We start from the raw sequence: 72,089 nt of genomic DNA on the forward strand, positions 1-72,089 counted from the left end.
AATTTTGGTAAGTGGGCTCAGCTGAGGAAGTATAAGCTGGGTAAGGTTATACTATGGAAATCAGAGTTTTCTGTGTATGGGATTAGGATCAGCGATTTCATGTTTAGTTGCTAAAAGCTCTCCTTTACCTGTTTGTAAACTGAATATGAGATTGGGTTAATCACATTTCTTGTATGAAAGATAGAGTGTTTTGAGTCAGTTATTTCTGATTAATGAAATGCTACAGCAACAATTTCTACACTAACTGGTGCAGAGACAGTAAAACATAAGACTGGTTACAGGCCTGCAGAGAGCCTCTGATGGCAGTGATAATAATACAGCCCTGTAACCCACTGCATTGTTCTGAGCCTGTTTTAATTAGACTTAATTCATGGCTTTCTCTAGTATTCAACCTCACAACATCTTGATATATCGACTTCCCTCTGTTTTGGCAGGTATAATAGTTACTTGCCTTTGCTTATAGGCAAACCTTGTCGCTTTGTACTACCTCCATGTCTTGTTTCACATCCTTGTACAAAACGCTGTTCTAGTGCAGAAGATACCTGTAGAAAAGAATGCTATAGCATTGTAAGTCAGTGTGCCATATCAAATCACAGACTTTGAGTTCAAAAAGCCTAGGAAAACTTCATGGCATCTGACAACATACCTGGAATGTGTATTTAAAGATTATGTGTCAAACCTGAGATGTCACCAGAATGAGAGATGTTACCAAAGCTTACTTAGTGTTGTTCAGTACTATTTTCAGGTGTCACTAAGAAGCTTATGGATATGTAGAACACAAGGCACATGTAGATACTTGGAAAGTAAGGATATCTGGTTTATGGGCATATATGATTAATAGATAATCAAGATTAAAAAAAAAAGACCAGAGACAGGAGTAATAAACCCAACCTAGATACACAAACACTAAGGCACAGGAGATAAGGGAGACTAAGGAGCATATTTCAGATGAGGGATTGAATAAACACAACTGAGGGAGCAACTCAAAGTCTTGGAGATGAGTATTTTGTAAATGATAAGTGGGGGAAGTTTATATTTGAGAAGCCTTGTGGGATTACGTGAAATTTATAGTGGGAGGTTATAGGGGCAATGTGAGAATGTACAAAATTATTCTTCTTTGGGTGGAGCCAAAGCCAGGAACTGGCGAGATCAAGGTGGGTTGGGGGAGGAACAAACATGAGAAAATGGAAATAAGGAGGACAAATGTGGAATTCACATTCTCTGAGCAGAGAGAGACAATTGCCTCTCTCAGGTTTTGTCCTGGAGAAGCAGAGAAAAGAATGATCAAAACAATTCTTATCTCATTTGCTGCTCCTGTGTTTGTGCACAAGTGAAATGCATTATGTAAGATTGTTTACCTGAAGGAATTTGGTAATTGGATTCTGGTCTGAGTGTTTTGTTTTCCTGACCAATCTCTGCAAGCTGTGTCCTGATGGTCGGTCAGGAGACAGTCGTGAGATTTTGGACTGTTGACTTGTTCAGTTTCACTTTAGAAGTAGTGTAATATTGTGTAATATAGTATAGAATAATATAGTATAATAAAGTAATTAATTAGCCTTCTGATATCATGGACCCCTGCTCATCATTCTTCCCTCCTGCCAGGCAAAATTTCACCAATAGACAAAAGTACACAGTCCCATTTTAACTTGCTTGCTGGTTGCCATGTAGGTTAGTCTGAACTCTGTTCATGATCACTGCAGTCTGTCCTGTGTTCTTAAACTCTGTTCCTAACTCTCTTCTGTGTGATCTTGCTGTGTGGTGGTGCCTCACTAGCATGCCTTGAAGTGGACTAGCTGATAAGGGGGAGAAGACCAGAACCTTGAAAGACCCAAAGTTAGACCTTGTCAAGGACCAGGTCTGTGACCAAATTTAAACGAGGCTGTGGGCTTGGGCTCAGACTCTGACTGTACTCTTTTCCCAAAGCTTCCATTTGTCTTCAATATACCAGAAGCTTCAAAGGGGAGAGGAAATCTCTAAGGCCCAGAAAGTCCCTTTAAAAGATACAGATATATGGTCTGAGGTACAAACGGCTCCAAACATTCAGGGTTGATGGTAACACACAAGTGAGCTATCAAATGCCTTCAAAGGTAAGGAGAACTCACTAATAGTGCAGCTGTAACAGGCTGTTACAATATCATTAACAGGTAGCACTTGTTGTGCTAAAGAAAAAGAAACATCCACATCCCCCCACCCAATAATCATCAAAAGAGAAAATATAGATTTGAATTTATCTCTCCAGTCTGTTAGCTTTCTCTTCGTTAATGTAGGCACATTCAAGGAATTAAAAAGCTTTGTAAACTAGTCAAGGCTTCCTGGGGATCAACTAGCATTTAATGAGCTCCACAAAATTTTGCAGTTATTATCTTCTTTCTAAAGAAAGGTAATTAGTCCATTTTTCTTGTACTGTAAGTGATACAAGACAGTGGAGGTTCCATATTTTCTCATTTATACTGTCAAAACATAACTTGTGCCAATAGCTTCTGTCATTTTGTGTTTACTAGTAGATTCTCATGCCATGAACCATCAGCAGACTCATGTTAATTACTAAGCCTCTTCTTCTGATCTGTCTTATATATTCAAGCTTTGTGGACATAGTTTTTGTTCTGAGAGCAATGTGCTTTCTTTCCACTATTGAAGACGTGGAAGAAAAGCATCTTCTAGATGAATTGGATAGCAGAAGCAGGGATAAAAAAAAAAAAAAGAAATCACTTGAACTGTCAAGGACCTCTGTGCCTCCTGACCCCTAAGTAAGTAAAGCTTTTTTGGTGCCTTGCTGTGTTGAGAATCAAAGTCCTTTTCCTTTCTGTAAATTGAAGTGCTGTAGCTCTCTGTTGCTAAATGATCCATGTCAATTACATTTTGCTCAGTTCAATTGCAGGATAGTGTAGCTCATATGGTTTTCAAAATTCAGCTTTTGACTGGGCAAATAAGTCTGACTTACTTGCAGTCAATATTGTCAATAAGTTACAGCTATCTACCTTGCCGTACTTGACAGAGTTTTCTTCATTATTTCCCTTTCATGAAGCATTCTTCATGAATAAAACTAATGTTAGATGAAGAAGACATAAATATGTCAACCTCTCCTGAAGGCTGAACAGTATTGTATTTCCATATGACAATAGTTAAAGAGAGGAGGAATGCCCAAGACATCAGAAGTTAGCCTCTCTCAACAAAGTACTTGTTCTTGGTGCTATGATATGCATTATATGTGGAGTCAAAAGAGCTGCATGCAGCTTCTTGCAGCATCTGACATTACTGTGGACATTAAGGACTAGAAGAATCTATGTGTAGTTTATAACTTCATAGAAAGTTTGTATAAAACAATCATAAGTCTTGAGAAGGATTGTTAACACACAGAATTTCAGACTTGAGAAAAGTTGGAAAATATGTATTTAATTGCTTGTGGCAATGAAAACCATTGTGGAAAAAGAAGGAGAATTAAGCACCAAAATTTGAGCAATAGACTATTTTAGGTGAGGTGTCTTCACCTGTTTTTGGACTACAGCTCTGTGTATCTGATTGTCAAGATGTTTAAGACCAGTGGCCTACCACAGTAAAGTATGGACATTTCAAATGGCTGTGTCCTGAGAGTGACCTGGAGAGAATAAGCTCCAGGGTGTTTCAGAGAAAGTGGGTGGACTGTAAAGAGTCATGTTACCTTACTTTTTCTCCCTGTTAATCTGGTCTTAATAACAACTCTTTTAAGGAGCTGTTTGCAAAAAACTGCCTTGTTACGCTCATTTGTAGTCCTGGAAGAAGGAAAAGAATGAAGAACTGAAGAAGTGATTTTCATAATAGGAGGCATCATTCACAAATCATGGTCTGCTCAGCCTCTTCTCTCCTTGCCACTGTGTGTTATTTCACAGTAATTTGAGAATACCATAATAATAGCTCCAAGATAGGCAGTCTTCACTAACTGCAGATCTTGTTATTGTAATATTACAAGGCATGGACATTACATGGACAATCTTATGAGTACATAATCAGTGGATGCTGGGTTTGGGGAGTGAACAAGCAAATCTGTGGGACTTAGTGGCTCTCTAACATTAAACAACAACAGAGGGTTAGTTAAAATAAACATATTTTCTTGCTTGGAATAAAATAATTTAGTATTAGTTTCATTAAAGTATTATTTCATGGCAGTCACTGCTTGAATAATGTGTGGATCTTTTTGAGTTAAGATGATGAGTTTGGACAGTCAAAGGAATACATGGATAACAAAGTAAATGTTCTCCTCAGAATTCCCTCAGTTCCTGGAATATATTTATGCAAGTACTTCCCCTGTATAAGCCTGGGAAGAGTTGGAGTTGTGGTGCAGCTAGTTTCAGAAGATGACTGGGTATCCAAGATGCATCTAACAGGTAAAGTTTGTGTCCAATATAATTCAAAAGGCTGGCCACAATATTACCATACTAGAAGTTGAGTACAACTATTTCTGTTAAAGACTATTTCAAATGAATAATGATTAATAATAGCAGTTCCTCTGTTTTGTAAGAGGCTACTTCATATTTTTTCACTTAATGCACAGCATCAGGTGGTGAAAAATGACAGCTGAAAGCAGTAACTACAATTCTTTATACGTTTGCTTCATTTTGCTTTCAGCTCACCTCCTGAAAGAGGGAAAAAATGCAGATTTTTTCCTCCATGATCATGTTTCAAACAGAAAATTCATGACTTGCTAAAAAGGCTTTGGTTAGATCACCATTTCTGTGGATTCATGTCAACATTTGATCTATCAAATTTATTTGAACAAAGGATGATGAAAGTAAACTCTGAACTTGCAAAACCATGTTATTAGGAAGTGATTATATTAATTAGACCATCAGATGTCATGTTTTTCTGCTTCACTTATAATGGATAAATTAGATCAGATTTGAAGCTAATAGAAGACTCTATAATGTGAAAGAAGACTTCTGCTTTCTTTCTTAGCTAAACTAGAAATGTACATATCATGGAAAGCACAAGGTTTTAGAGAGAGAAAGGACCTTCATGTTATTCAGAGGGCCATGTGCTGTCCAGAATAGCAGGATTTATTCCTAATTTTTCCGTAGGTAATGGTCCTGTTTGGGTTAGATTTATGACATGAAATGCAGCTATACTGGCTGAACTGAATGCCTAAAATTGTAATCAAATATACAGCCAGTGAAAATAAGACATACAAAAAACAGAGAAAACAAAATATCAAGGCCTAGCTCTTCATCCTGGCAGCCACCTAAGGGAGATAGTTGTTCTGCAAACACTAGCCTAAAATATCTATGCTTTGTTCCCCATTTGAGAATTGTTTTTTAGTTTTGCCTGTCTGTACTTTGGAGGCAGAAAATAAAAAATCCCAAAGAATAATTCCTTAACACATGTATGCATTACAGGTATGGTAAGAGAAAAAAAATGAAACATCCAAACCCCATAAACTCCAAAATAAAACCACTCTCCTTACATTTAATGCAATATTCAGTATGTATAATGAAGAGGACAATACTGCAAAAGAGTAGAAAATCACCTAATTATTTTCTCAGTGTGGGGGTTATTCTGAATAAAAGCAATACATGATAATCTTACTACTGGATTGTGAGGGTTTTTTAAAAGTTCTAATAAAAAGCCATTCTTATTTTACCTCTGTAATTATAAATCTCAGGAAAGAGTTTAATATTCCTATTCCAAATTATGAAATCATAACCATAGCAAACTTGCTAATTGGTAACAATCAACTCATGGCTTAAGAGATGTTTAGTCATGAATGTCTTAGGAATGTTCAAGATTATTACAATAACCTGCATCTGGTAATAAAGCCTTAATAAGGTTATATACATTAAAGAAGTGGATGCACTTGATCAGATTTCTTTTTCACATACAGCATACATTTTTGCTGAATCTATAGGCCAAGTCTAAGTATACATAAAAATTTATTAGATCAAGTCACCTGGAACATAGCTATTGCCTTGAGCGTAGCACACGTCAGATGAATTAAATAACACGTGCCACACAACCAAGCTGGCCTAAATATCTTTTCAGCCTCGTTCTGCAGCTAGGTATGGATAGCCTGGGAAAGCAAAGTGTAGATGGAAGGTGCTGATGCATACTAAAGGGGATAGGGCTGGGTTACACGAGTACTGCAAGCAAAAATATATGCTACATTTATCAAGAGACAGAGAGATGTCCTAATATGTAGTGAGAATAAGTGCTAGCTAGCTCCCTTCAAGAGCAGGTATTCATGCATACTCTTGTTGGCTGATATTGATATCTATCTCTTTTTTCATTTCTGTTTATTTTCTGTCCTCTTCTGGTCAGGCACTGTGTCAGCTGATGCTCAGCATTGTGGTGAGTTGATGAAGAGAAGCTTGGTACTGGTCTTTCAGCAAATGCGCTGACCCTTCTGGAAAAATTGTGAAAAAGAAATCTTTGAGTAACAGAGAAAACAGAAAGTCCAAGCTGTTTTGTTTTTTTTTTCTTATATAATTCATCATTTGCCTCCCACAATTTATTTAAATTTCATATTTTTCCCAGTTTGATGTAGTCCATGGTATTCTTTGTATTTTTTACTTCAATGAAATGTAATTTTTTAAAGTGAAGTGTTACCTTTGGCCTTAATTCTGTTCATGTTTTTGTCACATATATTAATTAAATTTTCATGTTTTCATTCACAAGCTTAGTTCTATAAAGCAGTTTACAGCATATGTGCATATTCCTCCATTCACCTATTGCAGAAATATGTGTTCAGTTAAATTTACTTTTTTTCTTCATATATTGAATAGGAATGGATTTCTGAATTCTTGCTGTTTCATGATCACCATTTCAACTTTTGCAGTAGTACATACACTTTTCTGTTTGTAGCTATTCAAACTTCTGTTTCAGACATAGCTGTTAACAGTGAGGTTATTTTTTGGCATTAAAACACACTATTTCCATTGGAAATTAGGAATGAAAATTTTTGCTTTGCACACATACCTACGTCTTCATATACAGTCTATTTCTTCAATATATTGTTCTCTTTTATTTTAAAACTTGTTCAGTATTTTTCACTAGAAAAATAGATCATAGGACTCATAGTAAGAAAAAAGTTGAATGAGATCTCAGCAGGTCATCTTTACCAATCCTCTGCTCAATCCAGGGCTAGCTTCACACTTAGATCAATCATGCAAGGTGTCATCCTGTTGAGCACTGAAAATCCTCTTGGGCAGAAGTTTCACAGTCTCTCTCAGCAAACTATGTCAATGTGAAGAATTATATTCTACTGGAATTCTACTGATGCCCTTTTAAAAAATATTTTTGTTAAAACTAGTTGCTATTCTTTGAGGAGATTAGTGAATCACCATTATTTATGATCATTATCTTCTGCATGTCCAGGAACTTCCTTGTGTCTCAGAATCAGTAGAGATATAGGAAGTCTTTTGAGCAAATGCATGGTTCAAGGGCTTGCTAGATCAGTAACCGGAATTCATATTAATTTGACTTTTCTTTAGAAAGTCCTTAGCAGTTTTATGTAAGTGAATTTAACATTTGCCAAATTTCTAATGTAGTATACACAAAGCCTGTGCATTTATAGGTTGGTTCTTTTTAATGTTATTGTGCAGATATTAATGTCAGTGAGAAGATGAAGATGTGATACGAATGAATGAATTCTGAATGATAGAGGGCTGTCATTTGCACATGAATCAAGACTGATCAAAGAGACTCCAAGTTTTCCCCAGTCTTAAGGGAATCAAAAAGGGAAAAGTGCTGCATATCACCACCCACTCTCATGCTAAATAGTCTCCCAACAGAGTTGTAATAGGAGAAAACATCAGTGTAGAAATGAGCATGAATGAGTTACTGAGGCAGAGTCCTCACTAGGGAAGGTTTAAGAATGTCTTCCTTTTTTTTTTATTTTAATTTATTCCTCTTTTTATTTCTTATTACCAGCAAACCTACTATTCAAAGACAAATTTGTCAATTTTGCCTTTAACTTTCTATTGGAACAGATAGATAATAAATTCAATTGTAGTTATTAGTAAGAAAATTATTTTTTGAATGTTTGATATTAAATTTTTTACATGCACATCTATTTTTATTTGCTTTTTAAATGTAAATAGCTTATTAAGTAATCTAACATATAGTTTAGCAAATAACTCAAGTAAACACAATTTATATGAGCTTGTGATTACTGCTGCAGTTGCTGTGACTAAAATGACAATTTTCTGTAACAGGGCAACGTAATTGGTGCAATTTTTGCCATCTTCATGATGCTATATTCTACTGTTGAAGAGGTCATTACTCTTGTTGGGAGGTTATTGTGCTTTTTGTTCTTTGCAGAAAAGGATTGTGTCTGAGCAAATGCTACCTCAGACTGCTTCACAAAGCCAACACCAATGGGGCTCTGAGTCACAGAATTTTCTTTAATGTTTTTATAAAATCTCTAATGATGATGGCACAACAGGTTTCCAGCTAATGGAGCTTTAATTGCTAGCTCTATTTTGGGCTCATTTCTCCATTTGGAAACTCTGCCCCACTTACTGCTGGATTCTTCTCTGTGAAAAATCATCTCCAGAAATCCACACTAATTTGGGGATCACAATTGAGCTTTGTGGCTTCAGCACTGAAGCACACTAACTCCAGAAATGAAATTGAATACACCATTTCTTTCAAATATCTGCAGTTCTGAAAATACAATTAAAGGTGAAATCAGAACACTAAAAGTAATTTTACAGGTAACATATCCATTCTATTAGTCCATGAGATTTATTTCTTAAAAGACGAAAAATGAAGTTTAATATAAATGTATATATATGTGTGCTTATGAAACATAGTTATTGAGTGGTGGTTAATTAACATGCATGAAAAAAATAAAGTATTTGTATATAAAATTAAACAGTATGAAGAGCTTTAACTCAAATTATTTGTGTATTATTTTTAAGTAGATAGGCTAAACAACTAATTCATGGGTGGATGCTTTTAAGAAAAATTAAAGATGTTAAAATTTTATCTGCACCAAGTGACATTGTATGTAATTAAAGCTAAACACCATTTTAACTCTTAGTGGTAGTTCAAAAAAGATTTTAATGCAGTTTAAAGGTTCAGTGGTATTTTTTTCTATGTATCTGCAGTCTTTGAGTGTTTGGTTTCCTGTACTTGGCTAAATTTACTGGAGCTATGGGATTAAATCTTTGAAAAACTATGAAAATCCAGCCTCAGAATGGAAGAATTTTACATCACAATTTGCTTGTACTATAAGCATAAATGTTCAGGTGCGGTATAAGGTTTTACAGATGTGTTTGTGTGATGCCATACTAGTACATCTTGAAGAAAAGGAGCTGGGTTTTTTGATGGGTGATCATGAATTGCCTGTAAATGTGATGATATTTGGGTTAGCCTGAGCCAAGGGTCATAGTTCTTCAACTTGAATTCAGTCATAAAATATTTATGCACATTGCATCTTTCTATGCCTTTAGAAATGGACACCAAAAATTGCTGTGAAAGCACCAGAATGAAACTGAGTTCATTATTTCCTAGAAATGCTGTAAAGAAGGCAGTAAGAGCTCCCTGTGGCATGGACCTGATAAGCCAGTAGAATTTTCTGGAGCATTTTGAATGCCAACTGACTTAATAACTGTACTCTCATCATCAGTTGTCAAAGGGGTGACAGCTCCCAGTAGACATCTTGGCTGTAATGAGCTCTTGGCTAAAATTTGATTTTTGAATTGGGAGTGTAACTGTGCAGCTTGCTGCTCTGTTGCTTGGACAACTTTTCATTTCTTCTTTCATGCATTTTTCCCTCCACAACCATTTGCTCACAAGCCAGCAAAGTCTTCTGTCTCAGTTCTTCTTTTCTATGTTTTATTTTAGATCCACACCTCTTTCAGCATTTGTGCTGTCAGTCACAGCAAGTTGTGCTGCTTTTGGTCATTCCTCTATGGTAACAAGGAGAAGGACAGAGTGATGACATCCAGGTTAGTGCAAAGCAAGGGACTCTGCCACAGTACATCAATGGCAGGAGGCTACAGGTACTAAATATTAGTAGGTACATTTTTATGCTGCTGTGACTATTTTGCTTTTGGTTTGAGGTTTCATAATTTGGACTTCTCCACACTGCAAGGAACTAAAGATTTAAGATTCATCTTATCTCCTGCTAAGCTTACAATTTTTCTAAATAACTATTTTATTAAATGAATTATAATAATTTATTTTGCCCAGCAAAAAAGAGGGATTGTGTAGTAGGTTACACTGGCCAAAGTACAGTTCTGCAAGGAACTCACATCTTGTTACCTACCTAAGCTCTGCCTTCAGTAAGGTCAAACATTCTGGGAAGAACACAAAATTAATATTACAAAATTATTAGCTTTTCAGTTTTACTCCAAAGCTTTTAAATAATGGATAAACCAGGTTTTTTTTTCCATGAATTTAGATTACTGATTTATGAAAATGACAATAGCTGGAGTTAAGTAATAAAATTCTGTTAAACTCTTCATAATATATGGGAAGGATATTATATACCTTCATGCATCTCATCCTTTGAAAGGAAACAATTTTTACTTTGTGAAGTCTCTGTTTTCATTCAGACAGAAGATAAAGGTGTTCCTTCCTTTTCCATGACTTAATCATTCATTATATTTTTGGACTTACATGGCAATATTAAACACAGCCACTAATAGCTTATGAGGGTTATTGCTGTTTCCTAGATAAAACAGGTTAATTAATTCCCTGAGAGGACTAATGAGGCTGTGTTTTTGGTATAATCATGTTAATTTTCTGATTTTAAAGGTACAAACAAGTGAAAAAATAAAATAATAGATCCTCTTAAAAAGCTGATTGATTCTGTAAAGTGCTATGTTTCTTAATTACATGGTCAATTTCATGCTGGCAGCCTCTGTTCAGAAGATACAAACTAAAATTAGGGTGAATTCATATCAGTAGTGACTCCTATTGAAAAGAATCTGTTGACACTCCTTAATGACAAATGAATGCTCTATTTTCATGGAAAGTTTGAATCAATCCATTTTGTTTCCTTGTACTATTAAACTATATTTTTTGATGGACTAATAGGAGCCATAGCAGAAATTCATTAAGTCACACTGACAGACCTAAGAAAATATATCCTGATTGGTTTTACCTTCTACTGTTGTCTTACAAACTTAACTGAAATTTAGTGGTATTGTATCAAAGTTCTCTAACATTTAAATTTTTATGCATCTATGACAATCAACCAAGTTAAATTTTTCTTCAGAAGAACTAAATCCTGTCTAACACCAGTTTTAGGCTTGGAATACATCTTCTAAGTTTCTTCTCAGACTGTCTAGATCTTTAGGTACTTTGAGTGCTTTGATGAGGAATTTAATTTAAAGCAGCCTCCAATATTTTAAATGCTACCTGACTTGAGAAGCACACTACTACACTTTCAGTTCTTCTAATTTTGAGCAAGACCATAGTTTGCATTTATTCACATAGCAAAGAATAAAGAAATAAAACATCTATGTTAAAATCAATGCTGCAGCACAATTCATTTCCTAAAGTCAGCTTGTACTATATAACACATAAACATTTAAATTAAATATATTCTGACTAAAATTCATGTTCTGTCCTGTAGAGAACAGAGGTTTACAAATTAGTTTTGCTCCTAAGATATTCCTCAAAAGCAGGAGGATATTTTAGCATTTAAATTAAGATATAATTGCTGTCTATATAATTGCTTATGTTTTGTTACCCCTGTAGCCTCAGTTTCTTGCTTCTCGTGGAACTTTTTGAACTGCAAAGATCAGTTTAACACTATTGTATTTGCTACTCTGATTTAAACGAAAAAAAGTGAACATATCATAGTTTAAGAAGTACTCTAGTCTTTTAAAAGAAAGGGGTATTTCTATCTGGACAACCGTAATCCTGCTTAAAGCTAATATAAGTTTAAATTAGAAAAAATCTTGAAACCCCAACTAAAATAACATATCATTTTAAAGCACAAGTTTTATAATAGTTTTTTTCCTATTGTTTAAAGAACAAAACATTTTTTGGTTTTCAAGTCGCCGTACTCTGACATAGCTCCTTGCAAGGTGCATCATTTAATATTATAAGGTTTTCCAATAGCTGGTATTTGTATGCATTCTGCTGGTATCATTAACACTCTCACATTCTCATTCTAAATGCTCTCTGTTTGCAAAATTGAACACAGTTCAGAGGCTGTGTTCTTTGTATTTTCTTGGAATGCAATTACCCAAGACAAGATTTTGCTTCTTCTTTTCATTTGTTTAGTGAGACACCAGTTTCACTAAAATCTAGTAGGATTAACTAAAAATCTAGTAGGATTTTTTTGATTGAATAAAAAGTAGTTGCACTATCTGAATTTTAAATAGAAATTCAGTGAAATCTCAGAGTAAATAGTGTGAAAGTATGATAAAATAGTACCCTACTGGTTTAGGGAGGTGAAAAATTAAATGGCTCCTAGGGAAATCTCAAGAGGCAGAACTATGCAAGAAGTATTTGTCCATATCTACAAAAGCCCCTGTTAATATAGTCAGGAGAAAGTTAAAGAAAAAGAGGGCACTTCTTCTAAGACAGTTGCTTGCACTTCTACAAGGAAGGCTCTGAAAGAGCTGACTGGGTTCCCACTCAGCGGGGAGACAGAGTTTGCCTCTCTGACTGCAGTGCTTCACACCCTCTGCAGGTGACATCTTAAAAGCTCAACCAGCTTTGGCTCATCAGGGTAAATACCAAGCTCCTCTATGAAGCTGAAGCCCTTCAAATTGCCTTTTTTTCTGTCTTTTTGTGTTTCATGGCTGTCTCTTTCAGTTCAGTATGAAATTCAAATTTATTAAGCTTTGTTTACTTAGTGTCTCCAAAAAAGAATATTTAATTTTCTTAATATGGGGATGATAGAATAGTCTACGAGTGTTCGTCATGCTTAACTTTTGATTCTTGCCCATATAAACTAAGGCATATAACATTCTGAATTCTTCAAATTTGACATACCTTAACCTACTGCTCTGTTAATGTTTTAAATTTTCTATTGTTCTTTCAAGTGAAAAATAAGAATCTGAACTTCTGGTATCACTTGTGTTGCAAAGTCCTTTTGGCTTCTTATTCTACTGTACTATTGTCCACTGCATCAATATTTCCCACAGCAATCAATTTTCATTTCCATATTTATTCTTTTAAAATATTCTAATTTGTGTCTGGCATTTATTTTTATGAATAGGTATCTTCTGTTTGAATATTTAATATTTTATGTATATTACATTAATTAAATTGATTCCTGAGTAAATTTCTGAATTTTGAATATAATGCAAGTTTATTATGCTTTATTCCAACGTTGTTGTAGCTAAATATCCTTATAGCAAGTTAAATCTTCTCTTATTTGAAATGACAGGTTATTCTCATATTGAACAACTTAACAGGACATGTATGGTATAAGTAGACTCATGTAAGTTTTTGCTTATGGAAAATATTCAGCATATTATTAGCTGTTTTTCTTATTGGTGCATATCTTTACCTGGTTATTCTCACAGTAAATTTTAGATACTCTTGGAAATCCTGAAGCAAATATCTTTATGTCTGACAACAGCAAATTTTGTTAGATTATATTTGGATATGTAAGATTGTGATTTCACAATACTATTCCATGTCATTTCTGCATTACTTGCCTGTTAGTTTCCTAATCAGTAATAGGTTTCCTGTAAAAGGATAGAGAAAAAGAGACCAGGAGGGATCTCAGTTTTAACCTGTATACTTTTCAGCATGCCATTTAATAAGTTTTCATTCTAACCTCATTTCATTCATGTTAACCTCTTGGAATATAACTTTTATAGTTGTATCTCATGATAGAGAAGAAAACTTTGGCATAACCTCTTGAATTTTAATGGCAGAAAATAAATTCTGGAATAAAAAGATAAGTCAAATTGGAAATGTCAACACTCTAGGCTATGTCTTTAAGTTTGATGTTTCCAACAAAGCTTCTTCAATTCCTTAACAAAGAGAAAAGCTGCATATTTACACCAAAAAGAAAATAAAAGCAGCAACGATTTCTACCCTCAAGAAGCAATGTATTATCTTGTAACAATTTAATTAGGCTCTTGGCAATTCCTGTTAAAGTGCAACAGAAGTGTTTTGAGGTTTTTGAGATATCAAAATGGGTTTGAACTTTCCAGCTGATTTCTCTAAAATAATATTTCTTTTCTTGCATGGATCACTTTATTCAACTTACCATTGGAGTGCTGTGAAATAAACTATTCTTTATTGTTTGCATATTGTTTGCATTGGATCTTTAATTACTTGCTTCTTTCACTATAGCAATACACACTATTTGTTCCTGGGAAAACAGGAAATCAGCAAATCCCAGAAAAACATGAAGCCTTGAAGCAAAACCCAGACTTACATTATGTAAGGTCAATAATGTCTCAGTGTGGAATTACCCAGAGTGGTGACAAGAGTTACTCCAAGAACCAGACAAAAGAGCAATATTAGATTTGTATCCTTGTTTCATGGGCAAAGGAATTTATGCTTTCCTAAGTTTCTTTTGAAAATTGATTATGTAAGTGCAAAACTAAGTCTTGATGCTGAAATTTATCAACTAGAATTACGTGATTGTGTCAATACAAAGCTTCCTAAGTACAATTTGAACTTACAAGCTTTCATTAGTCAAGTGGAAGAATGTTGATACCTGATGTTCTATAAATCAATGGCAATTTTTCTGTTAAATGTCGTAGATTTAATTACAAATTCTGCATTTCTAGTACAACTTCAGATTTTCTAATATCCACAAAAGTATGGAATATCATGGCTTCTCTTCTTCGTGAATCATTTTGGAAAAATAGTGATGTTGGTTAATAAAGTGGAAAGATACTTTGTTCTCAGGGGGAAACCTTTTTTGGCTCACCAAAGATAATTGCAAGTCATACTCTCAGGATTTATTGACTTGAAGTCCACAAAAAATACAGGTTTGAATTATCTCTGCTGAGAATTGCTTTAAAGGGATATTATTGTTATTAAAAGTTGACAGATTTAGTCTGAGAACTGTACCCAAACAGAACATTGTGAAATTACATTGTTCAGACCTGCTGAGGGCTATTCAGTTGTGATGACACTGATTATTAGATCTGCCTGTTCCTTTTTCTATGGTAAACTGCACACACTAAATTGTACTGCAGGAAATTTATGTTTTTCAAGATATCCAAAGTACTGTTAAAATTATATATAATTTGCTGTATATATTGTGGAGTTATCTTCCAAAATTACTTGTTTCTACTGCAGAATGGAAGTGTCTTGCTCACTTTTACTCCTGAAATCCTAAGTTTTAAATATTTTATTTTTTAGTATAAAATTGCAGGCCTAAATCAATTAAATTTTTTTAGAAAAGGAGACTAGATACAGTAACTAGTGGATGTATTTTGTTCTCGATGTTAAATTCAGTTGAAAGCAATATATTTTTATGAAAAAGACAAAAATTAAAAAAATAAATCCATCCGACTCCATCAGTATGTTCTATTATACTACAACAATACTACATCAAATTGCTTTGCAGACAAATGGAAAATAAGTATATTTGAAAAGTGCTTCAAAAATGTTTAGCCTACAGAATTGCAAATACAGGCACTCCAGTTATTACTAATGAAAAATATGTCCAATTTCAAAGATAATAATTTATATAAAACTCAGGCTTCATTAAAAAAATACAAGGATTGAGGATTTAGACTATTTTTTCAGTAATTAAGAGGGATACAATTATAACTACTACAGTGTTTCATAAGTATCAGCACTTAGAGATATTTCTCAGTTGATTGTGGTCATGTAGAAAGAGAGCAAAAATGAAATTATTCCAAAAAGGAAAAAAAAAATTGCTGTTGCTAAGAAATTATAAAAACCCCTGCAACACCCTACAAGATTAAAAATTATGGAAGGTGTCTTACTAAAAGATTTTTCACTTATACTGTGAAATTATTCCTAGTTTTTCATATAGACCATCTGATCATAACAGCAAATGAAGTAGTGTTTTGTGAGATTATTTGATGAGTAATTGATAGAATGTGTTTTGTCAGAGAAATGTTATCTTCTCCTGCAGCTTAGGAAATGAAATTTTGGATGAAGGTGGTGTGTCTGAGGCCTCCAATCACCACAGAAGAACCAATGAAATAGAAGAATTTAGTGCCTCAATGTCCAGGAGCAGATCAGTCACAGGTGCTGTCCCTCAGAGGTCCATGCTGGGGCCAGTACTGTTTAATGTCTTCATTAGTGACATAGGCAATGAGAGCAAGTGCATCCTCAGCAAATTTGGAGGTGACACCAAGCTGAGTGGTTCAGCTGACACACCTGACACATCCAAAGAGACCTTGGCAAGTCTTAGAAACAGCCTGTGTGCAATTCATGGGGTTCAACAACCCCATGACCCACAGCCTTTACTCACAAGAGAGGTGCTCCAGACCTCTGATCATCTTCATGGTCTTCCTCTGGACTCACTCCAACAGGTCCATGTCCTTCTCCTGTTGGGGCACACACAGCTGGATGCAGCACTGCAGGTGGGGTCTCACCAAAGCAGAGGGACAGAATCCCCTCCTCCCCTGCTGTCCACACTGCTTTGGATGCAGCCCACTCTCTGGGCTGTGAGTGCACATGGCTGGGTCGTGTCCAGCCTGTCATCCACCAGCACCCCCAAGTCATTCTCAGTAGGGCTGTTCTTGATTTTTTACTCCCCCATCCCCTCTTGATACCAGGAGTTTTCCCAACCCAGGTAGCACCTTGCACTTGGTCTGGTTAAACCTCATAAGATTCCCATGGACTCACTCATCAAGCTTGTTGAGATGTGGTTAGTAAGAAGTAGGAAAAGGAGAACAAAACATGCCCTCTTAAGGGAAATGATGTATCTCTGGGAAATACTTAAAATTAAAAATACTACACGGGTCCTTTTTGACATAAGTGTTGCATATGTTGGGGCTTTGCCTGAGGCACAGAAGAATCATTAATATATTAAATGAAAAATAATCCCAGTATATTTCATATTAAAAAAATCAAGATCACAGGTAATGCTCATGCTTCCCTTTGCTTGTCTGCTACCTATGTCATGGATTCAGGATAGAATTTGAAGAGAACCTACAAGACCATGCTGTGGCCATGTGCTTGCTCTCAGTAGTCTGTTTATGATTCATTAACATCATGTATTGAAATCACTTAAGAAAGAATCATAAGCACTGGAAATTGCAAAAAAATCCCCATCTGACATATTTGCTATCATAAAACTGGACGCTATCTTCAACAACTGACTCATGAACATCCCCCTGGATTTACCCTTGCTACTACTCTTCAAGCAAGTAAGCATGCTAAAACTCCTGAACTCCTGAAGCATGTGTTTCAAAAAGCACATAACCCAGAAAGAGTAGCAATTTTTGTCTTTGTTCAGAAGGAGCTGGTTACAATATTTATTTGTTGTACTTCACATAAGGCTCATTAGCAACATCAAATTCCTGTAAGAGCAAGACGAAAGGACCAGACAAGAATTTTTCATTTTTCTGTGACAATCTGGTATTTAACTTTATGTACCAAATCTTTATTGGATAGAAATCAGCAGAGTCCTATTATAGTCTGTTGAACTACATGCCTTTCAGCAATTATAGTTTTGAGACCATAACACATAACTCTGAAATAAATGTTTTTGTCTTTCTCTCTTTAATTTCAGTTTCTTTTCAATTAATATTTTCTTCCAGATGGAAAGTGTGCCGCTCTACAATCAGTTTTCTTTTAAATCTTCACCTTCATTTTAATCTTGTATACCTTTCTAGAAACTTATTTATTACATTGTATAAATGAAATAGCATCTTCAGGAATTCTCTTCCTCTAACTTTTAAATGTACCAATAAAGCAAGTTTCTTATCCTGTGGATAGACATTTGTATGTTTACTACTTAGAATTAAACATATGTATGTTTACTATTTAGAACACTGTTGCACTCCCAAAATGTGATGTACACATATTCTTCTCTTAGTAGTAATCTACTTTTCTGTTACTACATTCCTTGTCGTATTCACTCATATATTGTACTTTTTTTTTGAGCATTGCCAAACCCAGAAAAATGTGAGAGCTAAAATCACTAAGCAATACATTAAGTTATCATAGTTGTCTTTATTTATCTTTTTCAGCACTTTGGTGAGCTACTTAACAGTAAAACTCTAAGCAATTCTACATGCATGTGACAGTTGTCTGATTTAAAATCTTAACAGAGCACCTTAAAATCAATTGTCTGCCATGCTCAGATTTTAAAGGTTTTTTAGAGGATTGGATAAGGGCTCAATAGATGTAGGATGATGGTGAGTGTTTAGTAATCACTGTAACAGCAAGATGCTGGAGAGCCAAAATATGTTTTTGTCACCTGCAGCTTGTTTATTCCAGAGTCTCTTGTTACATCACATTAAGGAGGGTATTGTAAATACGGGATGTTTTCCTCTGGATTTTTTTTTTCCTGTCTGTATCTCATGCATAACTGATAGTCAGCTGTGGCATTTATTAAAAGAAATTCTTATTCTTATCTCTTAAGAAGAATCATTTCCATTCCTGGAGTTTTGTGCATCTACCTAAAGGCTTGGTGATTTTTTTCTTTTCCTTACATAGAACCTTTAAAATAAAGATTGAGTTATAAAATTGAAATAGATTTTGTGGCTATGTACAGGAGTGGAAAAAAACCCCAAAGAAAACCCAACACCTGCAGGATATCTAATTTACTTATCCTTTTGCTGATGTCTATTTTCATTTCTCTGTCTGATGCAAAAAATACACATGTGTGTAACTAAACATTTTCTCTTAATCTAGAGATGGAACTTGCAACTTTATGACTTATCATACAAGAGTAATTGCAGGAAAAAGGTCCTTGTACTCAACTGAATTCAGAAGACAGCTGAAACCTGAATTAATCTGAAGTGAAAATCACTGAGTTAATATCACTTCAGTTTTAATGCTGAATACATCTCTGTCTGCCTACCTGTTTTGTTTACTTCTGTGCTACTCTGAGATTAGTGGATGTAGGGAAGGAAAGGGACGGAGGACCCACCTAAACTCATTGGTCACATAGTAACAAATGAACTTGTGACTCAAGAAACTTATACAGTAGTATGCCACTGCAGCAGCTGGTAATCGTGGTATCCCTGGGTGATGTGTACACTTGGAATGGGAATAGCATTGTACTGATGCCATATTGTGCTCTGACTCAAAGAAAGCAGCAAAGATTTGTCCTGTGTGTCTTGAAGTGTTGTCCCATTCAGAATTGAATTCTCAGTCTAAAAACTGATTTCATGTACCTATTGTGAGAAATAAAAATGTTTGGGTTTTTTTGTTTAGTTTGTATTTTTTTGAGGTAGGAAATATTGATACGATTTAAAGAAAAAAGTAGTCCACCAATAACTATTACATGATATCTGAAAAAATCTTGGAAAATAATATGATCAACTTGTCTATCTTGTGTCTGAAGACAGCATTGAGCCAGTAAAACCTAATCTTAAGAGAATTTAAAAAGGCACAGTAACTGTATGTATACTTTTACCTGTGATTTTCAAGATTTGAACTTTGTATTTATGTATGAGAAGTAATCGGTTATTCTATATTTTAATTGTTATTCCTTGCAACAATGAAGTAGATCTAAGCATACTAGCAAAGAAACGCAACTGATTTAGGAATTTTAAACCCAGAGAAAAAGCACTGCAACAATGTTCCTCTATTCAGATGGTTCTTGTGAATGCAATCAGGGAATAATGCTAAGTTTTCACACCATGCTTCGTGTCCTTTTTATCAGCCATTTTCCCACCTTTGAAAAAAATCCCAACCAAATACCAATTATGCAACAGAAGTATCCATTTACATTCACAAGCTTCAACAATTCCTGATTCATTGATGGCTGATGTTTTTAACAAGCAGGCCAAAATTGCAAATAATTTTCATTCTTGAGGTATTATTTCCTTAAAAATTTTGTTTTCAGTACAGTATTGCCCCAATATATAAATTTTATATATTATCTCCAACAGATTACAAGATTATGATTCCAAATAGAATTTAAATATGAATATTTGAAACAGAAAGTCTGGTCAGGAATGTGTTTGTTTCAAAATATTCTACACAGGGATAAAATAAATTAATTTTCCCAGACATATGCAAAATGTCAGTATTGCAATCACTGATGTTTGAACATTTATGCTTTATACTTCCTTATACAAGGTGATTGTGAATAAATGAGTTGTAAAATGGGAGTAAATGAGCACATGGAGAATCAATTTTCTTAGCAACATGAGCCTAAAGTAAAAGTCAGGCTCCTTAAAATTCTTATTCAAATAATTTCAATTACTCAAATTAAAAAAAAAAAAATCTCTTATGTAACATTTGAATCTTAAGTTTAATTAAAAGAAATACTGTTACATTTTTGAAACTGATGCCTTGTGAAGGCTGACCTAGAACAGGGGCTAGACAGAGTTAAAGAATAAAGTAGGTATTTATTAAGTGACCTCAATGGATACACCTTGGGCAGCACAAGAGCCCAGCCAGGGCAACACCCAAGATGAACCCAAAATGGTCACAAAATGGACAACTGTTCACAGGGTCTCACAATTTTATACATTCTACTCCATTTGCATACTGGAGTTAATTGTCCAATTATATCTTTAGGTTATGAAGTCCCATCCTTCTTGTTTCTCTCTTCAGTCCACTGTTGTTTATGCTCTTGGGCCTGAGGTTTGGATCATTTGTCCTCGGTCCCCAGCTAGAGAAGGAATTTTTTTGCCTACCTACTCTGTGAAGAGAGCTTACTATCCCCTAATGTGAAGCTCAGCATTACACACAGAAAAAGGATACACAGCAGCACAGAATCTGAAAAATATAAAAGCTAAAACCCGAGGCATCACCACCACTACAAAGAAAGAAGAGCATTTTCAGAGTAACTTAAAACTTAGAATAGAAATTCTCTGATGAATCTTTTTCATAAAGCATGAGATTGTGCTTTCTGAAGCAGGGAGTCCTTTATAATGCATTATTTTCAACAACCCTTTGAAATGACAGAGTGCTCAGTCATTTTATTTTGGCTGTTTTGCAGGTGATTTTATAGGGCAAAAATATTGACCTTTAATTGATGTTAACACTTCCAATTATTGATGGAGGGTCTTAAATTGTTCACTAACAGTGTTTCTTCCTCAGCTCATACAGCTGAAGGTAGAAAATTGTAGTAATCACATATCCTCTGAACAGAGAGAGACATAATTCTCTCCCAGGATTTTCCTGGGAAGCTGTGAGAAAGCTCAGAGAAAAGAATGAGAAACAATTCTTATCTCCACTTGCTGCACCTGTTGTTGTGCATATGTGGAATGTGTTATGGAGATTGTTTACCAATGGGTGGTTTCTTAATTGGACACTGGATGGTGTTTGGATCCATTGACCAATTGGATCCACGTGTGTATTGGACTGTCTGGCAAGGGCGATGGGTTTTTTTTAATAGTGTAGTATAATGTAGTAACAATAAAGTGATTGATCAGCCTTCTGCAGTCGTGGAGCCAATGCTCATCATTCCCCATAGAAGAGCTCACTGCTACGATAGAAAATTGCCTGGTTTGCCAATTGAAGATGTTAATACAACAAAAAGAGATGGACAGAGTGAAGGCACTATAAATGTGATTATAGGTGGCGGATTACAGTGCCTGCAAATAAGGCTGTGAAATGCCTTCAAGTGTAGCCAAAATGGTTTGCTGCTTTAAGGCTAAGTATACAAAAAATTGTTCTCCTATTGTGAAAGTGCTGTCTTTTTTTATGCACTGTTGCAGTCCAAGGAGAAACTTGAGACCCTGCCAGGAGCTGGCCTTTGCATCTTTTGCTAACCTTGTTAAAACACCATCATCATTAATCAAATTTGCAATGATAAACAGATCACCATTATTAATGTCTTCCTGGACCTTAACAGTTTAAATATTGGACTTCTGTGTCCATACTTACCCCATGAAATATTTCGTAGTTCACAATGGTAAAAACAGAGAGTCCAGCGTTCTCTACTGTTCTATGAGGTGACAGCAGAAAAACATTTCCCAAAAGGAAAACCTGCAAGTTCTGAACCTCGGTGTTCAGCTTGGGTTAACTGATCCCAATTAACCAGAAGACAGATACTTCACGTGAGTTAGTGCTCCCAAACTGTGACAGTCACTAAAGTTGCAGAAGGTGCTTCCTAAAATGATTTGTATATTCTGGCACAAATAAAAAAATAAACAAAAAAGACATTGCTGTGCTCACAAATAAGGACCTCAAAAATGGAAAGAAAATAAAAAAAGAAACACTTCACAAGGCAATCCTTCATGATATTTTAGCAACTGGCTCAGCCTAACTCAAAGATTGCACCAAGTCTAAATCTTAAAGCTGGGTGTGGTCAGGAAAGGACCCAGGAATGGAAAGAGTGGGTTGAGAGGTGCTGCAGTGTCCACCATGGGTATTCATGATGGAAGGGTTAGGCTACCTAAAGAATCATCATCACAGGTATTGACAAAACAATTAGGTTTTAGTATGAATTTGCAAAAGTGTAACTTTGTGACATAACTAGATGCTGAAGTTCACTCTATTAATTACTACTTGGATTAATTATTTAGGAAAATCAGATTAGAATCAATTTAGAATGATTTACACAGACACCAGAGATGCCAAAGGGCAAGGGTAAGAGAATACAGATACAAAAATGTTGAGGGTTCAAAAGGGTTCAGTAGCACTCAATCATTGAATAATTTACTATTTATAATGTGATTCAATAATATTTGCTATAACAGTGACTTAATTTCAGATTCATGATTACAAAACTCATACCATTATTAATTCACCCACACACACACAGAGGAACAGAGATGTTCAAAAAACATGTAGATGTGGTGCTTAGGTTGCACATGTTGACACAAATGAGACTATTGATGTCTCCCACAGGAGGCATCTGCAAGTAGCAAAACCACAGTCCCAGAAGTGAGAAACTAAACCTTGCCTGTGAAGGAGAAGTGATTTACCATCATTCTGCATGTGGCTGAGATTAGAATTTTTTGAGAATAATTACAGAAGCTCACAGCAAATTTGTAAGTATTTATTAATCCTTTGCAAGTCCCTAGGACTATGTTGGTAAGTTGATGTTGATCCTCATCCACTGTCTGTGGGTTAATTATGTATCTTTAAGAAATCAATAAAATACTTCACTTCTAATTTTGTTTAAGCTGCATAAACCAAACACTTTTCCCATAATTAGAATCTCTTATGTGTCTTCAGCAGTGGCCCAAAAGTCAGGTAACAGATTAGTTTGGACAGTAGCAAGGGTGGATGAAAATGACATGGTTTTGATGGAAGATATTTTGATGTCAGACCGTGGAACTACTTATTGTCAGGCAGCTTTTCCTAAAATATGGGAAATAATACACAAATAAGAATCTTCAAAGAATATTCATCCAACTTACAAAGTCAAACACAAAAATTACCATATGACAAAAAAGTATTAGATAATACATTCTAAATATTAAAGTGATGATAAAGACTTAAGTAAAATAGCATAAAGTACTTTCAGCATTTTCTAATGTAATGACCTAAACTTGATCCACTTCACGATTCTTCTTATGGAAGGAATTCTATTTTTTTATAGCTATTAACTACCATTTTAAAAAATCTATCATAACAAGAAATGAAAATTCCCTCTAAATAAGAGTTAAACACAGCCAGAAGAACATTTATGAAAGTCTAGTCAGCTCAGTGCCTTGAATCTACCCTTGAATGTGATCAGTCTATGCAGTGAGTTAAATTATGGCAAAGTCAAAGAAATATTTTCCAAAATCCTGGCTGAGAGAAAAAAAATATAAAGGAGAATCATTACTTTTCAGATTTTTTTCCAGTAATGTTTCCATTATAGTTGCAGAATATCTCCTAAGGAATCTATAGAGATTTGGTAGAAGAGTGAAACATGTTGAAATCCTTCACTTATATCAGTTTCTAGATAATGCGTTTCAAGGACAAAAGAATTTTGCATTATTTTTCTGATCTTTTCATAGAATCCTCACACTCTGTTTCTGTTTACTTTTGTTTTTTAAAGGTTTTTTTTGTTTTGTTTGGGGTTTTATTTAAAATTGTAATGTGCTTTCAACTATGTCCTTGTTGAACAAGAACAATGGGAATAAGAAAAAGTATTTCCTCAACATTCAGATATACCTCAACTGATACACCTGAACCACACTCACTGGACTTCTTCAAACTTTAGTTGTCGTGTCCAAAAGCATGATCTCCTAAAATCCTGTTAACTTTTTTGGCATGCTTTGAACTCTACTCACCTCTTAATTTACTTCAATCATGGAGCCTCCAACATAACATTCCTCTTCAGAAGGCGATCTCTGAACCTGCTTCCAAACGAAAATAATTTGAAACAGAGATATATTTGCCTATGCTGTCTACAGAATTTAGCTATTTCTATTTTTCTTTTTTTTTTTTTTAACTTTGGTGGTTTATATGGGAATAAATACCCCACAGCTTCTTACACTTGTCTAATAAAACTGTGACTCCCTCATCATCTCTCTTTACTCCACATCTTCTTACCATATGCTGATGAACATGATTGTATCCTCAACAGCAGAGCTCATGAAGATGTTTCTGAGAAATTATTCTTATTAAGTCCAAGAATCAGTTGTTTAATAATGAAAGTCTACAGAACATGAATATGTAGCATAGTTTACATAATAATCTAAATCACAGGTTTGAGAGCCCATAAAGTTTGTTCTAAGTTCTTGGGAGTAATAAAAGGGAAATGTGTAGTAATAAACTGAGCATATGATGATTAAGCAACTTTGGACTGAACAAGTTCTCTTTCTAATAACTTACATTATTCACATTTTGCTTTGTTCCATATTTATTTAAATTTTTATGACACTGCATAATCATGCAGAAGAAATTGAATTACTGCATACACTTACATGAAATCTAAGCTCAAGTACAAATATAATTACATAACTGACTCTTGTAATTATGTGGTCATTATTGCATGAAGAAAATATTATACAACTTTAATAACTTTGATTCTATTTCTCTTTATTTGAGAACATTTAAGTAAACAGATTATGTGAGATACCTATACAGCCATCACTTATACCACAGAAATATTATTCTCACAATTTGACAGCAAGAACGGAATAATTAATCAAATTTTGTCATGATTGTGATTAAAAATATTCATTTTACTTGCTGACAGGTATTTTATGTAATGGTAAAAAAAATAAGAAAATATTTCTAGTATTAATATTTATTTTTCTCTACTTCATCTTTCTCCTATTCCATGTCATATCACTACACATTGATACTCCCATTTTATAGTCAGGAAAAGAGCTGAAGAACCAAATTAGCGTTCAAATCATGCTATTATACCTCTGAAATAGCAAAATTTCAGTTTAAAGAATGAAATTTGGACAATAAAATTGATGCCCCCTCCTTTTTCAGAAAATAACAGATTACATATGAAACTTCAGTTCTTCCTTTTACTTTGAAAGTATAGATTTATTTTTATTAATTAACCAAAATGTACATTCAATGCTAATGTAGAGATGGATTTCTGAAGGCAGGATCTGATTCTCCTGTCTCTATCCCTACTATGAAAATTTGAAATCTGTAAAGTGATCATTGACATTGAGCTCTCAAAGGTGTGTTGTAAGGCTCAGATGTATGCATGAACTTGATCAACAATTGCTTGTCACAAATTACAGAAAGCAACTAATTAAAACATAAACATACTGCAAACATGTCACTACAGATTCACAAAGCAAGTCCACATTTCTGTAAAGATTCCTTAGGAAGATATTTTCCATCTGAGTTCCTGTTAGTTGTACTAAATGTTTTTTTTTCTCCATAAGAATCTTCCTCCCCATTCTATAGTATGTAGGTGGAAAAATGGCTTAGCAGAGGTGTCGCTAAAGCACATTATATTTACTCAAGAGCTTTGAGTCTTGAAAATAACTCGAGTCCTAAGAGACATCTTCTTTTGTCTGTGTGAGCTCTTTCATGGCTCTATGGAGGCAGAAAACTGGTTCATAAAAAGATGAAGTGATGTGACAACAGCTCTAAAGGAAGCTTCATGGGGCATAAAACTCAGATTCCTCCAAGTCTCATTTAGTGCAAACACAGAGTAATAGGTTCAGCATATAGTCACAGCAAGTGGAAAAATAATGCCTCTAAAAATTTCCCAAAATGAAGGATCATTTACCTTCTGCATAGTTTTGAGTATTTACATTGTGAAGGACATTGCTATAAAATTCTCTTCCACATCTTTTAAGATAATTTTCTTTTCACAGATTTTAACATGCATCGCATGATTTGTTTCACCATATTGTTTCTATATGAATATCTCATTGTTGTCCGACAAGAAAATCTTAAAACTGTTCTTTCAAGTAAAAGAAAAATAGTATTTCATAATACTAATCCGACATTTCAATAACTTTAGCTGGTAAGGACTTAAAAAGCTGTTATCTTCCATGATTTCAAAACTCACTGAATCCTTTCATAACAAGATTTACTCTTTCTAATGGTACTTACATAATCATTTGGTATAACTATCTACATTCCTTTTGTGAGGTTCTATAAATGAAATATAACATCTTTTATATTTAAAGTCAAAGAACAAACAGAACAAAAAATAATTTCCAGTCCTTTTAAACTCTGAAAGTAAAGATAAAATGCCATTACACAAAGTGTGAACAAGTTGCCACAATTCATAATTGAAAAATGAAGATGAAGAGGAGGGAAATGAGGTAGTCTTTCCAACTACTGTGTTCTGGATTCTGTTTGTGATATTGATTCTCGATCACAAATATTTTCACTGAATATTATTTAAATGCCTCTTGCTACTAAACTAATTGGCAAAAATAATAACAGTTTTTTCAGACAGTAAGAATTGAAAAATTAAGCATTGGTTTACAGACCAAATGGAATGTTGTGTGGCAAGCAAGATGGCACAATGGAAAATACTTTTTGCCATTGCAACACCTACTGATTTTCAAAAAAGCATTAGAATTGAAAAATGCAGGTCCACTTCTGAGTTATGTCCACTTTGAAGATAATCCTTGATAATAGCTGAGCTATAGAATGGTTTGGGTTGGGAGAGATCTTAAAAAGTATCTAATTGCACCCCTGCCATGTGCAGGGATACCTTCTGCTAGATCAGGTTGCTCAGAGGCCTGTCCAATCTGGCCTTGAATTCTTCCAGAGATGGGATATCCACAACCTCTCTGGGCAAGTTGTTCCAGTGCCTCATCATCCTCACAGTGAAGAATTTACTCTGAATAGCTGATCTAAACCTTTCTTCTTTGTGAGGCCTGACCTTCATTTTTCTTTCTGAGAAGTTTAAGTACGGATATGTAAATCCTTGGTAAATGATAAAATTGCACATAAGAAATACAGGACTAAAGGAGCAAATATGGAGTGAGGTTGTTCAGAATAGGTCAGAAGGATGAGAGAATTAAAGATTGTTGTGCTCTTCACAGTGTGAAAGATGCTATTAAAAAGTACCAAGCAGTACAGTGATTTTTTTATTCTTAGCTATAATAGTGGGTTACAGCTAGGCCAAAACATTTCACACTCAAATTAAGTCAGATCCATTAAATGAAAGAAATTGACCTTGTAAATTTATGATAGTCAGAAGATACTTATGACAGAAGGTTTGTGACACATACTGCAAAAATTAATATTCTGATCTTGCAGAAGTCAAACTAAAGAGCATCATAAGCACAATAATCCCTAAATTTAAAATGAAAACTAGCTTATTCTCAAGAATTGAAAAGAGCTAAAAGTTGTTATCTGATACTAATTCAGGGAGCTGTGAGAAATCAGTTTTCTCTGTTGTTTTCTGACTATACATAGAAGTGCAAGAAAAACATTAGGATATGAATTAAGATGTGTACACAAAGAGGGGACAGTTTCTGTGAAACAGAATTTGTTAAGATTCAACTTCCAATTCCCCATGTTAGAACAAAGCAAGTTTCTTTAAAAAAGGCAGCTTGCTTGTCATTGCCAAAAAGAAAATTGCTCTTCTCCAAAAACAGATATTGAAATATAATTATCGAATCCAAGTTATAATTTTAAATCCAAGTGACCTGTAGAGTGGATTAAAAGTCCCATGTATGTGTCTTAAGTATCTGTTAGTATCATTTGCATATCACATTTCAATATGAGTATAATGATATATTATATGTGTTAAATGTTTAAAAGTTAATAAATTAATTGCCTTCCTTCTTACTCCTTAAATAACAAATATCAACTATTTAAAAGCAGCATGTAACAATGTATTGGTTGGCACTGGAAGACACTGTATTGGTTTTACAACTGCTTTTCAGAAGATGCTTCATTGAATAGGAATAAGGTCTATTTGAATTCTTGTTTTTAGGAAATTTTCTGCTGCTCTTCTCTGATATCACAATTTCCCAATGTGTACAGCTTATTTCACTGTCTAAGGCAAAACAACCAAGGAGTTCCTGGAGTGGGGAAGTTCAGATGAAGGCAAAAGGGTGGCTGCTGGAATCTTAGAAGTACAAACAGCATGGCAGCAAAATCTGCTCTCTCACACACTGCCCATTCACAGGGTAGAAAAGGAGAGTTAATCATTCCTGGGAACAGTCCTTATCATATACCAAACATTTTCATCCATCACTAATATAAGAACAAAGGTCCTCAGGTTTCTTTATGTGTAAATTTATTGCCCAGGGGACATCTGAGCAGCTGTTTTCCAGTGGATCAGCACTGAGCAATGACATATGAAATCGAAAATATTAGGGTGGCTCCAGTGCATAAGCCCACAGCTCAAGAAGGTGTTCTGCTGCAGATGGACACAAGCATCCCTGTCAGCCTGACCTGCTCTATAAAACTTTCAATGTGATATGATGAGAGTAAAAGGCTTCTGCAGTCCTGCGTCAGAAACAGCCTCCACAAAATCCCTAACAATCCAAAGCCTTCTTTAGATCTCAGGACCCTGAGGTTAGTCCTTTTCCTCCTTTCCCCATAAGTCTCATAAGTTCCATGGAGGAGGCCCTCTCAGGGCACAGCACTAGGCTTGGCAGAGGTTTTTAATTTCATTTTGGTTTTGTTTGTTTGAGGAAGACAGGAATTATGAGCAGTGCTTTGGGCCCCTGGCAGCCAGAAGAACAGCTTCAGAAACCCATGGTTTGGATGGGGAGAAATTTCCAGTTTCACCTGTCCCCTTCCACTTGAAATGATGAGTTAAGACTATTCCGACTAGCAAAATTATCTTTCTAGGCATGCAGGAGGTTTCATTCTAACATATGTCTTGATTGTATGAATTGAACATTCAAAATCTATTTCACACATTCTCATTTACTAAATAGCAAATCACTCATGTCCATGACTTAGAAAATGCACATGACCATCTCTTTTGCAACTTAAATGAGACAACAGGACTTGTTATTTTCAGGTATCTCTGTAGCTGTAAAGATATATTTGTTTTTCTTGGAAACTAGTATTTGAGTGTTTTAAAGAAAATAGACTCATAAGCATTTTGATTGTTTTTCTTTTATGGATGCATCATCGCCCAAAATAACAGAATAATGTCGTGCTTGAACAGTTTTTCTACATTTTTCCCAGAAGACCATTAGATGAATTTGTTTTCCACAGCTCCTTACAGAGAGTTGCCCTAAAATTTTGCTTGAAAACAGAAAACAAATAAATCTTGTTAAAATCCATTGCTAAACAGTCAGTTTTATAACTAGGATATGATTATGTAGCTGAGTCACTTACTCCTAATGTGTTTTTTTTTGTATACATCGTTTTTTCTAGACATGATTTTTTTGTGAAGTCAGATAGTCTGTACAGTATCTCTTCATTCTCTGACAGTGAATGAAATGTCAGAATCAGTCACCTCTCCTTCAAACACATGTGAAGGCTTCTTCTATGTAACAGAGATGAGGATTGCTTTCTCAGAAGACAGGGGCCAGAGCTCTGGCACAGCTGAGGAGATGGGTCTGTAGGGAAGGGGTGAGACCTGCTGCCCCCATCTATCATCCTCCACAGCATCCAGGCCAAGCTCACTGACTAAAATGACTGCACCCTGAATATATGTTCATAAACTGGCCAGGAATCACATGCAGACCAAGACAGTCTGAATTATTTCAGGAACAGCTTTAGCCTCATTAACAAGCAGTCCCCACTGGCTTGAGATGTGCTGTAGACAATTGCCTTAGACTTTGCCTTTTGTTTTGTAAGGGTCTTTCTTCTATTTGCCCATCCATGGGCTGCTTCCCAGGTGCAGATCCATAACCCTTCACCCAAGCTTCCTCTTGACCAAGAGGGGTTTTTCCCCTGCTTTCTCATGCAATTGCTCTTGTGTTATTACTCCTCTAATCTTGCACCTGCCAACTCCAACAGTGCTGCTGTAAATAGATCTCCTAGTCAGTGGCTCTAGCATGCAGAACCTGCCTTTGATTTGATCATGCTCCAGTCAGCAGTAATAGCATCTCCTTCCTCTCTTCCCCTTACCTTCTCACCCAGTTCTTGTTTTTAATTTTCCTTCAACACAACTTCTCTGTTAATAAATCTTCATGTATGTGAACTTGTCTCAAGCCACTTTGCTTAACTATGAGTCAACATCATGTGTCTAAACAGCATTAAACTGAAATTTGCTAACTCACTGTATCTTAATCAAATCCAGAAATTTGAATACAGACAATGTGAATTGTTTCAGATGTTTTGTGGTAGTCCAAATTATAACATTCAACAATTTATCACATCAATACTTGAATTAAAGTTAGAATATCTATTTTAATTTTTAAATTTTTTAAGGGATAGATAATGCCATATGATACAAATAACATCAGATAATGTTACTGGGCATTTCAAGAAGAACCCTATGCATATTATACTTAAAATAATATTTTATAATATTATATAAATTATATACATATATATACTTCTACCTGCCAGTATTAATCTTTTAGTTATTCATACAAAAAGTTATAAAAGTATTGAGAAATTTATATAATTAAATATTTTGCCATTTAAATACCAGAATAAATTTAAGATACTACTTTAAATATAGAATAAAACAAGTTCTCAGTTAATGGTATAACTAAGTGATAAATCTTATAATGGTAACTTGTTCAATTAGTGTGCCGAGAAAGTAAATTAACTTAATTGACTGTATCTTTTTAAGATATTTTGAGCTTGAGATGTGTCAATATACATTTTGTGATATTTGGAAAGGGGAATTAATGCCACCTTCATGTCACTAGCTCTTAAGTTTGTAAATGTTTAACTTGATGGAAAGTATATTTCGTGAAATATTATACCATTAATTTAAAATATGGGAATAAAACTAAAATTCAGTCTGTGTATCCACTTCTTTGAAAAAGAATCTGACATGTCACCTTATTCCTGCCAAAGTAATGAGCTGTGAGTTTGATATGTACATACGTCATATGGTAGATGGTATAAAAAATAAACATTTAGCTGGAAAATTTTCATCTAGCAATCAACATTTCAACTAGCAGTCACTTTAGCTTTCATGAAAGCCTAAGCTCATCATGTTCAGTTTATCCAAACACATTTTATAGACTAGTAATCATATTTAGGAAAGATAAATTTTACTCCTTCAGGTATTCATTAAGAACTAATCAATAGTTTTCTACCATCAAATCAAATATTTGCCTCTAAAGGTAAATGAAAAAAAATCTCAGTGTTTTTATAAAAATAGAAATGATTTTGAAGTTTCTTATAATTTTACTTATAGTAGTAATATAGCATGAATAATAATGTGTATATTAATAATAATTATAGCAATTATAACCTGATAATAATTTATAATAATTTTACAATTCCTTTGAAACTGCATATCAAAAGCATTATAGAAAGGAAAAAACAATACTCTGTATAACAATAGAAGGTAGAATTTTTAATGTCTACATCACACTATGATTATTTCTACAATGTAACTAAATAATAAATAATGATGAACTTAGTAGAGTAATTTATATTTTGATACCTATTATAGATGTCTCTATTAAAATGTCATCCGTTCCAAAATTTTTTCATCAGAAGTTGCTTTAAGTCTCTTTGTCATTTACTTTATCGATTCTCATTTATATTCCCAGTACCATTATTTTATTCACAGCATTATAAATCCTAGAAATAAGTTCAATTCTTTTCATTTTAAAGAATGCTAGTAATCAGGGATTTTTTCCCTCCAAACCCATTTTCTAGCAGAATTCCATGTTTTAGTTCATATATCATTTACAGCGTGTTTCATTTCAACCAAAAGGCAGTATGTAGTTTATAAAGAAAAAAAGCACAACTGAAAAGCAAGGTCCTTTTATAATTGTGGTCATGGTTTTGTTGAGAATGACACAGATTACATAATAAAAATGATTAATTTCTGCCTTAAAATCATCTCTAGGGTTTTTGTAGGGTGTTTCACAGGGGAATTGTTATTCTATGAACAGCTCACTGGCATACATCAGAAAAGGAAAGAAATGAACAAATTGACATCCTAATTTAATATTGCATGTTGGTACTTTGAAGCTGCACAAAGTTCACAAGAATACAGACACAATAGGAAAGGTCAATTAAGAATCAAAGAATTGTCTTGGAAACAAGATGTTTGCAGTAGTGTGAGAAGAACTTAACTCCTTTAAAGGTAAAACACTTCAGTATCATCTCTGTGACTGACATTGTTCCTTAAAGTGTGTAATACCTGATGTCAAAAGTCAGGAAATACATTGAATTATGTTAGCCCAATGGTATGTCAAAAGATTTGTTGAAGGAATTTCTTTTTCTATTTCAGTAATCTGTGTATACAAATCTGAAGATCAAATTGTTACTGCATTCCAAATTACCATGTATTCCATGACTCCTCAACAGAAATCCTGTTCTTACAAGTTAATGTGAACTAATGGTTAAGCACAATTTTTCCTTTAACCTCTCACCATTTTATCAGTTTGGTTTTTCTCATTATAAGTGGACACAGTATTTCTTTGCAAATTCAGCCTGGTTACAAGTGCAAGATAGAGAGAACTGGCTGTCATTTTGGTTGTTGCCTGCTATAGGTTCCTATTTTTACATAGTTAGATATAAATAATATTTAGTCATTCCAATAATTTTAACATAGCATAAAATATCATAAATTGTTAAAAATTCCTTAATTCTTAATGATAGGTACTGAGACACACACTGATATTTTCAATTTCCTCCTACTGAATATCATATTGCTAAGTAGCTAAGAACCCACATAAAAATATTTCAGGATTTTTTAAATGAAAAGGATTGGGTGAATTAATGATCTGAAGACAGTGAATAAAATGTCATTCTGCACCCTTAGATATGGTTAGTCTTTGATTGCATTTGATACTGATGAAATATAGATGAGCTATTTTTACTAGTAAGTCTGCTTTATGGGTCTAGAATAAACCAACTGTGCTCTTGTTAATATTTGCTGGTAATGTACAATTCAACAGCTCCTGTGCATCATATCCTCAGTTAAGAGACAAAATTGCTGGACAGCAATGGCATTGAACAAGCATGCATTATGCTGTTGCATCTGTTTTCTCTCTACTGGGGTAGTAAACCACATTCTTCTGGACAGACAATAGTTGAATTTAAATTGGTGGAAGCAGCTGGTAAAATTTTGGGTGTTTTGATGTTATTCTTGTTGTAAAGTCACAATCATCACTTCATGGCTTTATTAGGCATTAAAAAAAAACAAAAAAGAAAGCTGAATAAATAATTTTCTTTTTTATCAGCTTATAAATAAATATGGAAGTCTTTGAAAAGCAGATCCCAGGAAAGGTACGAACATCATGCTAATTATTTGATAATATTTGTATGCAACTTTGGGTAGTCAAACACTTTTCCAGAAGTAATGAGAAATGGCAATTTACCAGCCTTGAGAGAAATGTCTTGTGAAAAGGATGCATGCTAAAAACAGCCATTATTTGTGGTGACCTTCATCATATATGAGTGGAAAAAAAAGGTGTAAAGTACAAACCATTACCAAAATCCTAGTAGAGGAGCAGAGAAGTAAACAGTAAATGTCACAAATTTAGAGAAAAAACCTGTCTTTGTAACCTCAGTTAAGAAGTTTATGTTAGAGATATTATTGAACAGTACGCTATAACAGCAGCTTTATGAACTGGAAAAGTCTGCAGATAATTATAGTAATATGCAACCTGTTCTTTAGTTTTAACTTTTTCTTGTGTGATGCTCATTTGCTAAGGTGTTCATGGCCTACCACAATTTCTATTGAAAACAGTAGCTCTGATGCAATCACCTCTTTGCACCCTTGTCCACATTATATTTTTCTGGTGCCTTTTATGTTTTGCCTAAAAATAAACCTGATTTCTCTGCTATGAATGAAGCAAATTTCCATTCAAACACTTTTATTTCTCCTTCTCTGATCTGCTTCAAATCCCTTCTGCTGACTTAGCTTTTCACTTTCTTTCTAAACACTTCTGTATTTTAGGGTTGCTCTCATATTGACCTTTGGAATAAAGTTCTCTTTATTCTCCATTTGCTTTCATCCAAATCCCTCATTTGTTAATAATTCCTACCTAAAACAAACTGAATGACAGAATGCAAACTCACTGATTGCTGCAGCTCCTTCCCACAGTGAAGAAGTGACTACAGTTTTTCAGTTGATTCAGTGTTTCTTATATTGTTTGGTTTTCAAAATATGAAAAGTGCCATCCTGAGCAAAATGAAAACTTGTGTGGAAAAGCATAAAATAAATAAAGCTTAACATAAATTAAATGGTAAAATCCAGTCAAAGGAACAATTACTGTATGTCATGATTTAGGAATGCTACTCTCCTATTTAGTTCTCCCACTCAGACTTTCCAAACCACACTTCCACTTGCTCACTCCCTTTTCTGCCTCTTCTGCCTCCTTTCCCCCACCATGAGGGTGACCAGAGAGAATTGTTGTCACAAAAGACAGAGATCAGGGATTGAGATAAGAACAATTTACTGGAAACATCAACGAGATTAGAAAATTAACAGTAGGAACAACAATATTAACAAGAATATACAAAAAAGAGAACGTTTCACATGCAGAAATGCTCACCACTGAGCCCAAAACAATGAGCAACATCAACAGGTTTCTCACCCATGCTTTTGTTCCACCACAAAGGGACATGCCTCCTTCCCAGAAAAGAGAGACAGAGTCCCTTTTCCCTGCCTCTGGCAGTGACATACAGCAGTATCAAATAATAAGATATCATCCCAGACTTCCTCCTGCTGTTATGGGCCAGAACCAGGACACTGCTGCAGTTACTACAGGTTTTGAGTATCTAGTTTGCAGCAGTATCATACCCACAGAAAATATAAAATAATTTCAGACTGAGTTAACAGTTTGCCTACCACATTTAAATAATGATTTCTAAGTGGTTTTCCAATGCATTTATTTAAATAACTCTTTTGTTGAAAACAGGATTGCTGTGTCTCTCATTCTCTGTGTGTATACTCCTCATGCAACAAGACTCCTATAAAGGAATTTGTCTTCCTCATCCTTAAATAAAGAAAATAATAAAAACCAACCTAAATTTTAATCCATTTAAGTATTCATGATGTTGTAAATTATTTAAGGATTCAAATGTATGCTATGTGATTCTCATTCAAATAATTTAAGGAACTGTTGAAAATCCCCAGCATGTCATTCAAATGAGGATGTTAGTGTAGATAATCTCTCAAAATAAGGAATCTCTTTCCAATGATTTCCCCTCTGAATATACACCAACAGACCAAAATGAACTCATCTGCTCAGAAACAATCACTTTTAGTTCATCAGAGGCTGAGACACTGATACAGAGAAACTTTGCATAAAGGTAAACAACATTCAGTGTTTTGCTGAATTGGTGCATATGCAGAAGTATTCCAGTTAGAAATCTTTATGCTGCTATTTCTTTCCCCAGCCAATTTATGGAAGCTTAATCTCTAGTAAAGTCAATATTAGGTCAATACACAGGAGTCAATGAGTCATTTTAAGGCTGTATTTGCAATTGCTCCTTGGAGGCATTACTGCATTCTGAATTGTAGATTTCAAATCTTGTTTTTTTGTTTATTCAGTCACTGTGAACAACTCTGAATTCATTATGACAAAAATAAAAAAAAAACACAAAACTCTTCTTGGTCTACTTCTCTCTGTTGTAATATTACTAGAATATTTTGTATGTTGCTGCTTTTTTTTTTTTTCTCTTGTAGCTTATCTACCATTATGAGTCTACCTAGACAACCCATAAATCATAGTCAATTTAATTTGATATAAAACAATAATACTCAGACAACACTTATGGATTTTTTTTTCCAGAATCTTCACAATTTTGTTGGTCAAAAAACCCAGCAGGAAGTTGCAACCAGCATGAAGTACAATTGCTTGAAGAGTAACAGATGATGTCTCATCACAGTACAGGAAGCTGTGTGGTAAATCATCTGGAAATATGTCATGCAGCCCAGCAGGAAAACCATTGAACTAAACATCTTTAGTCTGCCAAAGGCTGTTGCATAGACAAACGGACACAAATACACCAGAGGGATTCAGTTATGGTGTTCAGAGGAACTCACTTCCATCAAATGCAAAGCAGCATGTTAGAGGTGAAAGTCAATTGCTTGCTTGTATTTTTAAATAAGGGGAGTACAGAGAAGAAGTTTATATACAACCTGTTTTCTTCCTGCATGGATCATGGCAAGGATGGAGAGATGGTGGGTATGCCTGTGTGTTAGGAAGTGATTTGTCTTGAGCTTAGTCATGGTGATGAAGAACAGTCTACAGAAGGACAATTTTTGAGCTCTTCAATCTCTACACCACTTACTGGCCAGTCCTATTGAAAACCACAGACTTGTCTGCAGCTGTCATATGCTTCTTCTTTAACTTAGTTAATGATGGTCTATGGAAGCTATTTATTAGAGTCATAAACAACCTCGCTCTGACTGAATCTTCTTCTGAGGTTGTCTTGAAGAGACAGGAAAGAAAAAGGTCTCACAGGTGATGTCAGAGTCATGATTTCTAAGGGACCAGATAGAAAATGTGGCTTAAAATAATTTTATCAAATGGGAAGGTGATTTCTTATCATGGTGGTGGCCCTTCAAGATCTTGTAAGAGTTCTTATTCCGTAGGAATACTTTGCATTCCCATTTTCAAGCAGTTGCAGCTGGGACTATATAAAGACTGCTTCAATTTGTTTCCTGTTGCTATAAAAGCAAATAGAATTTCACAGTACTCAGGGTGGCCTTTATAAATATTGTGCACTCATGGAGTTATGATGGATCCATGTGTGTCTCCTGACAGGGAGGATTTTGATTTGAAGCATGCTGCATAGGAATGAAGATGTTGCACAAAAGTGCAATTTTCCCTGGATGTACTACTAAAATGGTGGTAAGAATCAACTTGTCTTCCAAAGACCATGTAATATATATTAAGAACTTCATTTTTGTATGAACTTTCTGTGAATCCTAGATAGCGAACTGTTATGGAAATAAAAAATTATTATCTCTTCTGTTTAATTTTAAAAATAGTGACTTACCATGATGTCTTTTTAATGCCAGTAGACTTCAGGTGGGAGTGACTGCAATAACTGAAGCTGAGTGGGGCTGACCCTTTAATCCTTAGTAAGAAGTATTAAGTAGCAGCATTGAGCTCTGATGTTAGATATCCTCTTTCAGATAAGAGTTGAAGCTTGCCAAATTCATAAGACAGTAATTTCTTTCAAGAAGTTGCTGAACAAGAGATGAATCACTGATCTCTTCATGATGAACAAAAATTTGTTACATCACAGCATGTCATTGGAGGACCAAAAAGGACCACCATGGACAGGTGTTTCTTTTTAAGTCTTACTTTTAGTAATTTTTGCCCTATTTTGTATAAATTTCAATACTAGCATTGGATATTACTGAGAATTACTTAGGGCATTTCTAAAAGAATTTTCAAAATAATTTTTCTATTTAGCTATCAGACCTAATAAATTACACAGATTTATTTTATCTTGAATTTCAAAATATCTGTTTTAATAAAATTAGCTTCTCATGGAAGAATTAATTTATTAACAAGAAGAAAAGGAGAGGAGATAGGAAAGGAGGAGAGGGGAGGAAAGGAGAGAAAGATATAGGTAAGAATTTTCAGTTCTAGACAAGCACTTGGAAGAATTTGGAAGAAAAATTGGCAGTCAGTAGCTGTTCCCTTTCCAAAGTCAACTTAGTCTTGCGCAACAAATAGTAGACTAGTGAATATAAATGCCAAATGTTATATGTAATTCATATAGCTACATAATTATATACACATATACTAGATTTATTTATATAGACAGTATAATGTAAGAAATACTAAATTACTATTTGATTCCAGGTAAAAAATGGTCCAGTAAGCTTAAAAATGCAACTACATGGACAACCTGAGTTTGATTTTCTGAAGGTCCATTGCCACGCACGCCAAAACCCATAATTTTTGTGAAGGCATGGGTCCTACACATTCAGAAGCTCCCACTCCTATGAACATTCAAATATGGGCAAAACAGTGTTCATCCATACATGGAAATGGACAAATCTCTCTGCTAAAATGTAGCAGACCATTGCTCAGTGAAGACAATCTCTCCTCATTTGTGGTATTTTTTACTGAAAAATGAGTTTACTTTACATAGTTGGGAGCAGATATTCTGTTCAGGACATATTGGGTCTCCCAATACCTGTCCAGAAATCATCCTTGTCAGAAGCAAAAGAAATGGACAAAACATATAGTAGTGACAGCAGCAGGAACTTCGTGAGTTGCTAGTCATCCTGAAATTGTTTCACTCAAAGGGTTTCAATTTTTTAGTATTTATTCACTGTATTGCAAAAATGCAAAACTGTTATCTGCCACAGTTTTGCATAACACACAATATTCCTGTCTGTTCTGGAATGTGTGTTAGTTTTCTCAAAGCAAATTTCAAAATGCAATTAGCAATAATGACAAACTTATTTAATAAAAAATGGGGGGAGTAAACCCCAACAGCACCTGGTTAAAAGAAAGAGGAAACTGGGCTAGAATAACTAACAATTATTTCTCTGAGTAGAAACAGTTAGAACAACAACAGGCAAGGACGTAGTTTTTTTCTACAATTAAAAAATATAACTAAAATACAATGGTACTGCAAAAACAGGAAGATAAATACATTTGTAGGTTGCTTGCAGGCTTTTTACCCACCACGATGTTATATAAACTCAGAAGTCTGTCCAAGATACCATTTTCATTAATGATGAACTTCAACATTTCAGAAATCAATAGAACAATTTAGCAAATACTTAATCCACTCTATCCCACTACTTTCAGTGGGACTTGGATCAAGCTGAAAGCAAAGTACTACACAATGTGAGCATCAGAACCTGGAGTAGGTAATGATTTCAATTAGGATATTAAAATATTATTTTTGTTGTATCTTAACTTGCAGATTAATTAAATAAAAAGGGGGACATTTTATGAGTAAACCTTTTCAATCATGACAAAAGATGATAATTGAGATCATTCTAAGGGTATTCTAAGATTACTGTTTTATTTATGTCAAAGGAAGTTTGTTTTATTACAGTAAAATTGATACATATTATTCAGGAGTAGACTTTCAAATTTTACACACAGACAGGAAAGGAATTAAACAGCATTTTTTTCATATTTTCATATTTTCAATTTAAATGCATTGCCATGAGAAATTTGCACAACACAGAATTGTCCAGTAAGTGCTGTTTGGAGGCTGCATGGAAGACTAATAACTTCATCTGTCATTGCCTATCCATATATCCTTAGAGATTAAGGCAAATACAATATCTCAAATATCTAAGTCAACAGCAAACCATGGTAATGAATACAATAAATAATAATAAATAATTTCTCATTTATAATGTAGCTTAATAACTACTCTTTATTATAATTCCCTGCTAATTCTAAAACAGGCCATGAGGCAATTTAATTTTTTGTACTGCAATGCAACAAAATATCTAAAATTAGAGATATTTTTTCCTTCTTCCCTTAGTGAGGAAAATCAAGCTTTTCCATCTTGAGAGACTGCACCAGATCTTCTGGCTATTTGCTGTTGCCATGTCAACTACTTTGCTCATAGTTATTGCTACATCCTTACATCCTTGTGCTGGAAATTTAGTTGGAGACATATAAAGATAATCTTTTTATGGCCTGTATTATCAGCAAAGAAAGAGAGAGTGCTTGAGTTCCTGTGCAAATGTGTGTGATAGCAATAATTAAAGGGGAAGATAGAATATAAATTCCTTGCATTTTTTTTACTCTGTTATTTCTTTCCTGTTTCTTTCTTTTCTGTCTTTTGAAAGAAAATATTTGTTTCTTTCCTATAAGGCAGGAACCTAGGAAATAAATCTTTTTGTACTGGTTTAGCTGTGTTAGAGGTAGTTTTCTTCATAGTAGCTCGTATGGGGAAATATTTTGGATTTGAGATGAAAACAGCATCGAAATCACAGGGATGTTTTAGTCACAGCTGAGAAGCACTTATGCAGAGAAAAGGCCTTTTCTGCTCCTCACTCCATTCACCAACGAGGGGTCTGGGGCTGCACAAGGAACTGGGAGAGGACACAGCTGGGACAGCTGCCACCAACCCACCATATTCCACACCATATCATCTCATCTCATCATATCATATCAATCATATCATATCATATCATATCATATCATATCATATCATATCATATCATGCTTGGCAATAAATATGGGAGGGGAATTTTGCGGTGGTTGCCCTTGCTTTGGAACTGGATGGATCTCTTTCTTTTTTATATCATCATTTCTCTAATGAGCAGGAACAGTGTGGAAATAAAATTCTAAAGAAGGCAGGAGAAAACCAATTTAATAAAATCCCCACTCTTTGGTGACAAACTGTGGGTTCATTTAATTAATCAAACTTTCAAATCACCTTCTCTCCAGGATATCTAAATCCAATCCACAATAATCAATTCCAGGGTAAGGACCTCATACTTCAGACCATTAAAATGCAGCACAATACCATGTTTCTTATCTTTTGAAGAAATAGAGCTGTTATATTCATCAATATGCATCTCCAAGGGCAAAAAGTTTTCATGTTGGTTTAAGCAATATGTCTTTCATGGCAGTTTTGAGATGAAGATGAAAAAGAATGCTTTATAGTCATTGTGGGATATGGCATTAAAACACAAATATCTGTATAAAATTTTCCATTAGTTCTCTATATTTATATTTTCCTTCTTAAAAAGCTCTTTAAAACATGCAATTTTTAAAGCTTGAAATTAAAAAAATTCAACATTTCATAATACCATGACAATACCTAAAGCCTTAGATAATAACTGTGCTAGCAGTTATTCCAGCTCTCAATTGGTTAGACTGAGTCAAGGAGTCACTAACAAAGATGCGTTTGAGGCATATTGCTCAATGTCCTTTCTCTTAATCTTTCTATGGATAATAAAAATAATATGTTTTTTCTAAGAAATATTTCTAGCCAGTATGAGTTGATCTATTACAAGCTCTTCTTGAAATACTAGTTAAGCATCTCTCTTTTTGCTAACTGTATACACATAAATAGATGTGGCAAACCATTTATTTTCTAGCCCTGGATTCCTCCCTCTGCTGATAAACCAGAGCAACACCTTCACAGATGCCTTAAGGCTATGCTCAAAGATGGTGTACTGTGGAAAACAAAAATAATTCAGAAATACTTCAGAGGTACTGCCTTTGTAGACAAAGTCAGAAGTGACAGAGGTGAGTAACTGAAGGTGCCTTTCCCCCTTCCCCTACATGTGGATATCAGCTGATTCATTCTGAAGTCTGACTGTAGAAGTGCCTCAGGGGTTCAGTCCTACAATAAACTGAAGGGTCATTTTCCCCACAGTGCAAACAACAGTCTAAACAGAAATTGTGGTGTCTACTTCATTTGGTCACAGGCATTCCTTCAAAGGGCAGCCACTGTCCTTCTTTACTCATTTATTTCTCAATTACTTGACATTCTTGTTTTCTGCATTTTACATCCTCTGTACAATTTTCTTTTCCTTTCTGAAAAGTTTATTTTTTCTCTCACTAGGTAGAATCACAAGAAGAGTCTTTGTGTCCAAAGTGCTTGCCAGTGCAAGCCAGTTTTGCAAAAAGCCACCTAACTGGTTAAATAATATATGCTTCATTCTCAGAATGTCCCAATTCCTACTCTAAAAGTATTAACAATGAGCTTGGCAGGTACCGTCCATCTTCAATATAGATTTAGAAAGGGCAAATCTCTACAGTGAGACCTTTTTCCTTCAGGGGACATCAACCGACTGAGCTGTCTTCTGCAGCTGTGGCAGGTCAAAACAATGTAGTTTCTAGAAAGTGAGAAATTAATGTAGTTTGGAAGACAGAAAAGGCATGATACAAGCTGGAAATTTCTTTTTACTAAAGTGAATGCATGCTACAGTGCTTGGAGACCCCTGTTTTTCTGGTTTAGTACTTTATATTAAAAGGCAACTATTACTCCAGAGAATCTGAACCAGCAGGAACAAGAGACTCCCTTTCTGTCAAGAATAGAAGAAAATATAAAAGGTCTTGAAAGTAAGGCTGCCTGAATTGAACTTTTACACTTTCAGTTGTCTTATTGCTGTGATACTGAGAAGGAAGATAGTTGGCAAGAGTGGACTGTGAGAACATTTGGAAAAGTTTAGTAATTCTTTTGTCCACAAATGCTCACATTCTGGTCCCACTACAGTTCAAGTCCTCTCACAATCTTGTTTTTCATTTTTAATCAGTCTCTACCTGCCATAGTTTCATTTTCTCTAGGAACTGAGCTTTTCACTACTTCCAAGTAGAATCATTAGATGTTTCAAGATTCATCACACTGCACTATACAGCACAGGAAGGAGTCACTCCATGTGAAAACTCAGCCAACAACACTTCCACAAAGATCAGTCATTCAGGGTGATGGTTGAGAACGGTTTCCAAGCACTGGATATGGGAAACAGAATGGTAACAAAAGGGCATTAGACAAGAGATATGATACAAGTAAACTACAATAGCAAAAACCTATACTTCTTCTCAGACTTATTCATTCTTTTTCCTTCTGTTCTGATTCTGTCTTTAGAGCCATCTCTCACACTGTACTAAAGTTTTTCTGCTAAGCTTCAGTTTATTCTTTTCTCATATTACTCTCATAGTCACAGAACTGGCTGTTATTTCAGCAGGACAGTTTTCTATACCTGGAGATGCCCAGATAACCTGTTGACAGTTTTATGCTGCCAGCATGCTCTGCCTCTGGGCAGAGATGACCTCTTGGGACCCATCATAGCCTTGGATGAAAGTGTAACATATCTTAGTTGAGCTGTCTATGAGAGTGCCTTGACTTTTGCTATGAAATCTCAGAAGAAAGCTGGTTAAAAAAGAAGGGAAGATTAAGACATTTTGCCACAATATTCTTGGAAGCCAATGTCCAAATCTCTGTTCTAAGTACTGATGGAGCAGAAAATAGGTAACTGTTCAGATCAGGAAATTGATTCAAAGGAATTTTAGTCATTACATCTTTAAGAGAAGCCAGCTATTTATTTGCTTGTTTTTCCTTCTCTTCATTGGTGTTTCAAGAATCACCTATAACTCTTATCATGTGTTTTAATCCTTCCAATATCTTCTAAAGGGAATACATGTTGGAATGCCAACAATCAAGAATACTGAGAATGCCAGGAATAACTACATACCTTGGGGATGTGATGGTTGATGACATCCTTCGTGGCAGTGGCCAGGAAAGAGCAGAGATAAAGAAGGGAATGAAAAAAGTAAGTAGCAGAGTGCAGTCATTGCGGGAGCTTGCGGCACCCAATGGTAACTTGTCTCTCTCTGGATAAGGTAGAGTAATGTGGAGTCTTCTGGCAATGTCATACCAAGTATTGATCAGTACTGTTTCCACTCTGAAGACTCTTTTTCCTGTTACAAATTTTTATACTTTTCCATCCAAGGTTTGGTTTTTTTTTTCATTAAAAAGTTTCTTTGTAATTTCCAAGTTCGATGATGATTTCATTGACTTTAACATGATCTATTTGGGGTAAATACCCTCCAGGCAGTCTTGTACACTGATACATACAAACTGACCTGCAAAATTTACACTCACATTCTTTACTTCTGATCTGATATACATTTCTCATCATACAGAAACATGTCTTCCTTGTCTTTTTATTGACTTTATTTGAAGCGTTACCACAAATTTTTGTTTGAATTTTAGTGATTATTTATCAATAAGCGAAGCATAAATTCAAGTTATTTTTTAGTAAAGCAAATTTCACTAAGCCTAATGCATCAAAATAACCAGAATATATTCAAAGGACGGTTCAGGTCAGCACTGCTTGAAGACATAAGGTCTTATTTTCAAAACCTATGGGTGACCTTACTGTCTCAATATGGACACCAAAATTTAAAGAATTCTAAAAGTTGAACTCTGGTTCAACTTCTAAAGTAAGAACTCTGGTTTCTTCTGAGTCACATCAGGGACCAAATCAGAAAAGAAAAAAAGTGGTTTGAACCTGTACTTTCTACTTCTCCCCTAGAGCACATAGGTTTTCCTTGTTCTTCTTCCTACTCTCATCCTTGTCACTTAAACTTTGTGTTTCAGCTTCCTCTTTTACAAGAAAGAAAATATTTCTTTTATCTGAGTATGTTTCAAATACATATCCTGATAGTGAAGAAAACATACTGTTGTGCTGACAGAAAATCGGTAAGATTTGCAATTATCAAGTTTAAGACAAACTTTACACGTATATTGCTGTAGAAAAAAGCTGTGCTTAATAAATGTAAATAAAAGTAGATTTGTGCTCCATCAAAAAAAGGTGTGCATTTCTTCTCCAAATTTGGAAGTGTGTAAATAATGTTTACATGATGGGATGCATCATAACTCAGATTTCATTCAAGATAATGAAGTTCTTTTTTTATGTGACAATTCCACAGTTTTAGGGAGACTATTTCAAGTATCATTCTGTTCAAAAACAACAAAAGCGGTAGAAATATTAAAAAGCTCTCAGAATATAATTAACCTTTTGGAGAAGGTGCTTATGCTTAAAAATGTCAGTAATGCTGATAAGGATATATCTGTACATATTCTCAGATAATCAAGCTACAATATATTTTACCAAGAGAAAAACCCATAAAAATAATTAATAACTTCAAGAAGATTTTAAAAAACAATATTTTTTCACTCTGGTTTTGAATCTATATTCTGGATATAAAAATGCATTTCCAACTTTCATAGACATTATAGGGCGATATTTATCTGCCTGTAGCATACCAGCGATTAAAATGAGAGGTTTTTTTCACACCAAAACAAAAAGATACTTTTTGCAATCTCAGGCCCACTGGTACTATTGCAAATAGATCACCACAGAGTCAGTTTAATGCTATGAAAATACACAAAAGTATCTTGTCAGTGGCAGTTGATTTGGTCATGATGTTTTGGGACTGAAAAAAAGTGCCAGGAAAGCAGAAACACTACCAACAGCCTGTAGAGGTGGGATACTCTCTGATGTGTGCTTAGAAGCAAATCTCTTAGTTATAAGAACTATAATAGATCTAAACTGTCTCTAAGTTGCTCCTGGGGATAAAAAATTCATGCAATAATGATTGTTAGTCTTTGAGTATAAATATGTCAAGGAAACTAAGTTACCTGCTTCAAATCCCATGCAAGTCTTCATTGCAAACCTAATGTACATGCAGGAAAATATTAATTTTAAACCTTCTATTGTTAAAAGAGTATTTAATCTTTTAAAGCCAAAGCTATTTTCGAAATACATTTTCTATGCTATATATCATCACAATAAAACTAATTATTTCTGACATAAACCTTTGTCATACTTCCTATGATAATACTACTTATAACTACATCTATATAAAACTATCCAAGTAGCAATTTTGCAGTACTGGGACCTTAAAAAGGATTTTTTAATACAGAATTCTTAGGGTGTAAATCTGAATTTGCTTTAAGTGCAGTTACACTGCCATTTTAAACAATAGTGAGAGGAAAAATTATATAATAATGTTTCCTGATGAGTATGAATGAAGATTTATTTCTTCCATATCTCTCAAAAAAGGGGAAGCAAAAGTGGAGTTCCTCAAACTGAAATCAGTGCTTTTATAATGTCAGGGTTTTCTCGTAAGAATTTTCTTAGAAAAAGATTTTTAAAATGTGGTTTTTTTTCTTTGGCTTTGCAATATTTAAACAGTTTCTCTTATTTTTAGAAGATAATTTTCTGTATTTTAAATATATTTTTGTGCACAGACTGGGATACTTGCTGAATTTTATTCATGATTCAAGAAATATTCCACTTTTTCTTTAAAAACAATTGATTAGAAACAAATCAGCAAGCACAAACTCATCTTAACTTCAAAAATTATTATAATGTAAATGTAGAAGTTATTTAGCTCAGCATTTATACAATAGGCATTTTTTTACTTGTAGTTTAAATCAGCAGGTGATGTGGCTGCACAAAACCTAGCATCAGATGCCTAACTTCTTGAAAATGTTTTATCTTTATTAAATACAGACTGCAAGCACCAGTATGAAGCTAAAAGGCATTATTTATGATTCATAACAGCACAACTGAAACAGGACAAGAATCATAGGAAATGTGAAGTAAAGAATCACAGAATCACAGAATCAACTAGATTGGAAAAGGTCTTTAATGTGGTTGATTACAACCTATGACCAAACACTGCCCGTGTCAATTAGACCATGGCACTGTGTGCCACATCTAGTTTTTCTTAAAAACTCTCAGTGACAGTGGCTCTATCACCGCCCTGGGCAGCCCCTCCCAAAGCCCAGTCATCTTTTCTGTGAAGAAATTGGTCCTAATGTCCAATCTAAAATGGACCCAGCTGAATATACATCTCTTGCCAAGGGGTATGTTGGTGCAGGTGCATTCCAGCTGCAGAGGATTGCAGTGTACAGGGTGGGGGAAGCCCTGAGATCTGCCAGGAACTGGCAACACGAAGCTGATGATGCATGGGCTGGGTAAGGAATAATGGTGGCCAACCCCTCCACCCAATAGGAACAGCCCTGGAGCAGTGAGAATGACCAGAAGCAGCATGACCAGGGTGGGCAAAAAGGGTTTGGAGAACTTTTAATGAGCATTCAATGTATTCTGTCACATAAAGCTTTTATCTGTATGGTAATATTATACTGAAATTGACTTGACACTAGGGAAAATACTTGTGAAAAATTTATATAAACTTTCAAAGATTAAGAAATACTTTGATTTTACAATTCCTTCAAGCCTTTCAAATTTTAGAAACAATGTTTGAGCTTCAGCAATCCAGAAAAAGCTTGCGTTTAAGTTAAGACCTTTTAAAACCAAAGTCCTTCCAAACTGCCAATCTTAAAAGTTTCACTGTACAAGCTCATGGGGAGCCATCTTTTGTATTTGGAATAGTAGCTTAAAAAATATTAAAATCTGCTATCACAATTTTAGAAAATACTGACTTTATTTTTCTGCCTTAGCTTCTTTGATTCTTATTATTTGCTTTTTAAATGACATTTTATTTGCTATTGTATGAAATGTTGCCTGTCTGTGTAATAGGAAAAAGTTTGTATTAAATAATTTTATGTTACAATAAATCGCAGAATACCATGATGCCAATTTTTAACGAGATAAAATACATTAAGTAACCAGAAGAATATTTAGTAGCCAATTAGAACAAGTGCTCAAATTTCTAGAAATCATTTGCCAGCTTGTAAACTCGTACTGTGTTCCCCTATATAGACTTTAGCAGTTATTATTTTAACATCACATCTCACAAAGAAATTACGTTTGACTAAAAATACACATACAACAGGGAAAAAACCAACTACATATTCGACAGGTTCTTAAAAACAAATTGTCACTGTGGTTATTTATGTAAGATAATCAATATGGAAAACAATTTGAAAATAACATGGAAGCATATGGGAATGATTTAAAGAATCATTGGTCTTATTTTGTAGACAAATAAACTTGGGACAGTAGCTTTCTAGTGTCTTCTAAAACAAGTCAATAAAAAATAAACAGCAAAGCTATGTTTATAACCCAGCAATTCTGCTGTCATTGTTCTATTTATTCCTTCCCACTCTTCAGTAATTCATGTCTTTTTACCTTATACATTCAGGAGTGTGTTGGCAAAGGCTGAGAAACAGCAGGAATCACACAATTAGTACACTAGACATGTTGCCATTTCTCTTTCAGAACAGACACAGCTGAAGTGGACGCTGTTCCCTTCAGTGTCCATCAAATCAATTGAGGCTAAGGTGTTAAAATCTATGTAAGTTTTAAATATACTAGTTTAATTTCCTGTTCCTTGTCACAATGATTGTTCATGTATAGTTTACAATATTATGTAAGTTTCCATCAATATCAAGTACCAGGTTGAAATTTTTGAGGCTATCAGGACCAACAGAAATAAGTGCCTCCTACTATAAACTAGATTTTAAATTTCCTCCTAGTACTACATCAAGGCTTTTCCTCAAACAATCTTCTGCAAGAACTCCTGATTTATGTTAAAAAGAAAGCCCCAAGCAATCATGATTTTCAGATTTAAATATCATGACAGAAATCTCTGTCCATTTCACCTTTATCTTTCCTTCACCTGTGTTACTAGAAGCACTTAATTTGCATTGTAGCTAAAAAAAGAGGTAGAATATCTATCAGAGATGTCTCAAATTATTTGACTAAAATTGAAAATTCCACTGAAGGAAAGATAAATTTACTGAGATGGTTAGGTCTGATATATAAATTTTAGAGGAAAATCGTTATCTCCTCTCTTTTCTGAAAGGAAAATGCTTCCATCTGGGTTTCTTTGTGATTAGTTATTGATGTATGTGGACCTAAAGATAGAGGAGGTCAATGTACAGCCTACTTAACACTAGTAAGTTGTTTTTCAGGGAGCTTTTATTTGCAAATGTGATTACTGCCAATGGCAAAAGCAATCAAAAGCCCTTGCAAGTTCAATATTCACGAACAAAGAAGGTGCAGGGAACAGCATTAATTTCTTGTTTTCCCCCATTTCCACAAACAGAAGTAAACACCATTTATTGGCCAAGAAAATAGAGTACATTGAATGGGTATAAAATAATTATCTAGGGGAAAATTTATTAAAAATTAGAAGGGAAGGAATGAATGAGGGCAGGCAAAGAGGGAGAGTGAGTGGAGAAAAGTGATGAACTGAAGAAGAAAAGAGAGGAGAAAGGAGAGAGAGAGAGAGAGAGGAAGGGAAGTGAAATAGATAAAGTTATAAAAAGTAATGATATAAGGTAGAATAGGATATAGGTAGTAGTAGTTAAAATATATCCCATGTATCTGAGAGCTGCAGTCAGATACTTTAAAGTCAATGCAGAAAAAAGAAAACATTGTTGACTTATATCTTGATCTTTCTAATTAGCTGTCCAGAACACAAATAAGGTTGTCTGTAATTATTTTATTTTCAGTAATTAATTTTAGTTCTATAGTGGTTGCCTTCTGAGAAAAAGCTATTGATCTTTCTTCCTATTAGACACATAAATATTAATGGAAATTTAAGAACTCGACATTTTCAGACATTGCAACAGCTCCATCTAACTTAAACAATGTCTATCACCTCAGGAGAAATTCTCTGTCAGCCAGCATGACTACCCTTATGGTATGAAAGTTCAATCAAGTATTTATCCTATCCAGATCTAGCTAACAGCACATTTTAATTATCTAACCTGTTTTTGTTTAGCATACATGCCCATGCAATATTTCTGAAATTAGTTTCAAGATCTTCCTAATAACAAGTAAATGCAACAAGAAAAAAGTCACAGAATCACCTCCCTCCACCACCAGTGCCATCTGCATGCCTTATTCCAGTTAAATTTGAGACATAGTTTTCATATACTCTTTCTTTTTTTTTTTTTTTTTAATGGGAAGTGAGGCTGAGGACAATGGAGATGATAAAGTTGAAGGTGATGGAAGGTGAAGGACTTGGCTATGAATAACTCCAGAAGGAGTTCCAGCAACAGAACAGAACATCCCCAGCTGCCAGAGGCATGAGGACAGTGCACCTAAAAGTGATTATTGCTGGTGTTTCCACTGGGTCAAATATGCTTCAGATGTATAGCTCATACCTTTACTTTTTCCACTCCATCAAATTCTCAGCATGGTTCTCAGGTTGGGTGATATAGTTCATATACAGCAAAGGCTGAGATCTTGGCTGATGTCACAAGGAAACAGAAAAGCTTAGCAACGGGGTCAAATGCAGCAGAGTATTTCACAGTATTTAATAGAACAGAGACATAGGACCTGTGAAAAAGTAAAAAATCAGAAAATGGATGGATATAAAATCCATTTGAAATATTGTTCAGTGTAGATCATAAATGATCTGTATACCTTGGTACAAAGTAAATTTATGCAGCAAAAAGTTCTACCAAGCTGTGCATAAATTTCGAATGGAAAAAGGTGTTAACAAGAAGAAAATTTTGGTGACATGAATTGAAAATGAGAGAAATGGTGTGGTATATATAGAAAGAAGAGATCAACTATGCACATTTCTCTCTTACCCATGAAAACCAAATGTAGAAATACAAAGAATAATAACTCCTTGGAAAATGTCACATATTCACAGCTACAAGAAGTAGCAAATTTTAAGAGAAGGTATCCTAGATTTTGCTTGTTTCAACACACATATTCTTTGGGGTTTTTTTATGCTTTCAGAGTCTGGTACTTCAAACTATGTTTATAAGGCACTAGAGCCTCAGTATGTATTCTCTTTTCAAAGTCCTCACTTCCAGCACCTCTTTTGTCTTTAAAGATCTAAAAAATCACCTATTTTACAACTGAAACTTCAAATCTATTTTCTGTATAGCCTAATATTAAAATATTCAAAGTGGGCTAGCTTGAAGAAAAGTTACAATTTGAATTTTGGAATTTATTTGTAGTACTGTAGTGCCTTGAGTTAGAAATGTGGTGGATTAACTGTGCTTTGGACACCGAAGGCATGCATGAACAGGCATATTTAGCTGATCATCTGTTGGCTAAATAAGAGGTGACACCTCTCAAGATCTTCTCTTGACAGATAAGACACCAGTTTCAAAAGAGTGGGAGATTCCCTACCTTGGAACCCTGGAGGTGGAATACTTAGGTCCCGATGGAGGGTAAAATTGAGACATCTCTATTTTAGAGAAGTGAATGGCAGCTTTGTAGTACAAACACATGTAATGGAAACCTGTGGGTGGTGGGATGGCAGAAATCAGCATTACTGTGATTAATTCCTTTTTTGATGTAATATGTTATGAAAGCAATTCATGATATAGTTGCTTGGGTTTGGATTTTTTTTTATTTATTATTTTCTAAAAGAAACAGATGAAAGCCTTAATTGTAGCAGGATTTTCTGTACAACACCTGATATAGTGCAGACTGCAGTAAAAAAAACTTCTTTTTAGCATTTTACATATGATTAATATTCAATGGCAAGACTAGCAGAAATGGTTTCAGGAACTGCAAGCACCAACTTTTCTTTTGGCTGCTGTCATAGCAATTGCAATTTCCCACAGCCAACAGACAGGAACTCATGTGCTGGCCCCAGGGAGTCCCATGCCATCAGTGCCGCTGGTTCTGCTACATCAAGAGAGGCTGGGAGTTGCAGAGGCCATGGCTCAAGTCTCAGTTATGTCTTGGCAACTCTGACAGAGAGTCAAGTCAACCAGCTAACAGCAGTAGTATCTTAACCCACTACATGCAGACTTCCCATGTCATACCAGTAAATTATTTGCTAGGGTGACAAAATTCATTACTTTATAAGAGTAGCTGGTAATTATGGGACTGCTATATCAGTTTATTAAATTCTACCAGACTAATACTAGTAATTCAGATTAATAAAAAGAAAGATACCCAAAGAAATATGTTTCCCTGGTTTGCTATTAAATCAAAAGGGAAATCTAGGGGGTCCATTGGTTGAGAATGGTCTTAGGACCAAGCTTTTAATTTTCAGACTATAACATTACTATAGCATTATAAGCAGTACGACTAGGCAAGTCGTACTCAAACACAGTTTAATGAGTAATGTCAAATAGAGTATTTTAATAGTGATGTCTATGAAATCCTTTAAGCTATACATCTGTCTTGTTGATTGCACCCCAGTGCTGGACTGTTGTGTTAATGTTTAAATATAATGGTATAATACATGTTTTCATTATATTTTGTAGCTCCTGTGGAGCACTAGCACAGATTCAAGTCAAAAAGAATTTAGTTTCTTTATCACGCTCCTTAGCAGAGCATGTACATATACAAGCTCAGGAGAAGCAGACCCCTGGGAGTGTATCCAAACCATGCATGGCAAGCAAGCCCAAGCCTTTGAGAAATCCAAGATTAATAGCAGAGTATAATTTCCAAGATGCAATAAATCTAGAATGAAACATTACTTACAAATAGGTAGTGTTAGATTCTACAGACAGATTACACATTTCTACAGTAGTTCTAGCTGTGATTTGATGATTGAGAGAAGGAAAATTTTGCTGTAGATAAAAGAGCAAAGTGTACTATGTTCTACTGCTTGGTGTGTGCGTACGTGGCTTACACAGACTGTCCTTTCTGTCTTCTTCTAAAACAAAAATCAAGTGTGTAAAAAACCACAGAAGATAAGAAAGACTGGGCTGGAAGACTAATTTGGGGTGGATTCACTGTCTCTGAGAAAGCATTTATTTATTCTCTGAATTCCTGTATTTGCAGTTACATTACCAGAAAAGGTCTAGCTGAGGATCTTGAATTCTTGTTTTCATGGACCATGATTATAGCCATATAGTTTTTAAGTGGAATTGAGCCTACTGAAATGCTGGTGGGAAAACAGGTAAACAGTCCACAAGCATTTTCAGGGCCCAGATTCTGGGCATGGTAAAAAAAAAAAAAGCTCCAGCATGATGCTCCTTGACTTTCCATTGGAATTCTGTGGGGCTTTTACAATTTCACAGATAATGTGGATACAGCTGAGTATTGTCTTGGAGATCACCAAAGGCAGAGAACTGAGCTTCCACTCTTCCTTAAGTGGGAAACACTTGGCCAAAGAGCTATCTTAAAATGTCTACACCTATAGAAATAAACCAGAATTATCTTTTTGACTTTGAGTGAAAAGTGCTGCATCACACCTAAAAGAATGAGACGTAGAGAAATAAACAGAAAGCTTAATTAATCTCTTAATCTAGCAGCAGGCCAGGATGAAAGTCTGATACTGCTTTAGGAATAAATGGGAAGTGACTGTTGAAGCAGTGTGTTGAGTGAAAAACCTAAGGACCTAACTGTCCCCTAATTGTCCAAGTGAGGGTACTGACTAGAAGAAATTCCCCCTTCAAAAACCAGAAAGAAACAAGGACACAAGGTATCCAGGGAAAGTTTGTTGAATACCAAAAACTGCTCTCACAGGATAGTTGCCCAAGGAAAAGAATACATATCTGTTCCATTGTATCTATTCCTGTAGCTGTCATCATCATCCAAAGCAGCAACAGAGGGAAAGGCCGGGCATAAAGTAATCAGTTTAACCGGTGGATGCTGATCTGCACCCACACATCTGTGCCAGGCATTATCAAATTTCTTGGCTCCACATAGGTTCCACTGGTAGACAAGAGAGTGCTGGATGGGACCAGCTAATCTGTATCTATTAAGCTATGACAGCATTCAGCTTTTTCATACAGGAGGCAGATTAGAGATCCTGGCAGGGTTTTGAAATATCCTATTAATATAGGATATTAATATCTTATTAATAAGCAATTGCATTCAGCTTCTTTTTGACTCCAGAAGGAAGATGCATCATCCATGGAAAACCTGTCCTTAAAGTCTTTTAGGATGACCCAGAAAACTCAAGCTAAAAGAACTGGGCTGATTGCTGATCACATGGCCAAAAGCCCTTGGCTGCACGATCCTGATCCCTGTACCTAAGAGAACCAAAGAGAGAAAGAGGGTGACCAGACTAATTCACCACAGGACCTTTAAGAAAAGGCAGATGCTCTCTTGGCCTCGGAATGGTGATGCTGATGTGTGACTACACATCATTATAAGAAGCTAGAAAACAAGATGACCTCTAGGGTTGTCACAGATTTAGCTACACGATCCAGCAAAAAGACAAAATCAGATATTCTTGCATAATGTCATAACCCATCCTTAGCTAGTAGATTTATTTACTCCAGCTTCTATGAGCCCTGCTGATGTTGCCTAATAATGATAGTGGCATATATTTTGCTGGTTAAAGCAACTCAGGCAGGAGGAAAAGAAGTCTTTAAAACCTGACAACATGCTGACCCTTTTCTTTAATTCTCAGTGCTTTCCCTTTCCCCTGTCTTCCTCGTAAGAGCTCTTCTAGGACATCACATGAATGGAACTGAACTTTGTAATGACATATTTCATTTTATTCACTTTTTTGTAAACTTTTAAAAATTTGTGGAGATGCATATCCCCTGTTCCACAGAGGAATCAGAAAAATACACAGATTTCTAACAAAGCATCTGTAAAATGTGCTGTCTTATCAATTTTTTTCTGGATATAGCAAGCATATAGATTAATTGTTTTAGATTCTAATATCCAGTTATTGCAATAATTGTGGATACAAAGTAAAACACTTGGCTTTACTAGTAACTTACATTATATTTAATAATTACAAACCCACTACTACGTATCATAATTGTAGACTATGAATTAGTGTGGGTTAATCTGGAATTTATACTTATATATATGTTTTATATAAAGCCACAAGATGTTTCCCTTAAAACAGACTTTTGCAATGAACAGAATTTCCCATATAATCAGTTGCTGAAACAATCCTTACGTTTCTGATGTAAGAAAAATTCAAAAGGTTACCTTGCTCTCAATGCCTTTGGGCTGGATGCAAGAAGAAACCACATCAACATACTGTATGAATGTTGATTTTTTAAAGTAAAATAAATGAAGATGGAAATCAATTGAACAGTGGCTACAAATGAAAAATACAATAAGGTAAATTGACAAACCAGTTAAAATATAAAGTGCTAATTGAAACATTGGCTGCTATAGAACTTGCACTTTAATTCACTTTGAATATGCACCAGTGAGGAAATCCATTGCTTTTCTCAGAAATCCATACATTTCACAAACGTTTTGTAGCTAAATAGAGTAGGTTGAAAAGTACAAATTGTTATTTTTGTAATAAAGCTGGTTTTAATTTTGTGTTAGATACTTCCTGATGGAGTGTGTATTTTGTTAACATTAATACAGTTAAAATTCAGTTCTGGCATTGTTTTCAGAACTTCTGAATATTCCTTCTCATTGGCTGAGAAAAAAAAATTATGCTAAATATTTAGATAAGGACAGTTTAATACGGAAAGTAAAAGCTATGCACAGGTGCAAAGCAGAACAAAGAATTCATTCACACCTTCCCATGGGCAGACAGTTGTTCAGCCATCCACAGGAAACCAAGGCTTCATTGCACATAATGATGTCTTGGATGACAAACACCATCACCCTGAACATCCCCCCTTCCTTTTTCTTCTCCCAGATTTATATGCTGAGCATGATGGATGATGATTTCATTGACTTTAACATGATCTATTTGGGGTAAATGCCCTCCAGGCAGCCTTCTGCACTGATATATACAAAGAGACCTGCAAAATTTACACTCACATTCATGCCATGTGGTATGGAATGTTCCTTTGTTCAGCAGGGTCATCTGTTCTGGCTGTATCCCCTCCCAACCCTTTTTGCATCCTTAGCCTCTTCTCTGGTGGGGTGATGTGAGAAGATAAAAAGGCCTTGGTGTTGTGCAACCACTGCTCAGCTGTGACTTAAACAGCCCTGACTTATTGACATTGTTTCCAGCACAAACTAAACCATTTCTCATACTAGCTTCTGTGAAGAAAATTAACTATGTCTAAGCCCAAACCAGTACAATAATATTCTTCTATCTCAGTCAACATCCTACCATGTCTCATGCACCACCCGGGTTTAACATTGGACAGAAAGGAGATTTACAGACTGATTAATCTACAAATTGGTGGTCCATTTGTAGAAAGGGACAAAACCAATTCTGCCCTTGAAGTGTTCTGTGCATGTAGAGCATAATTACTCCTTCCCTTTTGGTGTACTGAGATATGTGATATGAGTACACTTACAAGGACGTGCTTCTGAGCAAGGGATTGAGTGCACCCTTAGTCAGTTTGCAAATGGTACCAGGCTGAGCATGAGTACCTCCCATCTGCTGGAGGGCAGGCAGGCTCTACAGACGGGTTTGGATAGGCTGGCTGGATGAGCTGAGTCTAGTTGCATGAAGTCCAACTAGACAATTGCCAGGTCCTTCACTTTTGTCACACTAACCCCATGCAATGCTACAGGCTGAAGGAAGAGCAGCTGCAAGGCTTGGGGTGCTGCTCAACAGCAGCTGAACATGAGCCAGCATAAACCCAGGTGGCCAAGAAGGCCAATGACAACCTTGGCCTGTATCAGCAATGATGTGGCCAGCAGGACCAGAGCACTGGTGAGACTGCACCTAAGGACCTGTAGTGAGGTGGGGCAGTGTCTTCTGCCATGTTTGTAACAAGAGGAAATGGCCTCAAGCTGAGGAAGAGGAGATCCATAAAAGATATTAAGAAAAAAATTTCACCATTATGGTGGTCATGCATTGATAAACGTTCTCCAAGTCTGTGATGAGATCACCATTGCTGAAGATATTTTAAAGGCATCTGTTTCTGGTGCTGGGCGATGTGGTTTAGTAGGGGTAGCAGTGGTAGTGTTGAATGGTTGGACTGAATGACTCTGAAGGTCTCTTCCAATCTTGAGGATTCTGTGATTCAGTTTTGGGTCCCTCACTACAAGAAAGACATGGAGGTGTTGAAGTGAGAGGGGCAACAAAGATGGTGAAGGGTCTAGAGAACAAGTGTGGTGAGGAGCACCTGAGGGAACCTGAGGGGTTGATTAGCGTGGAAAAAAAGGAGGCTCGGGGGACATTTTTGCTTTTTACAACTACCTGTAACAAGGTTGTAACCAGATGGTGCAGGTTGGTCTCTTTTGCTAGGTATCAAAGGAAAGAACAAGATTAAATTGTCTCAGGTCTAACCAGGAGAAATTTAGTTTGGATATTAGGAACAATTTCATCACGGAAAGGGTTGTCAAACATTAGAAAGGCTACCAAGGGAAGTTGTGGAATCACCATCCCTGCACATATTTAAAAGACATGTAGATGCAACACTTGGGGACATGGTTAATGATGGACTGGGCAGTGCTGGGTTAAAGGTTGGACTTCACAATCTTATAGGTCTTTTCCAACATAAATGATTCTATGACTCTATGAAAAATCTAGAAGAACCAGAAGACCCAGAAAAAGATGTGTGGTCCACGTGAATATATTACTCCATCACTGAGTCTCATCACAATGGAAATAAAAGCCAACATAGTTGTTTGACATGATGGTTTTCTGTTCAAGTGAGCAAGATCAATGCAATTGGTTGGGCAAGGAAATTCTTTTCAGCACTGAAAGTACAAAATGCAAACGATTTCTTCCAATGAACTTCTGTCTTTTACTACTGGTGTCAGACTTAGACAAATAGAGGCAGACAAATAAAGAAGGAAGAATGACAGCACTGAAGAGGTGAACAGTCTATCAGAAGTTATTGCTATTAGTGCTTGGTCCATGTCATCAGCCATCTGTCCTGCCTCATTTATCAGCTTCTTTGGAATACAAGTGTGCTGTCACAGGCATTGTCACACAAGTGCTAGTTTCTGCCTTAAAGAGTTGAGACAAATCAATGAACTTTGTCACTGTACCACTTCTAGACCACAGTGTCTGACATGAATGACTGACATAAATTACTTCACTTGACATGAAACAGCTGCTTTCCCGCAAAATACAGGCCACTCCCCAGAATACCCACCAGTTAATAGGAATTGCTGGCAATTGTCAATTTGGCATCTATTGGGTGAAGAAAAAACAGTGACATGTCCCATCTGTGGCAGAGAGATGCAACATCACTTTAAAGAGGGCTTGTGAGGGCAGTGAGATTCCCAAATGTGCACATGGTAAAAGGAGGTTTCCACCTGCATCTTCAGGTGGAGGTACATACCTCTAGCATTGAAGTCCTGACTGGTAGAAATAATTGGGAGTTAAACCCCTGCATATTTGAAATGAACCTTTCTACATGATTAGTAGGATATGAACATTTAAACTCTGTTAATAAGACACTGATTTCTTGTTGGGACACAATGACCAGAGACCAGCACTCTCTGACACACACCAACTGATGCCTATTTGGACTCTCAGGGCCTTGACACAAATCAGCCACAAATCAGAGAAACTGGGCTTCAATTTGCAGGAACAATCCATCATCATTTCTGTGGCCTGGATCACTGTATTTAGGTAAAAATAAATCTACTTTAATAACTCGGGAGATTCTTTCCTTTCTGCTGAAACATAATGAGTTTTCTTTACATTTTACAGCTTGATGTAAGTATCTATGTGTCCTCCCATCATCTTCCCACCTTCTGAGACAGTGATTTAAGTGTCAGCCTTACTACTACCCTAAATACATGCTCAAGTCTCAATAGTTGTGTGGAAGGTGGCTTAACTAGTGACTGGGAAACAAAAATAGGGAAAAATTAAAATGGCCACAAAGTCTGATAGTGAAAGCAATGCTTTAGCAGCTAAGGAAACCTGTTTTCCTCTATACCACCAAATATTTTTATTTTGCACAAATATTCTAACCAGCAAGCTACTCAAAGAAAGCAGATAATGCAAAACACAGCATTTATGGTTCTAGAAAGGTGTCAGACCTCTCAGGTGAGAAGAATTTCTAGTCATAGTTGGGAATTTGTGTTTAAATGTTGAGATAATTTTAACTCAGCCCAGGCATCAGCTGAACAGTGTTTCTGTCAATCCAGCTTTTAGGCTCAGAAATCTGGACAAATAAATGTATACCTAGACCATTTGAAGGACCCAAAGGACAAAAAAGTACTTAAAAGATCTAGAGGTTTGTATGAAAGAAAATGTGAGATACTCTATTAGTTTTAAGACCTGAAGAAGTCAATGACCATTGACATCAACAAAAAGAGGTAAAGAAGAGGACTAAATAGCAGCAATAAAATGCTTTAATTCATGCCATGTTGGAAAAGAACAGATTTTCCAAAATCCAAAGAAATCTAAACTTCTGCTTCAATCAGTTCCTTGACTTGCCGTTTCTTGTTTCCTCATTCCTTATCTACTCTATATAGTATGACATGAAGTGGGAATGACAGGGCATTCCTACTGTTTACTGTAAAGGATCACAGCAAACTCTAACTCTTCCTCTGCATGCAAGACACCTTTTGTAACCTTTCCTCTTGAAATCTCATTCAGCTCACATCACTCAATAGATTTCTCTTTAGAGAGAATTAAAAAAAAGATTTATGATATTGTGCTAAAGTGTTGAAGACTAAGAGGTTCCAGAGCCGCTGTTCTTGCAGTTATTAGCTCTCAGATCATGTCTGATATTAAAAAAAAAGTTATTGTATACAATCGAAATAATAACCTGAACCAAAATTGTCACTTTATGCTGTTAACAGCTATAGTAATGATTAAAGATGAGTGACAGGTCATCTGTCATCGTATAAAAATTCATTAAATTTCTTTTTCACTTTATACCCCTGAAACAGAAATAAAGAAAAAAAATGTTCTCTGAGAAACTACCTAAGAATCCAAATACAAATCTAACACCATTTCTCTGAAATTTATAAACATGAGAAAAGTTATGGATAGTTCTTTACAATAAACAGAGACGTGAAAAATAAAAAATTCATATTGAGCAATATTATCTACGTTAACTTGTCCTAGAATGATACTATAGAAGTAATTATACAATTAAGTAATGTGCTTGTGTACAACTGTAATGAACTCACAAAGTAATTGAAGAACTTCACACTGAGAAAAATAATTTTATCCATTCTCCTGTTTATTTCACACAATGTTCAGAATGAAGCACATGAATAGCAGATTCATGAGCTGATTGGAAAGCATGTGTTAGGTCATGTTGTGGTAAGGTAGATTTGAAGTTTCTTGACATAAAAAAAAGGGTTTTAGGTCACAAGACTCAGTACTGATTCAGTGTATGTATTCTTTGGTGTTTGTGTCTCAGTTGCTGTGAGATGCAGGTCAAGGCCAAATTTTATTTACACTCACTAGGCAATCATCAGGATTAGCAAAATGGAAGATAGGCTTCAGTAATGTACTACAGCTGTTGGAGACTCTCTTGTTGTAGGATTGATGAAGCTGGGAATAATTTGAGTGTATTAACAAAATTATATAGCAGCTGCTACAAACCTTGACATAATCTTTTTTTCCAGGTCTATTGCTCTGGACTGTTATCCCAGAAGGTTACTCCATAGCTCTATATCCCACATAACCTCATATCTACCCTCAGGGAAATTCACATTTACTACTATTTTTAAATTTTGATTGCAAAAGAAAATTACTTGATGTATTTATTTGCTAAATCTGTTTTAATTTCCATGACTAGTTGAAATATTCCTTCTAATTTACTGAAAAGGTTGAAAAAAAAATCTGATTTTGTTTTGTTTTAAATCAAAGCAAAATCAAAGATAGAGTCCCCAGCTTTCATGTGAATTGCTAATTTTGGGTTTTGTCTTCTTCTGGTTGCTAGACACCTCAACTGCAGTAATGAGAGAAGTGGGAAATATCTGGTTACGGAAATTAATTTCAGGCAGCAATAAACCTTCAAAATCAAAATGAACTTAACATATTTGGATGTTTGCTCTGTGTAAATCAAATGAATCCCAAGTAGAAGTGCAGCAGAAAAAGTTTAGGAAAAGGCCATAATTTCATATCAAGGTTTCATTGTCATTTTACATGCATTCTGTGGAGCCATTTAGAACATCTTTAAACTGGGAGAGCAGTTCACATAACATGGTTTTCATACTTTACCACAACTCAGTTTATTAGCAGTGTATGTTTTGACATTCACACAAGCAGTCTTTTAAACAGAAAACTAATTATCATAATTTATTTTTGAACTAGTTTAAAAAAGTGCTGTCTTGAGAGCATTGTAGCAAGACTCTTCATAGGTTTTTTATTAGCTGAAGAAAAATACTCCTTTCTTTTATATATTGCTAGGTTAATTCTTGAGCTGCTTCAGCAGATATCATTAAAGCTCCACGGGTTTTGTCTAAGTTCTGCTGTAAATCTGACATGGTTCATTTTGGGTTTTCTGGGGTTTTTTTTGATATTTCAGTATGAGCTAGAGGTATATATTAAATTACAGCATGTTTCTATATGACTCAGAGGACATAACTCTTTCTTTTAGAATTTCTGCCAAAATAGAAACAGCAATAACAGAAATAAGATTCTGCAGTATACTTCATCATTTTACCTCAGTTAAGTTTTCTGCACCCTAACTCAGGCAGTTAAAGACAACACACTAGCAGAAGTGCATCGGATCTATCATTATCCACAAGTATATTGGGTTTTGATCCACCATTAATTTTGTTTATGCATTGTCTGAAGAAGTATTTTCAGACTTACCTTGAAACTTTCAATTTACCATGTTCCAACTATTCAGAGGATCTGAGAGGCATAATAATAAATGCTTAGGTCTTCTATAAAATTGATACCTTAAAAAATCCTGCAATATTACTTGTGGTTTCAAGTAATAGGACACTGAAATCTGTGGAGCACTTGGATATGATGGAAATGTGAAAGCACAAGTTTAATCTTGTGCTTTGAACTTGTGTGTAAAGTATTGCAGTGAAACTTGAGACACTAAAATGTTTCCTAAACTAACTTCCACAGACTGCTGCTGTATGATCTTTCACCAATTTTCTTGGCAGAAGAAAAGTCACTACCCTGGAGAAGAAAGAGAATGATCTTTCTTCATTATAGTGTGCTGTTGTGCAGCAACAGAGTGGAGGTAGGCACGCTCAGGTCATTCTGGAAAGGAATGACCTTCTCAGAGGAAGGGAAAGGAGGCTGCCATGATATATGGCAAAGACCTGGGAACTGGATGTGTGCAAAAGCATTTTCACAGATTCTGGATTTTGGGGGGAGGGGGGTGGGGGGAAATTGCAGCAGATAACCATGTGTCTGTTCTTATCTCTAAATCCATACTTATGAGAAAAACCAAGAACAGCAAGTGAAATGCTTTCTTTGGAGCCTAATACTGTAGGTTCAGGCTGACTAAATCCTAAGTGGATCAGCCCTTTTTAGGCTCAAACTAGACGTTCTCTGGGTTCCTTTGATGACTTAAAACCTTATAGTTTACTCTTTAAAAAAAATTACTGTATTTCAATGGGACAATGATTCATCATACAATACTGATGGATTTACATAAAATGCAAGACATTATGTTATTATATGTCTAGATGCACGTAAAATATTTTCCTGATGATTCGTATAAAAACAGTATCAACTGAATCAGAGACATATGAAAATGCTGTACTTTCTTTTTTCCCCACATAGTTTAGTTAATGACTAAGACCAAAAAGCCAAATATATCAACAATTTTTAGAAAACGTAATAAATAATGTCTTTCAGCACATAATGTTAAGGAATTATTCTCTTAGCTTGCCATAAGTAGTGAATAATATATTTTTTGGTACACATTATTACAGTGTTAATCAAGCTATTTTGCTATTCACATAAATGTGATGAATTTAGATGAAAATTATTTTCTAGACAAAATTCTTTAATCAGAGAAATAGACAAATTCAGCTGTATTGTTATATGAATCTTCACTGAGTCCTAAACACAAAAACATTAAGAAATAAATTTAGATCAACATTCCTAGCTGTGGAGCAGAACAGTGACTGTCCTTCAGAAAATTTTCAACCTTAAGGAAACATAAAAAAGAAAGTAAAAATCCCTACCACTCCCATGTTTTCTCCTATGAAACTATCTGTAGCTAACAACAGACGATAAGCTAGGTTTTTTTCCAGAAGAAAGACTGTCTTTATAAATGCCTGTAATATTGGTTGGTGATAATCTAGGGAAAAGATTCTTCTTTCTGTTGAAGGACATTTTTTTGCCAAGTTTTACAAGAACTCTTAATGAATTTATTGTTTCTTTTCTGCCAAGGTCTGGACAAAGTTCCAAGACAGTATTTCTTGTTCAGACTCAGATGTTTATTAGTTCTTATCTCTGTTACAGTCTCACAAGCTGTAAGTTCTACAGTACTTTAACAAGGTAAAAAATGGCAACATATCTCTCTCTACAAGGTCTTTTAAGGATAAACTGTCCAATTAAGAAATGGCACCTACATTATTTTTGCTTTTAACCCAATAACCAATCACGTATGCCCACAATGCGGATTTTTTATCCAATTACACAATACCATCCAAACCCATGAAGAAGATGAAGAAGAAGGTAAATAAGAATGACCAGCTCCCACCCTAAAACCTACATCTTTCTTTATATATATTACTATATTCTAAAGCCTTAAACTCTAAGTTTTGCACCATGTGGTATTACACTCTTGTATTCAAACTACACACCCATAATCTCAGTTCTATCATTCAGTTTTGGAAGCCTTCTCCACGGCCTCAGGTCAAATGTAGTTTTTTCTTGGGGGTCAGTGCCTGACAGCACAGAAAATCTAAAATTCTCAGCATCCATGATTCCAACAGTTTCATACCTAAGAAGAAACCTCCCATTCCAAAAAGTGCAACTACTTTGGGAAGCAGAAGCCATTGGCTTGATACATTTACTCAACTGCCAGTGTATCAATAGGTAGTAGGAGAAGGAAATCTTGTGTCCTCACAAAAAAATTTGTAAGGGTTTGTTCTCTTCTTTTCAGAAACACAGTGCTGTCTAAACATTAATAAAAACAAATAATCTAAGTTGCATGTATCTGGATCCTTTCAACCCATGCAAGAATAAAACACCTGATAGTCTGGAACTAAAGGTACTCCAGTTTCTTAGTGTTAAAAAACCTTTATGATGTTCTGTTCAAACACACCTGATGTGAACAGCAATCTGAAATTATAAAGATCAATAACAATGTAATATTACAGGCAAGAAAGATATTGGTGAAAGTTGTCATTTGTCCCCAAAACAAAGTAGACGTACTAGAGGCATTTTGATTTTCGCAAAATTTTGTTTTAGCAGTTTCAAATAGTGAGTGGTAACTTATGAACTAAAAGATAAGATGGATAGTAGGTATGAGAAGAAAAGATATTTCATGATTATTATTCTTGCTATGTATGCACTTGTTACCTATGAAGATTAATGTTGCCATTGCTAAGATGGGAGTATAAATCTTGCATTAAGCAGCTCTCCAGGAACAATAGGTATAGGAGAAACCTGTGTTTCTTATCATAGACATAACACAGACTCCATTTACAAAAAAAATAATATGCAACAAAATTATCTGAGTGATCACATTCCTTATTGGGACAGCCCCAAATTCTTTATCATTCAATTATAGGCTCAGTTTCAGGAAAAGGCAGTGTGCCTACCACTGTCTGTTTCTATTAGACCACACATCATCTGTCTCTGTGCTGAGAGAGGGCTGGTGCTCAAGCACCAGGCTGTTGCTCTCTGCATCGTGTGTTTGCTGCACTCCTCGCCTGTGAGTGTCTGAAATGTCTTGTAAGAGTGGTGCTGTACTCTGCATCCTTGGAGCTGGCTCCAACAGGCAGAACAGTCCACATTGCACCAGGAGTGGCAGTCCCCACCTCCCACACTCCTCCAGCACTATCCTCACCAGGCTTCACACCTTAAAGCACCCCTCAACACGCTTGCGTCATAAGTAAGGGTGTACAGATCACCCTGTGAAAACCAGACTTGGACAGGCTATGAAATAACTGCCGTTAACTTTGAATATAAAAAGAAAATTCATTAAAAATTGCTATGGTTTTGGGGTCACATAAGGATGAGAGTGAAGTTGCAATGCATGTATTAACAGTGAGGGTGTGCCTAATTCTCTATGCTCAGTTTGGTTTGTTTGTCGCTAATGAAGTAGGCAGTGACTGTCATTGGGAGAATCAATAACAAGAGATTTGTATGGTAAAGGCCTTCTGAGTCACATCAAATGCTTGTTTCTATTTTTTCCAAAATAAAATACATCATAAATGGAAATCTAGGAAAGAATGAAAATTTGAGAAGTATCTGTGACACTTTTGCCTCATGTGCTTCCCAGTGTTTTTCGGTTCTGGAGTCAGAAGTTGTACATATACATTAAATAGGCATCTTTGGTCTCCTTTTCCATGAGTTTTCCCCATGTATCCTTCAGTCCATGTTATTTTTAGAATTTCCAGCATTCTTTGGAGCAGTTTTACTAGGCTACAGATACTGACTGGAGAACCAATTCCCTAAAATTGTTTTGAAGCTGACTCCTACAAAATTCATCTATCCCTCCTTTTATTTTGGACAATTTATATTCCCAATGGTCTATCAGTCCTTACCCAACCTCTCCCAGACACTCTTTTTAAAAGAGATCTATTGTAATATCTTTTTGTTTTTGTCATTTTCCCGCCAAATTTTACAGTCTTCTCTTAGTTCATTATTTGATACAAAGAAGCAGTGCAGTTTGATATATCTGTTAATCCTTGTTCTCCTTTCCTGAATCTTTTCCTGTTTTCATCGATTCTGTTTAAAAGGGAAGAGAAAGGGGTGATTCCAGAGAATTATACAATGAGATATGATGTTCTCTTTTTTCATTCTTCACTACTTTTTAAAATTATTATTACCTCTGATTTGCCTGTCTTACAAATATTGGGCTGACATTTTCATAGAGCCGTTTATGATGACCCAAGATTTTGTTCCAGAGCGATAATGACCAATTCAGGGCCCATTGTGTTGTGTGTGTAGGCCTGCTCATTCCCCTATACATGGCTTGACATTTATCTATACCGAATTTCATCTGCCATTTTACTGGCTACTCATTCATCTTCCTCAGGTTCTCATGTAATTCTTCATGGTCTACCTTCATTTTTACTGTCTTGAATAACTTGTTATCAGCAGTAAACTTTGCCACTTCACTAATGGATTCCAGTTCCAGGTCATCTATTAATATATCAAACTGCACAAGTCCCAGCACATACCTGTGTGGAATTCACTGTTGATTACTGCAAAAAATATTAATTCCTACCCTCTGTTTCATCATTAACCAAATGATGGAGTAAAGTGAAGAACTTTATCTCATGCTGCAACTAATTAAGCTCTTTAAAGCTTCGCATGACAAATTAAACCAGAAACTTAGTGGGAATCCAGGTGGGATATATCAGTCAGAATACCCTTACCCACATGCTGAACTTTCAAATATCTGTAGTATGTTTATAGTACAGGATTTCCCTTCAAGAATCTGCATTGTCTCTTCCCCAGTGTATGGTCAGATTTATGTTTATGACTATTAATTTGTGCATTATTATAGGCTATACTAATCTTCCTTGTTGGCATATCAGGTTTATGTACCCTGGATTTCTTGGAATCTCACCTGGGATCAATTTAAAAGGTACCTTCATATCTCCCAAGTACTTCAAGTACCAGGAGGATTTTAAGTAAATCTTGGGTGCATATAATTTGATCTTGCCAAATAGTCAGTGTTCTTTTGATCATTGTTGCTAATTTTATTCCACTGAATGAGGTTTAGCAGATTGTTCTCTTTCCATCAAGTTCTGGTACGTCTGCTGTTGCTTTATTCATGTTCCTTCATTTGACAGCTTATACTTTATATTGTTACCGTACAGGTTTGATTCTCTTCCCAGGACCCAGTTTAAATCATACTCTCTGTTTGACTAATTCCATTCTGTGTTCTAGCCTTACAGAGACTAAAAAAATTTTCATACCATCATCCGTAATAAATATGTCATCTCCACCTCTCTGCTGTTCTGGATATGTCTGCTTACTCTAATTTCTTCATTTAAAAGTTCACTCTCAACTTCCTTGATATTGAATGGTAGCAGCTTGACCCACTTGTCATTCAGAGGAAGTACCTCTCTTCTATGACCATCCACTATGTTAGAAGCTTCTGCTGCCTCTTAGTCCTTACTGCTGGCTTCTCAGCCCAGCATTAAAAGTTTGCCTCTCTTTCTTCATCTCCAGCACCACTGAAATGGCAGAGAGCATTACAAAGAAAACCACTTTGACGGTTTTGGTACACTTAAAACATTATTCAAACCCTAAAATCGACTCCATCTCTCTCTTTCACTTTGCTATTTTTATTCCCATGCACACCAGCTACACACCACCTCTGCTGATTCCTAGCAGTTGGTGGAGACATTTCATAAGGTCTGACACATTTGTGCACTTGGCAAGCAAGTCACCATGAAATTCTCTCTGCAGTCACAAGCCCAGCTTGCTATTTTTCTGGTAGCGATTGCCCACCACTGCAATCTGCCTCTTGCTTCCAGCCGAGCCTCTGCTTAAAGAGTCATTTCCTTGGCACAGGATGGCAGATGAGCAAGGCAGACTGGGATCCTTTACCCTTCACCCACCTGATGCCTCCCACCCTGCCACCAACCCCCAGCTGGGGCCTCTTCTTTGGTCTCAGTCCCTCTGAGATACCAATCCAAAGTGCAAATATGATCCTCTCTGTGCATCTGTGCTGTTTCTCAACAGTACTGGCTTTGCTGCCTTGAAGAAGAGATGATTAAGTACCTGTAAAAGCTCTTGAAGAATCTCTCCAGACCCTGAAATAATTGACATCACTTGCTCTAGCCTCAAAAAATTTAGAAATTAATTTCTAATGTAAATATTCAAGTCTGATTTAACAATTAGCTTAAAAAAACCCAACTAACTTTTAATTTCCCCCTATGTTTATCGATGTTTTTGACAGTCGTATCCTAACTATAATTATTTTTCAATGGTAAATTTTCACATAACAGCCTAAGCAAAAAAAAAAAAGTTACTGACCTCTATACCAGCACAGATATTGCAGAGTTCACCCAAGTATTTTCCCAGAAATCTTGATAAATTTTGTAATTTATAATAAACTTTTTAACTTTAATTCTTATAGACATATTTTAGTCAAATTCAAATTCAAAAACTCCAATACAATGGAAAATTTAAATTTTAAATTGAATATAGATAAAGCAGTCAGTTTACCATGTTTGATGAAACACACAGTATATAAACTGTATCTTCTCCATCTCACATACCCATGCGTCTGTTCAATGTTAAAGATATTGAGGTTTAAAACAAAAGCACATTCATCTACTGCCAAAAAAAATGAAGCTGCACTTACATGAAGCCAGACAATGCACTTTTCAGAGCTGATAAGAAAACAAAGAAGACCCTGTTATTTTCACACAATGCCAAATGCTGCTTGCAATATGTTCATATTTTATTTCTTTACTATTTTGTTTTCAGTAATGCCTATTATTTATTTTTAACTCAATTCATGTATGTGCCATTTTTTACTTCAGCTACTGAATAAAGAAAATATTTGAAACAGCATTTCTGTGCTGGCACCCCAGATGTATCACTTGCTTCCTGTAAATATTTGGTTTTTTTTCATTTCTGGAATATGAAGCGCAGTGACAAGTCTTTTCAAAATGGCTTTTTTTTGAGATGGATTACTTTTCCTTTCTGTAGTTCTGTATGATTTGTTTGTGAAGAACAGTGGGAAACTCATATAAAGCTTACTATATAAATTAGGATTGTAGCTATTAAGACTTTAGTTTATTATCAACATTTTTCCATTCTTTTTGTAAATCATAAATAGTTTCAAGGAATATTAATTAAAGCAAAGGTTCACATTATTTGCTGTAAAGTTACATCAAACAAAGAGAAAAAAATACATCGCATATTATCAGGGTTTAAATACTGATTAGAATGCTGAAAATTTCTAGGGAGAAGATTTTTTTGCCAGATGCTGCGCACAGGGAACTATATCTTCAAACTTCACATATTTATGTCTTTGCTCCCCATCACAAGATGGTTTTCCCTAAAAGATGATTGTACAGCTATATTGCCTTTTTAGTTGAGCATTTGACATGAAGACCTGCATTGTAAAATAGTACTCTTCCCATTTTACAGGTGGGGAATGAGGCATTAAGAAAAAAAGCAGTTTTTAGATCAATGAAAAGTAAGTGATTTGAAGGCAAATTTAAGTATAGTGATATAATCATGGTTGTCTCCTACGGGAAGTTTATCTACTTTCTATGGGTAGGTATAATAAAAAAATAAAGAGAATATCCAGTTTCTGTCAAACTAAAGCAGCACAACTTTACATGTGAAGTACTGAAACCTTGTTCCTTTGTTATCTTGTAGACTTGTGTGGAAATGATTTTCCATAATTGATATGAATATATTTTTTTAACAATTCTATAAATCCCTCTTCAGTAGTTCAAGGACCAGTACTTACATGAGAACATAAAAGCTGGAATAGTTGTTACTCTCTTCTCATTACTATTCTTGCTTGGTAAAAGAACTTCAGCATTACAGTGAAAACAAGTAAAAAGTAGTCTGTAGAAGAGAAATAGACTCAATAATTATCAACCAGTAAAAGGAAAAATACTATAGACAGCAACAGTGATAAGCCTTTAAGCTTGGGCAGTTTCAGTTCTCACCTAATAATACACAGTTTATTTGTCTGGATGCATCCTGAATATTGAGGTAGCATGTCTTTGTCACCAGTAAGCTGTAAACAAAGTCCACCTTTGCCATTTGATAACACACAGCCTTTGTTTCTGTTAAGGATCTCAGGTGTGCTTGCACATCCAGAAGCCTTTACTCAGAACAAAAGGAGCAAATGGTTCTGATGTCTTGCTGTGCTCACCTCTTCTTCTTCACATTTCTTTGTCTGACATGCAGAAATCACTCAGTTGTTTGTGTTGTTCCTTTGTTTTCTGAAATAGCCCTTAAGCAGTTCATCTGTGAGCCTTTCAGCTGCAAAATGATAGTTTTTCTTCTGTATGATCATCTACTTGAAGACAGGAGATCTAAAGTCAGTCTCAAGTATTAGGAATTATTTCATGTTTATATTTTGTGTCTTTTTAAAGTTTGATTTCCTTGTGATCTCACCCTTTTTGTTGGCATCAGGGCATAGCTGATGGCAGATGCCATTTCAAGATGAGATCCCTGCATGTCTAAAGGGAAATGTAATGGGAAGGACTGCCTAATGGAGCACCATCTATGCTAGTGTGATTTCTCTTGAAAAGCAGAGAAAGATGGTGATTGATTATGAAAATACAGATTAATATGCTATAAAACCAGTCCTCTCATCAGGGACAAAGGAGAAAAGGAGGCCTGTGGAACATGAGAAAATCACCAATTTCCTCATGCACCTTTGCTGAGGAGTCATAAGCCTAAGCAGTTTTGCACTGAAAGAGTTTATATGGTTTTTTATGCCAGTCTGCCACTTTTCCCCAATAAACCTTACATTAAGCTGAAATAGGGGATTGTCTATAATATATTCTTCTACAACTCATTAAAAATCATATCAACATCTTGACAATGTTTCTGTACCTGCTTTTCAGGGAAGGATGAAAAAGGAAATTTAGTGTGCTGCTGGTTTCCCCCAACTCACTCATCCTCAAGAGAGCCTTTGGTTTAGCTGAGTTAAAAGATGTTGAGGTTGTATCTGACCCATCCCATGCATGACTACATAATGCTTGACATATACAGATATCTGACAAATAGACCATATCTGGAGTCAGCTAATTATTAAGCTTTTGTGAAACATTGTATACAAATACACATTGGGATACAAATTGGAAAAAAATTTAAGTTTCATTAAATAATCTGTCAAATCACAGATTCTTTGAGGAGAATGAGGAAATATTAAGAGAGAATTTCTATGATAATTTGAAATAAAGACACATCCAATACTGAATTCTTCAAAAAATGTAGGCTTCCTTTTTCTCCTGAATATCTGACCACTTTTTCTGAAGTTTTTTCTTTGAGTGGCCTTTTCTTCCTCTTGCTTAATAACCTCTCAATCTGCTTCCAAGTATCTCTGGTTTCATGTATTTAAATGTGATAAATTCAGATGGAATTTCTTAGAGAACATTGGAGGTAAGAGATTCTGACCCTTTTTCTCCCCATTCTTTCCCCTTCTTTTTCTTTTTTTTATATATATATTTTTTTTAATATGGTGTGATGTTGGGTTATGAACAAAGTTTCATTTTTTCTTATATAACTGAAACGATTCACACTTTAATGCAATATGTAGAGCTGGAATATTTTGTGAGTTACTTTCACATGCCATGCAAGAGATTTTATGTTCTTTCAAAACTTACAGATGGATCCTTTTCATCAGGAAACTTTGAAGAATTTGGACACTATACATATGCTCTTCAAAATTTTATGAGTTCAACAAAGATCACTGGAAGAGGCTGTAGAGGGGGAGGGCACAGGGTTGGGCCAGTTCACATGAAAGTTCTTAATTTTTATTAAAAATTTAGGATAAAATATTTTAGGTTATGTTAAATACTTCATTCAGTTTGCTTTAATATTTTGGTATTGCCTATAATCAGCTTCTACAAGCAATACCAAATACTGACATGTCTAATTCTAGCATTTTGTGGTTCTTAGCATGCAGTGATACTAAACTTAGTTATTTTAAAATTTGACTTTCACCCTTGATAATTTGAATGCTATAAAACATACAAAACTCTCAATACTGTTCAGATAATATTAGTTCTCAATATAAATACTGTCTGTCTCAAAAGCCCTGACCAGCCTTGCACAGGAACCTTCATTCAAACTTGGGCTCAGGAACTCCATTTAAAGTTGGGTCTGGGCTCCCACTTTTGGCCTGACTTCTGCTGTGATTGTGCCATCTCCAGTCCTGTGTCTGGCCCTGCCTCCCTGGTGAATCCTGTTGCTCTCTGACATGTATCCATTATGGGCTAGTTGGTGTTTGAATATAGCACTTTTGGATTTGAGCAAGAGATGGACAATCAGGTAGTTCTCTGGTCAGGACATGTAACAACCTTACATGAGCATCTTTTGCACAGGGCTGTGGATCACATACTGTCAAACTGAACCATTTTCAAAAGAAAAAAACACTTTCATAGAATTATATGTATAATGTGTTTTTCTTTTCCAATCAAATAAGGAAACTATATTTGCCACTTTGTCAGTTGGATACCATCATCTGACTTCCATTAGGTCTTTGCAATATCTGAAATGACCTTAGGTAACCATTCATTCTGATTTCTGTCTCAGGCATTTGTTTACAGATGAATGCAGTTCAGTCATATCAGCAACAAAATTTTTCATATTATTTTTGACAAAATTCAATGGAATGATTGACAGCAAAGGAGGCCATCAGTCAAT

The 72,089-nt window shown here is 35.3% G+C and overlaps 3 long non-coding RNA genes across 3 annotated transcripts; 1 reads left to right on the forward strand and 2 right to left on the reverse strand.

Moving 5' to 3' along the window:
* The first annotated feature begins 22,740 nt into the window (after positions 1 to 22,740).
* On the forward strand, positions 22,741 to 44,616 carry LOC135288626 (uncharacterized). The gene is made up of 6 exons (XR_010351664.1): positions 22,741 to 23,009; positions 36,249 to 37,313; positions 37,601 to 37,751; positions 41,504 to 41,654; positions 43,546 to 43,684; positions 44,515 to 44,616. It is a non-coding gene; the product is annotated as an uncharacterized LOC135288626 (long non-coding RNA).
* LOC135288634 (uncharacterized) lies at positions 23,110 to 50,046 on the reverse strand. The gene is made up of 3 exons (XR_010351665.1): positions 50,005 to 50,046; positions 24,243 to 24,308; positions 23,110 to 23,322 (listed from the first exon to the last, which is right to left on the reverse strand). It is a non-coding gene; the product is annotated as an uncharacterized LOC135288634 (long non-coding RNA).
* Positions 50,047 to 67,755: 17,709 nt separating this feature from the next.
* LOC135288641 (uncharacterized) lies at positions 67,756 to 69,479 on the reverse strand. Its single transcript, XR_010351666.1, has 3 exons — positions 69,377 to 69,479; positions 69,172 to 69,272; positions 67,756 to 68,077 (listed from the first exon to the last, which is right to left on the reverse strand). It is a non-coding gene; the product is annotated as an uncharacterized LOC135288641 (long non-coding RNA).
* Between the last annotated feature and the right edge of the window lie 2,610 nt (positions 69,480 to 72,089).

This window comes from Passer domesticus, chromosome 1, assembly GCF_036417665.1.
Source record: "Passer domesticus isolate bPasDom1 chromosome 1, bPasDom1.hap1, whole genome shotgun sequence".
Lineage (NCBI taxonomy): Eukaryota > Metazoa > Chordata > Aves > Passeriformes > Passeridae > Passer > Passer domesticus.